Below are 71,868 nucleotides of genomic sequence, written 5' to 3'. Positions count from 1 at the left end.
CAAACGCCCATTTCAAAGTGCACTCGTCTACGAAAATGACATTGTTCAAGGTTGGTTAGACATTTAGTAGTAATAATAAAAATCTATTGATCCGTTTTCTATATTATGTCCTCATTAAGGTCACTTGCGTGTTGCAGGCTTTGTCGAGTCTTCAAAGGAGGTTGAAAAGGATTTGAAATTGCATTTTGTTTTATTTACATTTAACAGTAGCACTGATTATCACACCCGTGCAAATTTAATTGGAATTTGGGTTTATAGCTATGTAGGATAACGATAGCCAAGTGTCACAATACGATATTACGAAATGAAGCTCACGATATAATTATCACAATATTGTGGGGAGGTCGGCGATATTTAAAAAAGGTCACAATATTGTAAAAAAAAAAAAAAAAAAAAAAAAAAAAGCACAATATTGTGCTTTGGTACATAACATCAATGATATGTTAATAATAATAATAATAATAATAATAATATTATTATTATTATTATTATTGTTATATGTTAATGCATGCACACATTGAGTTCCTCCACATATTGACTTGCTTCACAGGCATATTACGTTCCCCTTCATCTGACAATTAGTGTAGATTTTAAACATAGAAGGGCCAAAACATCCCTAATGAAAATTAATAAATTGCACTAAATAACTAGCCACCAGAGGGTGCTCGAACGGCACAAATGGAAATCAACCTGACTTTTTTTTTTTTTTGACAGATGTGTTGCATTTAAATATTGTGAACATGACAAAGACGATATATTGTGGCAGTTTTAATATCACAATATCATGATATTGCGCTTATTGTTACATCCCAAGGATGTACTGTACATAATGTAACCAAAGCACAATTAAATCTGTCATACTTTTCACTGTGTGTTTGTAAATATATATTAGGAGTGTGAATTGCCAAGTATCTGGCGATTCGATCCATATCACGATTCAATTTGATACCAGTTAATCCCAATATTAATCTGAAAGGTCGATTGTTGTGATTTTTTATTTTTTATTATTTTTTTTTTTTTACACAAATTTAGAAAATTCTAATCAGTAAACCTGTATCCTGTATACTGTAACATTTGTATGATTTTATGTATTTAACTGAAGCTTCAACACTATTTAACAAACAGGTTGCAATCTGTGTTATGTTTGAACAGCATTAAAACAAAAATATTAAGGCTTAATCTTCCATTAATATAACAATCTTCCATGCTTTAAAGTGTGAACCCTAACCCTAAGTAAGACTTTTTGTTAACTGAATATCGATTCGGCTGCATATTGAATTGATACAAGAATGTGCGTTGTAATATTGCGATATATTGCCAAATTGAGTTTTTCTTAACACCCCTAATATATATGTGTATATATGTATATATATATATATATATATATATATATATATATATATATATATATATATATATATATATATATATATATATATATGTGTATATATATATATATATATATATATATATATAACACATGCATTTCAACAAATACTAATTTCTTAGTTCAGTTTAGTACAAAAGATACTTCAGTTTCTGTCTAATTATGATTGTATGCCCAAATTTGTGTTTGACTTTGTTCCAATGTATTAGAAGTGCAGTAATAGAAAAAAAGAAAAGAAAAGAAAATTGCCAGTATCAGAATTCATCATTTACTCCCACCAGACAGTGAGCGTGTGTTTGTTTCGATAAATATGGGTGCCCTGCCACTACGGATGCCGCGACACCATCTTTGGCCTTTTGGCTCAACTTTGACATTTTCTCGTGGGCTTTGTGGCCATATGCGCTCATGGCGGGGTCGGCGCGAGTGGAAAAGTCGTTCGCTTTCAAATTCCCATCGAACATGTTGGGGGGGGTTCGATGATGCTCCCTGCCAGAGATGGTGACATTCGGACACATTCTCTCTTTTTGGTCATGAAGGCGTGCAAGTCTTGGTCAGCAGCACAGATGAGTTGTGGGAAAACAAGCAGCTGGAGGAGGAGGAAAAAAAAGACAAAAAAAAAAGACCATAAGGCTGGACGGCTTGCCAAATTTCATCATCTATTATGGATTGGACGAGATGCGTATTCGACGTATTCGCAAACCTGGGGCGTGTCGCTCACTCGCATGCAATCGCAAAGCTCTGTGCACATGTATGATTTCATATGTACACTTCCATATATTTACATACAAATGTACAACATGCAGCCGAGATTGAGAAAGGGAGCAAATTGTGTAGCACTATATAAAGTTGGGGCACAAGCTGGCGATAAATGAACATAATGTGTTATCACTTTAGAATAGGGATGCAAAGTTATTTGCAGATGATTTGTAAACATTAAAATATAAGCTGTAAATAACAATAACGGTCTAAAAATTAATGACGGATTCTCCAATATTGAACTTTGGGGTGGGTCTCAAAAAAAGATCACCACAGATGCAAATTTTCCAACATGAATTCATAATTACCCATCACGACTTCATCTTTAGCTAATGCCAAAGATTAGTTAAGGACATCCCCTAATCAGGAGTTAATCATTAGTTAATATTCACTAATTATTGATTAAATTATCAGTCGGTAGATGAAAATTACTGTACTTCAATATGAGTTAATATTTGCTCATGATGACTAATCATTTTAATGATTAGTCATGGATATTTCTTAGTTAATAATTGCAAATTATTAGTTTAGAATTCTTCAATAGTTCATGAGTTCATAGTTGCTCATCACGACTTCATCTTTTTAACAATTTGTAAAAGTTTTCTTACTAATCTTTTAATATTTACAATTTACTAATTCAATATTAGTTCTCATGACTTTCTCTTTTCTTTTCTTTTTTTTTTTTTCTTTTTTTTTTTTTTTACAAATGATTAACTAACAATCATTACTGTTACTGTTTTTCTTTTTGCTTTATACTGCATCAACGCATGTACATGTATGTGCGATGTGTTCTTTTATGTCACGCTCTTGTGTTAAATTTCATGGCAGTTGTCCTAAACTAGTTGCCACATGTCCATGTTGGATAAAATATTCGTTCACCAGTTTATAAGTAACGATGCTGTCACTCTCAGTGAAATAGAATAATATGATCTGATTTGATCTTTATGAGGATTTTGACTAATGATGATGTGAATCTTTGTTCTTTTCTTCTGTTCTCCGTCGTCCGTGTAAAAGTGATGGAAAAAGGATTTTGCGCCGAGGCCATGGTGGCAGACGAGTGTAACGCAATCCTCACATCTGTAGTATTCTGTTTAGGGTTATGGCTGTGGTTATTTCCTAACCATAAATGAACTGAAACCAATTGTGAGCACAGTTCAAATTTGGCCAAGTAGAGGACTGCATGGAGCCAAGTGTGATGAAAACAAGGCACCTGGTATATGTAATATCTTGTTAGTAGCCAATGTGTTTAGTTGTGGTTGAATCCCTAAGACTTTAAAACAAATGGATTTGGTATCTTTGTTGGGGGTTAGCCACAGATTGGGGGGTGTCTCTAGAAAGTGTATTCCCTTCATGAGGCAGCAGTGCACCCGTGGCCGCATGGCAGCTGGCGCTCTAAGCGCACACTGTAGACTTTTATGTTCTAGCTGTTGCCGACACCTAATGTGTGGTGCTGACATTGGATCATCCTCGTGATGAAAGCTGCGGCTGCGTTTAGCCTGATAATAGCCCAGTTAGCGGTGACCATTTTCCAGGGTCTCATCATGACGCAATTGGAAAATTACGTTGTTGTTGTTTTTTTTTTTAGGCTAGCATTTTTCAGGACAATAATTCAAGGCAAAGTAAATCATAATGTTCAAACTGGTCCTCGTGAGTTATACATTAATTGATGGATGAACCTCAGAGGCCAACAGACATAAGAGAAAATGTTTGACCGCATCTAAATCTTTATGTTTATAAGTGGTTAGCAACACGCCTCACAGTTCTGAAGTTGGGGGTTCGATTCCAGGCTTAGCCTTCTTGTGTGGAGTTTATATTGTTTTTCCCCTGTGCTTGGTATTCTCCAGGGTTTCATTGAGGACTCTAATTCTATTATCAAACTATGGCCAGGGGGCCATTTGCGGCCCGCCATCCATTTTTCAGTGGCCCGCGGCATATGCTAAAAATGGCATTTGACTCAAATAAAGTTCACAAAATAAACAAAACAAAAATGTTTGGAGATGGTCAAAGTAAGAAAGGAGGGTATCGAAAAACAGGTGCCATTAAAGGTTATTTTAGTTAACTAAAATGAATGAAAAAACTAAAACTAAAATAAAAAAAAAAACAATATTGTTAACGAAATAAAATAAAAACGAAAATGCTTTTTAAAAAATGAAAACTAACTGAAACTACATTTTAGGTTTAAAATTATAGCAAACATGTCCTTCGTTTTAGTAATTAATTTAATGCATGAGCCTTTGGGGATGATTTTAAATGTGATTTTTAGTAGATTTATTTTGATGTAAACCGGAATAATGACGTTTGAAAGTATGTCACACAGAAGTGACGTCATCTAGCAGCAGCTAATAGAAAAGCACCAAAAGATGACGTCGCTCCCATGGTGTTTTTTTAAATATTTTGCACAAGTAATACACATTAAAAAAAAACAAAAAAAAAACTAATACTAATACTGAAACTAACAAACTAAGCTAATACTAAGCATTTTTTTTAAAGAACTAAACTAATATAAAAACTTACAGAACCACCCTGAAAACTAATAAAACCTAACTAATGTCTAATTAATGAAAAATTCCAAAACTATAACAACCCTACTGCCATATTACAAATAAATTGGTTTAATATGCAAAAGCACAAATAAAATATTTGTACAATTTTTAGGACTAAACACAATTTCTCTTCATAACATTATGTGGCCCTTATGACCTTCTGATTTTCTGTATGTGGCCCTCAAATGAAAAGGTTTGGACACCCCTGCTCTAAATAGTCCTGAAATGTGAGTATGAATCATCTATCAATATGTGCCGTGCGATTGGCTGACCAGTCCAGGATGTACCCCAAGCTCAAGATCACCTATTGATAATCACTATTGAAAATGTATGAATGAATATTTTCTTGTTTAGACGAGCTGGTGGAATGCTAGCAGTGGTGGTTACACTTTAAAAAGTGAACTTGGCGTTTTGGGTTACATCTCCACACAACTTGTTGTTGCACATGTCTGTATATGTTTTCAGAGGGAGCACTTTGGCAGGCTCCATTAGCGCCCAGCGGTAAATTGCCTTGTAAATTACAGTAGCGGGTAATAAAGCCAGATTTGTATATCACCGGGAGTGGAGACTGTGTCTGTCTTGTAAATTTAATTAAACAGCAGGTGCAAAATCAGGTCATATGGCTTTGATGTGCCCCATGTGAGAATGACAACCAGACAAAGATCCGAATACGGGCCCCATTTCCATATTTTTGCATGCGGCGGGCGGCTTGTGCGGAGGTAGGGGGAGCCTTGTCTATCACCTTGTTCTCTATTACATTCCATGTGATTCAAAGAGGATTCAAATTAGCTGTCACCTTTAATTTTAATAGATCTACAGCAAAATAAACGGTAAAGTTCTTGGGGAAAAGGTGCCAAAATGCAGCTATTAGTGACACACAAAGTTGCAGAGTGACCATTTCTTGGGCATGACAAAAGAAGAAGCCCTTGACAATTAGGGCTGAAAAGGGTTGACCATTTTTTGGGAAAATTCTGGAACTTTTGCATTAGGAATTTTACTCAGTAACTATGAAAATACAGCAGAACCTCTTCGGATTTCGCATTTGTTTCGGAAGAAAAGTCCAGTCTAGGAAAAAAGGATATCAAAATAATCCAACTGTGGACATACTAAAATTTTTAAAAGATGTAACTTGTGAATCCACTTCCTTCACATCACCTTTCTAAACCTAACCCAACATTAACTTTCCAAACCTATCCACGGAACTCTACCAAAAACTAAATCCTATCTCAAGCTGTCATCTTTGCCCTACTACCCCATTCAGAAGCTCATACTCAACCTAATACCAATGTCAGACTGCACAAATGTAGCCCACTTTTGACCCAACAGACGTGTCACGACGTAGTGCGTTGTGGCCGATTGTGATAAGCCCATGTGTGAGACCATGGTCCTCAGTCGGAAAAGTCCAGGTTGGGGAAGAGATGCCCTAAATGGAGGAGTTTAAGAATCTTGGGTTCTTGTTCAAAAGTGAGGAAAGGATGGAGCGGAAGACTGATGGGTGGATCAATGCAGTGTCCGCTGTTATGTGGACTGTCGTGGTGAAGAAGGCCCATTTACCGGTTGAGGTACGTTCCTACCCTCACCTCTGGTCAAGAGCTAGTACAAGAGGCCAAACTTGAGTTTAGAAGCCAAACTGAGTTTCCTCTGCAGGATTTCTGGGCTCTCCTTTAGAGTGGGGGTGACAAGCTCAGTCATCGACTCATTGAGAAGAGCCAGATGAGGTGGCTTGGGCACATGGTTAGGATGCCACATGAGTGCTTCCCTGATGAAGTGTTCTGGGCATCTCCCATTGGCAGGAGGCCCCATGGGAGACTATGAGACTACAGCTGACTTGGGAACACTTTGGGATCCCGCCAGAAGAGGAAGAAGAAGTGGCTGGGGAGCAGGAAATTTGGCCTTCCCTGCTAAAGCTTCTATCCCAGCGACCTGACACTGGATAAGCAGTAGAAGATGGATGGATGGAATTTGTAAATCCTTGCTTCTGATGGTGTTTGGGCCAACAGAGAAGGAATGTCACTGCTAAAATTCAATCCCAACCCTACTACCCGAACAAAACACCAACAAACGCTAACCCTACTCCAGCTGTAACCACACAATGAGAGCACATTCAGTCAAATGTGAAGCTACGTATGTTCACACCTGCAATGGAGCAGATAACACGTCGAACCTCTAATATAGATATTTGCTTGTGGCTGCTGCGTAATGAAGCCAAAAAACATCCTCTTATGGTGGATCTTGACCTGTGACATTGTCAACGTGCTGTCGGACCTCCAGAGGGCCCGTTGCCGTAAATTCCCTCGGCCCTTTCCCTCCCAGTTTGTCTGCTTGAGCTCACTGCCAGAGAGCGCCGACGAAACATGTCAGCGCCATCAGTTGACCTGACGGCAACACCTTGCCTTGTTACTTTTTTTCCCTCCTTGTTGTCGGGGAGGAAGTAGTTGATAATTACCACCTAGGATGTAGCCATCTGTGCTGCCCTTTCACGGCCTGTTAAGCTCGCTTTTCAGAAAGTTTACTGTTGACAGAGGGCACGCGAGAGGAGCGAGCGGCGTAATGGGTAAAGAAAAGCAAAAGGAAAAGCACTTAGAGCAGTTGTTCTTAACTTGGGTTTGAGCAAACCATAGGGGTTGGGTGATACGGTTTTAGGGGTTCAGCGGCGGTCAAGACACGCACCGACTCATACTGTAATCCCGTCATGCTTTGTTGAGCAAAAAGACAGTGATGGGACGAATATGTGCAATATGAATTCACATGTATCACTTATGGTGTTCCGCAGGGTTCAATTCTGGGCCCTCTTCAGTTTTCATTCCAACTGCTGCCCTGAGTTCCATTTTAAGAAAACAGCAGTGGTTGTTTTAAAGTACTCAATAAATATAGAGTTGAATTATTGAGTGATGGGAATTCAAATGTCTCACTTATGGTGTTCCGCAGGGTTCAATTCTGGGCCCTCTGCTGTTTTCATTCCATCTGCTGCCCTGAGTTCCATTTTAAGAAAATAGCAGTGGTTGTTTTAAAGTAGTCAATAAATATAGAGTTGAATTATTGACTGATGGGAATCAGCATCTTAACTGCATGACTTGCAATGCCAAGTTAAGCAATTCTAGTCCAGGGCAACAATCAAAACTAAAGGAACCCTGCATGGAGCTGGAGAATACAAGAACTGAATTGGAAAAGGGGAGGGGGAGGAGAAGCATTTTTCAGGACGAGTTTGATGAATGCACTGGAAGTGTTCAGTAACTCCAACAACGTGAAGAGAAGTGTTGGAAAAATGAAGCTTCATGAAGCTTCATGAAGCTTCATGAAGCACTTTCAATGTTTTTTTTTTTTTTTTTTTTTTTTTTTTTTTTTTACTCCTCTAGATGGTGCTCTTGGTTAAATATATAAAGTCAATACATTTCCACAGCATCTTTAAAGAAACAGCGCCATTGAGATTACTCTAAAAATAACACACATACTTCATGAAGCTTCATTTGGCCAACACAAGAGCCGCTGTTTCAAAGTATTGCTCAAGATGAGTTTGTCTGTGCAAATGAGAAAGCAGAGGGAGAAGCTGTAAAGGGTTAGATGGGATGCAGTTGGGGCACATCCACTTTGTTTCCAGTTGTGTAACTTTTCATCAAAGCCATCCGTCACTCAGAGCTGTCTATTGTCGTCGGCCATGAGGGACACCTGTGTTTCTGCAATAAGGCAACGGTTATCATCAAGCTGTCGGATATCTGTCACTGCGGCGCCGACACCGTCGCTGTCAAAAGCTGTCAAATTGCACCCAGTCTTTAATGAGAAAAAGCCAAGTTGAAACCACATGCGTTGAAGCGTGCGTGTGTACGTGCGAGGGAACAGGTGCATGGCTGGAAGCTGTGGTGCAGATAGGAATACGCTATGTCATCACTGATGGCTGACGCTCGCAGCCTCACTAATCAAACGCAGCCAATCTACGAAAATGCCTGAATGACATTCTGTAAAGAGCAGTGGGAGGGAAGCGGCATTCCTCGAACTTCATTTTAAATCCCCCAAAACAGACCATTTTCCATTTCCCAGTCTGTTGGTGTTACTACATGCTAACTATGAACATAGTTCTAAGATGTTCTACCCCCTCTATCCATCCTCTCTCCCCCATGGCCCTTAAACAACCTCAAAGCTCACTTGGCACCCTGACAGCTGAATCAGAAGCCAGGTGAAAAAGCACAGGTGAATCACCACAGGCCAACTTCTAGTTAACAAGTAAGAAAAGGAAGGTGGGAAAGAACTGGAGCGGGAAAGTGACGAGTGATTGTTCAAGATGTTTTTTGGAGACGAGAGTAGCAACAGAGTAAAAGTGAAGGAAGTCAGGAAGTGTTATATTAGTTTCAAGTAGACATGTTGTAGAAATATAGTGCTGTTTAACATGGGTAGCTTTTCCCCATATTGTATTGAATTGAATCTCAAATCATATACAGAAATTCATTGTCTTAGCCTTGGTGGATGTCTACATTCTCCAAGGAGCATTCTACGGCATGTCACAGCATGTCCTCTCTAATGCAAGACAATCGACAAATGAGCGTACGGCCTTTGTTGTTTTGACAGGCCAGAGCCTCTTTTTCATGCTCCAGCCACGGGAAGCTAATGACATCTAATAGGTGTCTCAGGCTTAAGGGACAATGAGCGGGGCAGCGACACGCTGGGATAAAATAGGTCCGTAGTGTGTCCTGTCATCTTGAGTCAGTCAGAGGTTGGATGTACAAATGGCCTCTGGTCACAATTAGTACCCTTTTGTGTCACGTGCACGCGCCAATCATTAAGCATCTCACGGAGCTCTGAATGTCAACAGTATGTTTGGTTCCATTTAAAATAATAATAATAATAATAATAATAATAATAATAATAATAATAATAATAATAATACTTATTGGAAGATGGACGAAAGGCTTTCTTCAACTGCATCGCATGGGGAGCTTTTTATCGTGGACACCCGCAAATGGGGTCCTTGGGCTTTTTTTTTTTCTTCCTATCTCTATGTAGTATAAAAAACTCTAATGTGCTAGGGAGAGGGGGCGTTAAAGCTTAGTTGAAACTTACTGAAATAAAATATATTTGTGTCCTGTTCGTATTTTCCAACTCCATATTTCCGGCATGGAGACAAAGAGGTTGTGCTGTTTTCATGGAACTCGGGTTCCCTCTAGTGGCCAATGCTTTAATGATTATTAACTCTCTTGACCTGCGGCTTCTTCTTTTCTTTGGGAGGCTGTTTGGATTGTTAGAAGAAACATGCCATGATTAATACAACGTGCGGACTTTGCAATTATAAACTTTTGTGTGTGATAGCTGAGGTACAAAGTATCTCCGGCCTCCCCCTCCTCTTCATTTCCACATTAACTTTCCCATGTACAAACCTCAGTCGCCATGGCGTCCGCAGATGGCAACTTCCTGACTGTGGCCCTGCCCGGTGATTGGTGGACAGACTTCCAAACAGAAGAACAGCTGGTGAGGGGATGATATATCAGCGAGAGTTTGCACTTTCATTCTCAGTGTTGTCTTGTTAACGCTGCCGACGGATGCAGCATCTGGCAGGAAGTGGGCACAAAAGGCAAAATGAGAGGCACACAACCTGTTCTTTGGCACACGTTAAGAAAAGAATGAGATGGCAGTGAGCATGAAGGAACATTACACATGATAAGGGGCCAACTCGTGACTAATATGTCTCAGAATTAATATGGGCTACTGCGCATTTAAGTTATGCTGAAAAGAATAATGATGGAAACGTAACTTGGAGCAAGAAAAGTGTGCTGTAAACTGCAGTTAATAATTTGTATTAGTTCCCAAAGGGAGAGAGTGAGAGAGAGTGAGTGAGTGAGAGAGTGAGAGAGAGAGAGAGAACTATACAAATACGCCCTCTTGTGGTGACTTCTGATCTTGAGCAGCAGAATACCTAAAAAAAAATAAAAAAATAAAAATAAAAATACATTGCACTTGTTATTCTGGTTTTCTATACCTTTCTATGTACAATTCCGAACATCCGGGCATTTATATTTTTACTGTATTGCTTTTGCCTGTGACCAGCATACTAGCAGATTGTTGTAGTAGTCAAACATTTCAGCACATTTTGAAATCAATAGGTTAGACCGCCATTTTGATTTGTGACGAAATTGTTACGTAAACTCGTAATTGTTCATGTTCCACTTTACACTATGAATTCAACTTAGAACTTGACTAATAACTATGAAAATACATTAACAGTACCTAGTCCAAGCTGTGATCTTTCCATTAGGCATGTCAGTTGTCAAAAATATACCAAAGATGTTTGCATGTGAAAATATATTTTGTAAAAACTTGAAACAATTATTGTGAGCAAGAGTTAGGTTCACATATGCCTCAATGTTCAATGCTCACTGAAAACTGAATTTAACAATTTTTACCACCAGGGGGAACCAAATCACAACTTCCGGAAAGAATCAAGCAAAATGAATGACAAAAAACATTTAATATCTGGTATCACAGTGTTAGTGGAACTGTAGATACTGGAACCTAAGTCATACAGAACTTTTGTGTCATATTTTGTTAGCAACCGGGTCAGCTGTCATTTATTTTATTTTTTTAACCAAACAATTCAAACACAAATGCAAGTATTATGCGATTCACTTGTACAGCCTATTAAAATAAAAGCAACAATAATAATAAAGACAGGCCGTGCCTCACTTAGAGGATGGAGGTGTGCCCACAAATATGGCATTTTTATTTTATCTTGAAAATGATCATCCATCCATTTTCTTGACCGCTTATTCCTCACAGGTCCGAGCCTGGACTCGAACCGGAGACCTCAGAACTGGGAAGCGGACGTGCTAACCACTCGACTACCGTGCCGCCCTGAAAAATATCATTATAGGCAAAAACATTGCTTTATTAATTAGACGTCCGAGAAAAATCATGCAGCTTTATCCTCTGACACAATACAAATTGTGAGGGCTTCAAACGCATATTACATTTGCTCTCCATTCAAACATTTAGAAGCAAGCCCTTACTTATCACTTGTGCTGACGTCTGGATTACGTTTGATATAAGTCCTGATTGGCACAATGCAGTGTGATTGTGGAGTTTGGCCCTTTATTAGTTTTTTTTGTTGCATATTCAATTACGTAAGCAAACAGAAAATGTCATTTTATGAATGAATGTCAATGGCCGGGATCTTATTTGACATCATTGATGCCTGTTCACCTTGTAAATATTAACATTTTTGTATCTAAGTAATCCCAAATTTATGTAGTTTTTATTCTTCACCAGCCCTGATACGCAAAGTTGTAAAAAATAATAAAATAATGATAATAAAGTACAAGTACAAGCAAAATATCTTTTAAAAGCTATCGCCATTAAACACACCAGGCACCAGAACACACAAATGACACCTCCATATGAACAACTAAACCCCCTGTACAGTGCAGCGCTCACATTAAAGAAGCATTAGGATATTTTCACCCTGTAAAAACTGGCATTACATTACAAATGCAAAGTAAAAATGTACATACAGTAGACAGCTATCGCCCTTCTTTATAGCAAATCTGCTTGGCACGATTGTCATGGGGGGGGGGGGGGGGGATTCCAGAATCAAATCACTTTCAGGGGGAGAAACCACAATTTGAAAAATATTTTAGCGAATGTGGTATATCATGCTAGTATTAAAAAAAAAAAAAAAAAAAAAAAAAAAAGGGCTACACGAACTTAAGGCGGCTAATATGACGAACGATCCATCTGTGAGGAGAAGAAGGAGCTGCAGATGTTTGAGCTACTTCCTAGCTTAAAATAGCTACTGCTGTATAGAATATGACCTGCTTGTTGTTTGTTAAAGTAACTGTAGATACATTTTTTAACTAAATGCTACATGAACTCCACCAGAATGATGGTTAATACTAGTGCATTATTTTAATGCAACAGTGGAAATATAGGAGTATGTTGTAAAATCAGATTTTTTTTTTTTTAGATGAACCGTTGTGTGTAGTCCCAGCAAAGTGATCCCAATTACTGTATCTACTGTAATTTAAAAAATAATAAAAATCAATGAACCAATACTGTTTTGTCCTGAGCAGTAATATTTAATCACACTCACACATCTTTCTGCACTTAATTTTGCATTATCATTTTTTTTGGTACGTGCTCCGGTGATGTTTTTTTTAATTTATTTATTTTTTTGAATCACTTCTCTAAACAATTTCTTTTCTTTTTTTTAGTTTAACATTTACTCAATATTTTTCCAATCGAGCTGATTGATGCAATTGCATCTTAATTACACACAAGCAAAAAAAAAAAAAAAAAAAAAAAAAAAAAAAAAAAAAAAAAAAAAAAGTCATAAAACTTTTTTTTAACCTTAAAAATATTGGATTAGATATCCAAATTCATTCTTGCATGGATTCCTGAAAGTTTGTGGATGATCACTTGAGAATAGCAAGATACTATATAGTGAAGCTTTCAAGTTGGGTCACACAAACTTTAAAATTAAAGTATTCTTTGGGTTACTTTGCTGGGATTACAATACAATAAAGTAAAGTAATAAAAACTGATAATGATGAATCCAACTACAGCAGAGAAAAGCTGATACAAAACATCCAAACCGTATTTTCTCTTATTTGTAAGCAGACATCAGTTTGTGGTGTGGTAACGTCTACCACGTCAATAACGAGTGGCAATTTGTTTTTCCAAAAAGGGGGGGGAGAAAAGGAGTAAATACAGTCATTCCAATTAATTCCCTGTAAATACATATGTTTACAACGTACGGCGACCAATCAGTGAGCATGTAAAAGGAGGGGAATGTACAAACTTGCATAGATCAAGTGATATATCAGAGCAGCTTTGTAGCAAGGCGCCCTAAAATGGAACATTCGTTTATCTCAACTTTACAGGTTCTTCTTGTTGCTCCCTTTTCGGGAGTAGCTGCTTGCTGCTGCACTACCAACAAGACAAAACATTAACACTCGGACCACTAACATATATGCAAGTTTGCAATTGGAACTATTACATCTCCATGAGCGGATTGTGTGCCGTGATGGTTGAATGGGTGTTAAGAGGTTTCAAAATGAAGGCCCTTGGTTATACAGAATTGACCCCGCCCCACCCCAACAAGTATGGCTATTAACAGAGTGACGCATGAATGACATCATAGAATCATCAGAACACAGAGCTCGAGAGGTCTTTGTACACATTTTCCCTGGGATTATATATTTGGATTTACCACATCGGGGAAACGGCTGCTTTTGGCTGTTCTCAATCCTAAGGCCATCTTGTTTCTGTTTTGGCTAAACCACCACTTGTAGTAAAGGAGACGTCTCTGACAGAAACAAAAAGACCTCTGATTGGCTTTTAAGTCGGCACAGAATTTAAAAAAAAAAAAAAAAAAAGGGGGGGAGTGCCACTCTACGATGATGAATGTGCGCATTGGAGCGGCGACCCCCTCGGACCTTAAAGGTTCGGGAACTGGAAAAGTACAAGACGGTACATACAGTAGACACGACTCAGTTCTATGCAAAGCGCAAGGTTATCAAACAATGACATCATTGAAGGGGCGTGTACGTAGTAGTCTCTACCGCAACAGGAACAAATCATGTTGATGTGTGCAAATCCATTGAGTGAACACCGAACATGCGTGGTGCCCCTCGAATGCTACTGGACTGAACCTGTAGAGCTACATCAGATGTGATGTGGTGGGGAAAGCGTAACGGGGGCTTTTAATTGAGTACAATAAGACAAGAGCAGTTCATTGTCCATCTCATAATGTTTGTGATATTCCACCGACAGCAAAAAGCACTTAAAGCGGCGCCGACTTGCTCCCCCCCCCCCAAACCGCCAAGTCTGACCCGTGGGGGGCTTTTGACCCTGCACCCCTCTCTTCAGGGCCGCACTGTCAACTCGCTTATCTACCATGCAGAGCGATGGATCCCAAAGCAGCCTGGGCTTCTTCGTGCAGGCTCAGCCCCAAAAAATGAAGCACTGGAAGCTTGGTGGGAGGCGAAAAATTAAAAACAGTGTAAAAAGAAGAGGAGGGGGATCAAAATGAAAATGGGCCATCTTTTGAGCGGCTTTTCACGTCACCGGCTCTTGTCGGCGGCCTTTAGGTGGGCAAAGGGTCGTCGTCGCCTTTACTGCACTTGCACTTGCAGCACAGGACGATGGGCGTAGCCAGGAGGAGGAAAGGGGAGGCGACCAGCAGGAGCAGGCCAAACCCAGCAAAGATCCCAACCACCTGCAAAGAGGTAACACACTTTAGCAAAGCTATCATTTATTTTATAGGACATTTAAGATGAGCTGGAAAATATGCATTTTGGAATCAAGGAGTACACTATTTTTATAGGTTAAACCAGCAATATAAGTCAACTCAACTTTGTTTACACAGCAAGTATGAAGTAAAAAAATAGACAAATACAAACAGATAAAAATAATTACTAAAAAACATTAAACGAACAGAAAACAAATGTAGAGTCTCACCAAAATTGATGCCTTGATTTCCTCCAGACAGGACAAAATTAACCTTAAAACTCATTCACTCGCAGGCGCAGCCATTTTCACTGAAGCAACTCCCTTCACTCCCAGTTCTTTTACTGGATTTTGACTGATTTTGCAAGGCCCACAGAATATTGTGTTGTATTGCTATCAAAACATAGAACCTACCAAAAGAAAGATTGGAGTCTCTTCCTTCAATAGGAAATTTAAAAAAAAAGTACATTTGTATCCGTTTCTGTTTTGCAGCAATTAGCATAATAATATAACAAAGTTTCATCAATATTCACATTCCTGGTGAAAACACTGTCAGAAAGAGCTTGTTGCAACATGGCCCTGATCTCTTATACTCTTCTGCCACCTGCTGGCCGTTTTTTTTTTTTTTGTAGTAACTACCATTGCTTTAAGCCGCCTCTTCATGTTGGAAGTTTCATCAAAGCCTTCTATTTGCTCTTGCAAAAAAAAAAAAAAAAAAACCCCAAAAAAACAAAAAAAAAACCCAAACGTGTATATATGTTTTTGGGAGTGAAGGACAAAGTATTTAAAAACAAAACAAAACAAAAAAAACATTCATCACTCCCTGCTCTTCTTCAACCACCAGAGATGATCTGGAAATTACATAATTTTTTAAAATTTAAACAGATTTGAGTTGTGTTACTAGAAATTCTTGATGACTGAATTAATGATTAATTATTAACAATCTGAAAACAGTTAACCCACCTTGGAATGAATCAGAAAAAAAAAGTGTTCTTGATATAAGCAGGTCAATTACAGGACCACAAGAGGGTGCTAGACACAAGCTAATTTGAAGACAAAGTGGGACTGCATAACACGCAGTCACATGCACTAGGCACTTATGATACCACAATGCCATTGCTCCTCTTTTTGAGGTCAGACACGTGTTTATCACCAAGACTATTGTCTGTTTAGGTAACATTTACTGGCTTGCAACCCGTACCGTTGAAGGAGCAGAATGTTCTTTAGACGGAAACAAAAGGGCCTTACAATGCTCGTCTTATACAAGAGAAGATCCATATCAATTCAAGATATCAGATTGAGGCTGTACAATTGTACATATATTAGCTTGGCAAGGTTACACTAGTGCGCCTTTTGTACATACGAAGGCGTGAGTGAGGAGGATAGAGAAAAGCGAGGGGGTGAAATGAGGCGAGCCAAACAAAGGCACGCACGCACGCACACTACGAGCAAGTGATGCTGTAGCTTGCTCGCCACCAGCTGAACTGTAATTGTGTGACTCAGCCTACCCCACTGGGCAACAGATGCCACTGCGTATGCTAATAATGATAGAAGAAGGCTGGTCAAAGGGGACACAGTACCCGATGAGTATCTCCACGAGATGAGCGACGGGGTTCAGAATGACTCCGATGTATGATCATGTGGGAATATTACATTATATCTTTTATAGTCATTGCTTTGGCCGAGTAGCTTTCAGTCTGCTTACAGTATGACAAGTGTCAAACTCAAGTGGGGTGGATGCAATGCAATGCAATGCAATTTTTTTCTTTTTAAACGGTTGCCACTATTTTTCATGACTTCTGAGTCTAAATGAAATGTTAAAAATTATATATGGTATATATAATAGTAAAAGTGAAACATAGGAACAATACATAAATAATATAAACTGGTGATATACATTTATATCGCTTGCAAAATCACAACAGCGCAATGAGTAAAACCACGACTATGACAAGTAAGTAGACATCTCAGTTCATGCTATTTGTTTTTGATTGCTATTGCTAATCCAATTTAATAGGGTGCAAATTCCAGGCTATACATTTTTCCAATTATGTAGATTAGATTTTGGAAATTGGATCACACCAAAATTAGTTGATATAAAATCCTCTGTTTTCTTGTAATTTTGCCATTATACAGTAAGTATAATAATGGGTTAAAGAGAGGCAAAATAATAAAATTCAAACAAATTTGCTATGTGTATGCACAATAAATTATATCTGGATCCAATCTAGTCTATGATTATATTAATTTGGAAAATGGTCTGCTAAATCACATTTCACACAATTAAATTTGCAACTTTATTTTTGAGACATTTCTTCATTCATTTGGTAATTAAAAAAATAGATCCACACATTATTTATCAGTCAAATTTGAAATTCACAACTAATTTCCATAAAACGTTAGGTAGGTAGGTAGTTGCGCTGAGAACTGTACATAAATTACATAGCCCATTTTCATTCAACTTTGTGTAGTTAGTCAGCAAATTACACAAAATTACATAACTCATTTCTATATAACTTTTGGCCTTCATTTAGTAGTAGTATGCAAAACTACATAGCCATTATTTTGGGGGGAATCTGCAAGACCTGGTTAACTGTGGTGGTCAGCATTTGACTGAGTGTTTTCAGTTATATTTTCCTTTTATTTAATCACCATTGAAGGTTCATTGATTTTTTTTTTTTTCCTTTTTGCTAGCCGATGAGCTAGAGCAGAACCTCGGTTACGTAAACCTTGCGAATGTGCGAAAAGGTGCACATAATCGGCTCAGGATGGAGACGGCAGGACACGGAGCAAGCTGTCCTTTTTCTTCCATTGTGCTCTAAAGATAACGAAGGAGGAATGCACGTGTGTGCGCCAGCTCGGGCGGGCGAGACTGAGCGAGTGAGTGAGAGAGAGGCGGAGCACGTGCGTAGCCACTCGGTGCCCTTAAGAGCACGAGCCAGGGGAGGAGCGTTTCTCACCTGCGTTCTGTGCCAGATAACAGACGCCCTGGAGTGGCCCAGTTTGTTCCGACAAGGCCCTTTGTCATAATGGATCAGGAGGAAGTCGTCCTGTTATGCGCGCACACAGACACAAAAGCAGATTACACGCGAGCGGTCTCAAAAGACGTGGGCAACTGTTGTGCAAGACAAAATGCTGTCTAAAAAAAATAAATAAATAAAAAAGGACCCGTGTGACCCAGATGGATGCTCTTGTACAAACTGCTATTACATAAGATGCAGCATCAACCAGTCTCTTGATGGGAAATAAACATGCAATGACGTCCTTTCCCTCAAAAAACGCATCTGGATTAAGCGAAGCGAGGGGCCAACTCACGTCGAGGGATTCCAGACAGTACCAGCAGAAGGCGTGCTTGCAGTTCTTGCACATCATCTGGGCGCATCCCTCGTCCCTCTCGATGTACACTTTGCATTTTGGGCAGCGCTTGATGGGGGCGTCGTCCTCGTCGTTCTTATAGAAAGAGCTGGAACAAAAAGACATTCTGGATAGTAGGGCAAAAAATAAGCCTTATCACGCAGATACATTATCAACAAAATGTACAATGCGATAGTTACAGTACTTTATGGTGATCATGTGCAGTATCTCTCAACTTTTTAATCATATTGGATTTAAATGAGTCATACCAACTTAATTGTATGTGTGGCATGTTTGTCATTCGGGCAGTTGGGAAAAAAAAATCAACCTAATAGAAGTAGGGCTGAGTTAAAAAAAATAAAATAAAAATCAAAAAAATAAAAATAAAAAATCGATAATCGATTATTTCAATATTTAATTTTTTCACAGAAATTCTTAAGAAAGTAAAATTTAAGGTCGATTTATTTTGTATCTTACCGTTTTCTTGAAATTTACTGTTCTTATGAATTTAAAAGTACAATTTTTTTTATTTATGAAAGACCTGACTTATTGCACGTTAAGACAATTCAGAATATATTAAGTATATATTTACAATTATTAAATTAGAATTATGAAAATATTTTCATCTCATCCTCGCTGATGTCAATGTTTGTGTAACACTTAACTGATTACACTTTCATTCATAAACTAAATCACTGCAGAATGAACAATTCTGAGCTCTCAAAAATAAATAATAAAATAAACTAAATCATTTGACCAGTTACTGCCTCCGCAAAAGCTGAACTGGCACAAAACAATCGGCCCAGGCATTTTGACTTAGGCCCGCCAGGCCCAACTCTTGTCTAAGATTGATGTTTCAGTTTGCTATCTATATTCGAAATGGATTAACAGACTGCTCCCTCTAAATTGTGGGCCAGTCTATTGGGGTAAAATGTAGGAAAATAATAATTAAAAAGCACTGCATCGGTCCCAAAAGAGGCCGGCCCACCGGGCATCTGCCCTCTATGCCAGATGGCCAGACCAGCCCTGTTTGGAACTTAGTATTTGTGGAGTTTTTAATAAGAAGAATTGATGTCCCATAATTAATCGATAACAGATTGAACTAAAGTGAATCTAATCGAATTGAACTCTTGTGAATCGAAATCCAATCAATTGAGGAATTTAGAATCGATACCCAATCCTAAAAAGAAGTGATGACGTTGGGAATGAAGAGGTTAATAAAACTGCTGGAACAGAGAGTGCGAGTGGTGCTATGCGTGGTGAGCAAGAGCGAAGACAGTGTGGTGCCGATGAGTGTTTTATAGATAAACATAGACCAGTTGTCTGTGTGAGTGAAAAGAGGGCCTATTAACCAGAAAGTACAGTTCACAGTGGTGGGGGCAGAATGTGAAACGCTGACATCACCGGACAGTAAAACTATTTAATTAACTCATTTGCTCCCAATAACGTATAAATAAGTTTTTTTTGTTTATGTTTTCAGTGTCCCAAAGACGTATATATACACGTTTTATTTTATTTTAATTTTTATGCTAGAGCATACAGAAGGCTTTGATACAGCCTCTCAACTGCAAAGAACGGTTGCAGAAATGGTAGTTATTACACAAACGGCCAGCAGGTGGCAGCAGAGCAAATGAGATCAACCAGGGCCATGTAGAAAAAAAAAAGCTAAATTACTTAGAATTTTAAATAGATTTGTGAAAACTGATGAAACTTAGCTCTCTTCTAATGCTAATTGCTGCAAAACAGAAACAGATAGAAACTTACTTTTTTCCGGATGAAAGAAGCGACTTTAATCTTTCTTTTGATAGGTTCCATGCTTTTATAGCAATAGAACACAATATTCTGTGGGCCTTGCAAAATCAGTCAAAATTCAGTAAAATAGCCGGGAGCGAACGGGACTACTTTTGTGAAAATGGCTGAGAGTGAATGAGTTAAACTCGCATCAAGTTGTATACATGGTCTGAAAACGCAAGACAGGATTGCTCTACATTGGTGTGGTCCACATGCTGTTGTTTCTGGAGCAACCTCTATACAACGCCAATCAAATAAATCTGCTTGAGCATTTTATCTGATTGGCAGCTTTTAAACATTCTTTTGTGTAGCGGAACACGGGTCAAGAGCCGTGGCGTGCACGCAGAAGTTGACAGAATCTCCCTCAGTCATTCCAATAATCCAAAGCTTGCTTGATCAGGTATCAGTTTCTCCTCACGCTGAACTCAAAAGTCACGATAAAAGGTCAGGTTTGCGAAGAACACGCTTGCCGTCGACGAATGTCGTTCTAAGAGTAGACTCGTTAATCCTCTCGGCCTCAGCTACGGCCTCTGATAGAGGAAGCCTGACAGGCCTAATGACTTTTTCCACAGTAAGAGGATATGGCAGAGAAATAGGTCAGCTCCATGCGGCGCGTCTCGGGGCAGCCCTCTTCTGGACCCCCGCCATGCTGGAAGTGGGCACGGTGCCCAGGTGAGACCACATTTGAGTTGGAGCAGATTGTTTTATGCCTTCTTATTAATTTAAGATGGCGCGCTGGCAGAGTGAGCCAGGCCGCTGTCAGATTGCTTCAAACTGTGGATGCACTTCATGAATTTATTGACAAATGGCACTAAGGGAAGGTGGCCGGAGTATGACGTATTGATTTCTACTTGTCAATATGTTTAACGTCTCATTTGAAGTGGAACGAGTCATGCTGGTTGGCGAGTGGAGTTTTATTAGTGCTGCACTGTGTGGAATAGTAAATAGAGTAGGGCTGGGCAATAAATCAAATGAATTTGATTAATTGTCATTTTGAAAATTTGTGAAACTGAATTTTGGCTTCTGGATTATTAAAAGCTGTTCTTAAAATCGGAATCGTCCTGAATGACTGGGGGGGGGGGGATCAAGATTTTATTTTTGGGCCATTTCACCCAGCCCTAAACTACAGTCAAATGTTATTATAAATGACTTATTTAAACATGGTTATTTTAACAATATGGCTGACCCCAGACAACCTGCTAAGCCCGGTGGTCAGGGACGGATTGGCAGCTAAATTTGATCCTAGGGTGGACTACGTGCGCCGATTCCTATTAATCGTGGGGGCTAGACGGCACCCAACATCCGGTTCCTTATTGTCGCGGGCTAAAAGCTTGGCGAGTCACCAGGCCTGTAAAGTACTGAGAGAAACGCGAATATATAACAATAATGGCAAAAACGTATAAATCCTTTAAATTCCCTTGATTTTTGCCAAATTTTGCAGAGATAAGTATGTAATATTGTCTGTTTCCACTTGGAAAAAATTTATGTTGATATTTGACATTTCCACGAAATTTCTACAAATGTTCCGTCAAAGTTGAGCTAAGGAATTTGGGAAATATTAAGTTGAAGACTTTGCACTGGGAATTAATAGACAAACCTGAATTCTGTTAATGTGTAATTAATTCCTGAAAATATTTTTGAAGTTCAATAATTCCGAGAATTCAACAACCTCATGGGGCACCACTTGGACAGCGACAATAGATTTTAAAGCACATTATTTGAGTTTGGTCTAGTTCAAGGCAAAAAAAACAAAAAAAAAACAAAAACAAAAAAAAACAAGTATTTATTGTTTACATTCTATTATGCTTGCAAAACATTTGTAAAAAAAAAAAAAAAAAAAAAAAGTTTGTTGTATTTATCTTCCCTTAAGATGTGAACAGATGTTTGATGTTATCACAGTAGACATTCTTATGAGGCATGATGCTGATGCATGTCTTTACTATGTCATATTTTCCAATCGCAGAAAGCGATAAGGAAGGCGCTGTTTGACGTCATAACATTTTTAACATTTCAATTTTGAGAAAACATGATTCCCATGAACTCAGCAAACCTATTGGCAGGTGACAATGTGCTCTAATTGCCCTGTATGCCAATTTAATTTCGTCTAATTAAAAAAGAATTTTCTTTTTGAAACCTTTTTTTTTAACGTGATTTTTGTCTGCAGTGTTTTTAATCATCATGTAAAACAGAAATTGCTCTTGAAAGTAAATTTCTTTTTGATAGGACATGAACAACTAATAGTGTTCTTTGCCAAAGAAAAACGCTTGGTGATAATATAAACTTTTAGCATACAAAAATGTGGTTTGGGCATTTTTCTTTGTTAACTACAAAGTTATGTAGGTTATCAAAATTTGATGAGATTTTAAGCTGTTATCACAGAAGGAATTCTTTTCACACACGATACCTCTGCATGAGGTTATAGTTGTTTCACTTGTTGCGTTTCTGTTGCAAATGGAAAACGAGATACTGACGATTGTCTGACCTCATTTAAAATATGTAAAGAGAGTTAAGTCGTTTGACATCACAACAGAATCGTGTGGGTCTATGACCCAAGATAAAGGAGATAAAAAAAAATAAAATAAAATAAAATAAAATAAAATAAAAAAGTTACCTGTTCTCCCCTGGCAGGAAAGAGGTGATGGGAAGGTTGTTCTCCGAGCAGGCTTGACCGGGGTGCCAGTTGGCCTTGCAGGTCGAACAGAATTCAAGCGTGCAAACGGCACACTGGACCAACTGCGGCAGCGTCGGTGAATCGGCCTCCTTAAGCTGGCACACAGCCTGGCAGGTCGAAGACGGGCACCACGTCCGACAAGGGTCCAACAGCACCTCTTTTGGCACAAAATGAACAGGTTGCCGTCATTGACATATAACGTTTAAAAATTAATATATGTAATACATGTAATATATACAGTCCTGTATAACGTGAATTAAAAAAAACAAAAAACAAAACATACTTTTATTCGGGGAAAAAAATTACTGTAAATGGGGAAAAAAAAAGATGAATGAAAAAGCATTCATAATAAACTAAAAAATCATACCAAAACGAAAAAACAATAAATGAAAAAATATAAACAGTGTTGTATACTGTAATAAGTAAAAAACAAAACGGCATACTTTTAATGGGGGGAAAAAAAGAATGTTAATGGGGGAAAAAAAAAAAAAAAAAAAAAGACTATGAATGAATGAAAAAGCATATATAATAAATAAAAAATCATACCAAAACTAGAAAACATATAATAACCAAAAAATATATATTTATAATTAACGGGAATTATTTGTTAAAATAATTAACGCGGATTTTCATTATTGAGGGTAGTTTTTGGAACTCAACACCCACAATAAACAAGGGAACACTGTACAGTAAATCCAAATATTGATCATTTTAAATGATTATGCAAGAAAAAAAAAACAATTTGGAAATACAGTACATACTGTACCGTTTGACAGCACATAATAAATCTTTCTCGATTTCCTGTATGATACGCAATGCCATTTTTATAGCCATGTTACAAACTTAACCCTTACATTCAACATCCTGTGTTGTTCTCTGATTTCAAAAGTGTAAAATTCCCATGCATGTATTCTTGTAGTGAGAGCCAAGTTGAACGTGCAGTTTGTGCCGACGCGTAGGCGGTGAACCTGCAGGTTGAGTGCCATAAAAGTATGAAAGTGTTGCTTGGTTACTGCTCTCCATGGCAGCATGAGGTCTCCGCTGATGTGCTCATTAGCACGAGAGCAATTAAAGCAGTCAGCGAGAACACAGAACCTGCCATCTTTCCTTCACTGACAACAAATCACTTAATCAGAAAAAATGTGGACCTGCCAACGTTTTTGTTTTTTAAACTGCTTTTCCATGACTAAAACAGCTCAAATGGTTTCTCGGATGCACTAATGTAAGAAAGCAAGACAGCACATGCTGAGATCCTCGTTTAAGTGGTTGTGTGTACTTCACCGGCAAGCATGTCCAACGTGTGTAAATGATTGACTCATTGCAGCTACACGTGTTCGGACTCAATTGTCGTCATCCCTTTTGTGTGTCGCTGTGCAATACAGTAGCTGAGGGAGGAGCACACAAGGTGCTCAGGGGATGCACGTGTCTGTGAGAATGGCCATCGCCGAGCACGGCGTAGCCCCGCTGAGACGTGCACATGCTAAATAGTGGCATCTTTGTCCATTCTTTTTTTTTTTCTCATCGACTCACCTCGTTCAAACTGAAGCTTCTTATATCTCTGCATCATCTCTGTGGGCACCATGCACTCAATCTACACGGCCAGGAGAAAAGAAGGAATAATATTTGGTTACATTTATGATTTGTGCATGTTTTTAATTTATAAAAAGAGTTTCCATCAATTTTAAAGACTTGATGCCCAATAACATGCACAACAGCATTCCATAAACGTGGAGGAAGGTCGGGTTTAGGTATGAAGACACTGCGGTCTTAATTAATATAAAAACAGAACTGCTGTGAGCTAAACCATGAAAACTGAGAAATGAAGAAAACGATGCTACACTCTGATTGACAGGCGCATCGGTTGGGGAGAGAATAAAAAAAATAAAAAAAATAAAAAAATAAAAAAAATAAAAGAAAAAAAGACTGCTTATTTCATGGTAATGCTACGCAAGTTCATGTGCAAGCGTGGCACAGTCTTGTTACGCTTTACTGAAGATTTCATGAGAATTTGTTTATGGAAAATACTGCGTGCAAAACCAAATTAGGGGACATTTGATGTTTACGAGCCCGACGAGCTGCAGGACATGTGGTCTTATTGGCCATGAGTCATCACAAAGTTGAATGACTGTGTCAATACCTCATTTTCCTGCAAGTGTCCTCTTTTTGGACAGGCAGAGTCTGGACAACTAATTGCAGTTTCAAGGCCTTCTTTAATCAAGAGTTCCACATACTGCTTCAGGCACTGCAGGCAAGAGACAAATACCACCAGTCAGACAGTCTGACACAGATAAATGATAGCAAAAACAAAACAAAAAATCATGACAACTATTTGTCTGCTCACACCAGTCAAGAGTTTTTCCTCTATCCTGATCTTTGTGTTTTTGCAGCACATTATTCACATTGAAATAAATTAAAGGGAAATGTTGGCACGACACATTGAAAAATGCCTACAAAAATGTCACTTCCTGTTTATTTTATCACAGAAACACTATTAGTGAGATCTTAACCAGCAGAAATGGACAAACTGAACGCTCATTATTAGGGCTATTATTATTATTATTATTATTATTATTATTATTATGTCTTTGATAACATTTTTATTTTCTATTACCACCTGGGTCCTTTTAAAATGATCTTTTACTCAATATGTAAAAATGCAGTGTTTCTCAAACTTTATTGAGCCAAAGCACCCATTTTATAATACAAAGTAAAAATAATAATGCATCATAGTTATGTCACGCTTTTCTGGTGCGAAATCTCACGATACACAGACACCCGAACAAAATACAAGTTTGTCATTTCTTTTTAATAGGTTGTATGTTAAAAAAAAATAAAAATTGACATAGACCGATATGTTTGTTTTCAGGGCCGATATTAGTAGTCAGGCACCGTTAACCGATAATTAGAGCCGATATTTTCACTAAAAAGGGAAAATATTGGCAAATTTTAAAAATGCAAACTCCAGCTCTGATTATTTTTAAGCAGACGTTTATTGAACAAAGTTTTGGGTTTGTAAGATATTAGAGTTAAAAAAAATAAAATAAAAATCTTAGTCAATAGACATCTTTATCAAAAAGTTCAGGAATCATACAGGAGCAGTAGCGTCTTCAAAAGTTAAGTAAAAACTTAAGTAAATATCTCCCTATTGTTTGCTCAGTAAATACATTTTACAAATACATTAAAATTTTATTTATCTAGTTTTGAATTTCAAACAAAGACAGAAGGTGCAAAGTTCCCAGGGTCAGAAGCCTCTATGAAAAATTACATAAGTAGTTCCCTGATTTTTTCCCCATGAACACTTTTTTTTTTAAATGGATCAATTTACAGCCGCATTATTCAAAATGGCCGATGCCGATATTGGTCAAAATGCTGAATATCGGCGCAGATCTATCCCTTTTAAAAACAAAACAAAAAGCCTCCAAACCGATAACATTTAGTGTTGTCGTAAGAAGTCATGCTAACAACTTAGCAGTCATAGCTAACGTCCGTTTGTTTACACAGTAACCTTGGGAACGTCAGTGGCACCTGGTCACAGACTTGTGGGGTGAGGCATTAGTGAAATGAGGCTACATTCAAATTTTGCTAGCAGTTTTAAACTGCAAACCCGTGCTTTAAGTGAAATTTGATCGTTTTCCACACCATGCTGGTTGGGAATCACTTTTCTAATGTATTTTACCAAACCCAAAAAGCTCATCAAGTGTAATAACAACAACAACAAAAAAAGTCTTCAGAGGCCAAAACATGAACAGAAGGTTACTTTTACAGTAATTTATTGAATTTATTTATAGATGGGTGACGGCTGCTGCTCACCAGTGTACAGAAGACACATTGGCACTGTGTGATGGTGGTCATCTGCTCCAGGGGGAACTCTCCAAGGCACAGCTTACATGAGACCAGAGGGTCCACGGCCAGCTCCCATGTGGGACGGTACCGTGCCGCGGTCATCTTGGCCGCCACACCGCTTTAACACACAAAAAGGACAAAAAGATATGAGCATGAACGAGAAAAAATATATATATATATTTTGGAGGATATTATCACAAGGTAATGAGCGGTCTAAATTAAATTAAAAATAGAAATCAAAAGCTGATCATTTTCAGCCGCTACCAATCAGATGAAAATCACATGAACAGCCCGATTTCTGACCATGTGATCGGATCATGACAACCTTAATAGACACGAAAACTCCGCCTACAGGACTTGTCACGTTCATTCTTTGTATTACAGCTCCTTTCCATACTGGATAGAAAAACAGTTTATTTTTTCATTACACATCAATGCGTCTCTATGCCAGAAGAGTCAAAAGGGTTATTTTCACTCTCTCCGTCTATCTGTGGCGCACCCACGCCAATTTTTCCCTTTTTTTCCATGAAGTGGTCTCGCACGTACAGCGTCAACACTATCAAGCTCAGGCCTTGCTGCTTAGCAACGGACTGAAGGAGAATTAGGGAGGGAGAGGGAGGGTGGAGAAGGAGGAGGCGAGTCAAAGAAGACACTCAGACGTAGTTTGTTTTAGCTGAAAACAGTAAGCTCTTCTGTCATGTATGTGCTACAAAATGATATGTTTATGTATAGCAGCAAAGTGGATTTAAGTGCCAGTATGTCAGTACAGTATGTCATCATGATTTTTTTTTTTTTTTAGGTGGCAAACAATTTGGGACTAAGTCAACGGCAAGCACTTTTGATAAGATTAATTTACAGTCAATTTTACACAATCAGAATAAAACAAAAACAAAAAAAACAAAAACAAAAAAAAACAATTTATTATTATGCCCTTTCCTAATTTTCACTATAGAAGGAAAAAAAAATGTATCATGGATATGCATTTTCATCAGTATTCTCATCAAATGGATTCTTCCTTAGCCCCCACCCTGCAAAAAGATTTGGGGAAATTAGCTTATTAGCATTTGATCTGTCCAGGTAATCACATGGCAATAAGAAAACATGTCCACCTGTATGCCACACCCACCCACCAAAGATTCAACAAATGACATTAAAATTAAAAAGTGACGTCAATCCACATCAGGAACAAATTCAGTCAGTCAATCTAATCTGATTTCCTTCATTACTCTTCATTTTAATCAAACCGACATGGGAGGAGCAGGAAAAGGGACAGGACAAATGGGCAAAATGCGCGCCTCGTGTCTGACTCACTGAAATCGCGGGGCATTCATCCATCTATTCAGCATCCATCACGCTAACCGGAAAGCATCGAGCGGAAACGACTCTCCATTATGCAGACAGTGAACTCGTAAACTAAGGCCTAAACGGCAATTTGTTATCGAGTGCTGAGCCACGGTGCCACTACATGGAAGTGAGCGGCTTCAGCGGTTTGAAAAGACCATGAACACGGGAATGTCATTATTTAAAAAAAAAAAAAAAAAAACTCAAGAATTGTGAACTAGGATGATAATTTACTAAATATGTAAACAAAGGAAGACAGCAGAACCTCTCAGCTAAATCTCTTCACATTCAACTGTAATGTAACAAAAAGTAATCACAGCTTACTAATGATCAATTTTATTAAACTAGCAAGACAATACCAAGTAAGCAATATGGAGCCTGTCAGCTTTCTAAAGGGTGAAACAGCATCTGTCATAAATGTGTCAAAATGATTTAATGTGGCTGCAAAGGTTACAAGGTTACCGATGCTTTTCCAATGCACAAGGCTCTTAAGACTTTGGAGTGGGAAATGACTTATGACATCCTCATGTTATAAACACAAATTTTAATCTCACAAGTGTCTGGATGACAACTTCAACAGCAACAGTAAGAGGAGAATAAAGTTGTTTTCATTAATTGTTTCACAAAATGTAGATCACACAAATTTAGTCATACAAAAAGAACACATTTTAAAAATTATTACAAGCATGTGTCGAGGAGTTGAGGGAGACAAGAACATGACTACTGATTAGATTCACAGCGAAAAGGTGGTGCAGTGCAATTCCGGTGCTGCATTATTAACGAGATGGTCCATTATCGCCGGCATTTTCAAAGCATGTACGCTTTCAGTCTGCACATTTCCAAACAGAGCCTTACACTGTAGGAATAGCTAATTGACTATATTTCCTTGATTGGCTACAGGAAACAGTTTTTCATTGGTTGTTTTGTTTTGTTTACAATTATTTTTAAACCAATACGGGAAAAAAGCTTTAAGTAATATTGTTACCGCCTGCTTCAATGTTGTAAGCAAAATTATGCAGCGACGATCTGCATACATATAGCTGATTTCATGAGGCACTTCTTGAGACAGCAAACTAGTTTAGATTGAATTAAAATAGCTTCAAAAAGTGCAGTTCATTTTGCCTTAATTGCTTTTTTTAATCAACAAATGTACCAATTATCCCTAACTACAAATTAGGTACATTTCTAGATTTCTACCAGAATAAGCTACTACTTCACTACATAAATACCTCAATGCTATGCAGCGTGACCGTTAACGTGTAATGAAAGCGCATGTCAGTATGCATGACAGTTTCAGATTTAAGTAGTGTAAATGAGAGCGTTTCAGTAGCGTTTATAATAGTGGATTGTCTCAAAGGTCCATTGATTTTTATCTTTTTAAGATTACGTTATCAAAAATTATTTTACCATATTTTCCGCACTATAAGGCGCACCTACGAGCCTTCAATTTTTTCAAAAGCTGACCATGCCCCTTATAATCCAGTGCGCCTTATATATGGATCAATACTGAGCCGCAACAGGTCTCGCTGTCAAAGACGCTAACGGTGACCCTGCACGATTGGTGATGCGCATGCGCAGAAGATCCCGCCATCTTGGATCGCTAGCTAATACTACTTTACCTCAGAAAAAATAATAAAACAGCTGTTTATTCATTTTGGGAGTGAATGGAGTTGTCAGAAAGCTGGTTTGTAATCGATTAATAAAGTTTGACTGACCTATCTTACTGTTTTGTTGACATTCCCTTTAGCGCAGCACCATCTAATGGATGCATAACGTAACCCCAGCCTCTACTGTTGCGCCTTATACATGGAAAAAGTTTTAAAATAAATCATTCATTGAAGGTGCGCCTTATAATGCGGTGCGCCTTATAGTACGGAAAGTACGGTACTTGTTTTAGTATTTTTATTACTACAACTTTTGTGTTCTGTTTTATGTTCGGTTTTATTTGTTGCTCAATAACATTTAAAGTTATTTCTGAAATTTTCCCAGTATTAAATTAGCAAGTGATTCTGCTGCAAGAGATTGAAATACAAACATCCTAGTGTGTGTAGTGTCATGAATAGGGTTGAACATTCATTTAGTCTGAAGGGAATCCACTCATGTTCAGCTGATTGGGGAGGCATTCATGTGACTCTGGCTCCGTGGCCATTAGACAGAACCACACAAATGCACAACAACCTATTGCATAACATGAGTCATGATGGGCTGAGACAGTGATCATGTCTTTTGGGAGCAACATGAAAAAGAAACACTCTTGTTCATGTAATTTCATGTCCCAATTATAGCCTCCGCATTCAAGTTTGTTGGTACTTATTTTACGCCTTGTAGTTTATCTGCCCTGTAAAGCTGAATGGAATAATAGTCATTTTGAATTCTGACTTTGATAATATTTTCTTGTGAACAAACACTTTTACTATTTAATGTAATTACGGTAATTTGTTATACAATGTGCAATAACAACAAAGTTTCTGATTCAAATGTGCTGCTATAATAAATAGCCTGTTATGTATTGACAGAAATTATGTCATAAAAGCATAACAAATTTCACAAAGCAATTTAACTCATTTCAAAAGTTCATTAGGTCCATGTACAGGCAGTCTAAAAAAGCAATTTTAGTGTAAAATAAATAAATAAAAATCCATAGAATGATGTAGGCAGTGATGTGGGTGAGTCCGAGGTCCGTAATAAGCATTTTCTGAAGATGACGTCAATTCCTAGCACTCCCTGTCCCTTCCAATCTTTTTTCTTAAACAGCAAAGCACAAACATCAGCAATTAATCAGTGGCTTCACTTCTGCCATAGCGTTTCCTGCTGGGCATTTCAGTGAAAAAGACAAAATGTCCAAGCGAGAACATCCAATTTTTATTAAAATACAGTAATACATTTGTCTGCGGTGTCTAAAGAGGTTTCTTGGAAGCTTTCTAATGGTTGAAGTATTACACTTTAGTTTCAGCTCAACTACTTTTTCAGCAGCAAAAAATAAATAAAAAATCTTTGCGGTATTATCTGGCTATGACAAAGTAGGATTTGTTTTAGTTTTGAATGATATCTGACCCTCCTGTGCCCAAGGGACGAAGGCTAAAATTAAGACTAACATATAGAAATTGGGACTGCTTGTCGGCAACTGATTGACAATGAGAAAAACTGCAATTGAAAACAGATGGATAGAGGGAATGGTTACTGGAGAGATGATGGTCTACTTTCCGATTGACAAGCGCACAGCACCTGCATAACTACTCAAAGGCACAATACAATTGTTTCAAATTAGCTCTATGAATGTATTGTACATTCATAGATGCCGAAAGAGGACAGGTCATGATTAGAGAGAAGTAGCATGAAAAACATGTTTCTATCATCCTCGCGATATAGTTCATATCATGTAATGAGATTATCCTATCCTATTGAAGATACAGTAACACTTCAATACTCAGAAGTTAATTAATCCAAGAATATACTCAAATACCCGTACCTAACAGTAACTGCAACTAAAAATTATTTTTAATAATCTGTTGTATATTGCGTTGATTAATCCATGAATCTGATTAAAAAAAAAATAAAAAATACATTTTACACTCATATTTCCATCCCTTTATTAAAGAACAGGACATTATTTCAAATTTGCAGGGAATAAAATGTATAAATATAATTTAATTAGGATTCATTTCTGGGTTTGGTCTGGAGCTGTCAAAAAATCTGCAGAAATATTTTCCAAAGAAAAATCAGATGTTTGCAATTGGTTGCATGCGTCTCACTTTGAATAAAGCAAAACAAAAATAACCATATACCTGTTTTAGCTAGGGTCCATAGGTATAAAGGTTGTTTTGTCCTGTCTGTTGGTTGCGCAATATTTATCAAATAGGATTTTTGAGGTTATGTTTGATGATAGTGACCTAGAAAAATAGCACTGTTTTATTTGCAATGGTGATCGTTCACAGAAACCTAAAAAAGAACAAACACCAACACTACAGTCTGATAATTGGGTCATTTTAAAAAAACAAAAAGGACAGAATGACAAAGTTTATTAACTTGTGTTTTTTTTTGTTTTAATATTAATGATAATAAAAATGCTTTGACAACGACCTCTAGATCCTATCCTAGTCTTATCATAGTGAAAGAAAGGGAGAAACAATATGGCAAAATCATCCCAGTGACTATTTTTAGCATGTGCATCAATTATCAGTAGGTAGAATGCAGTGGCATATGACACGGCTAATGCTATAACCTACATGATGGAGGCACACACTACATTACACTGCTCTGAGCGGTGAGCTCCCAACAGGGCCTCATTTATGGACGTGAAAGACGACAAGGCCTTCATGGAAGTGACAGTGGTCTCAGATTGTCTGTCCTTGACATAGAGGGGAGAGACCTACGAGGTTTGCCAAGAGTGGTGATAGCCCTTGTTTGTCCATGTCCCCCTTATGAGTTACATAAGCACCCCAGATGGATTTTGGCATCCGAAGTAGTGAGACAGACACCGATGTCACCTCTCTGCATGTAACAACCAAAATTGCTGAGTTGATTTATTTATGCATTTAAACTACCTACAATCTCCATTAACAACAGTGAGGCTCTTACTTGCTAATACAAGCACACATTGATCGCTTCACAAGCAAATTAGGTTCCCCTTCATTTGACAATTGGCATAGATTTTAAACATATAAGGCCAAAATATCCCTAATGAAATTTAAATTGCACTAATAAAATAGCCACTAGAGGGTGCCAGATCTGCACAAATGGAAATAAACCTGACTTTTTAACAGATGTGTTCCTTTTAAATATTGTGAACATGACAAAAAGATCAGTGCAAGCAATACAAAGCATTGTTCATGTACTTCCGTAACCAATTGTTTTCCCCTGACTTTATATGTTAAGGTTTTTAAGAGGAGTTTGATGGGTTATTTCCAATTTTTTTTCCCTTTATGAAATTCCACAAATGGTGGTTTTATATACGTAACCTCCATAATTTGTGTGGAAAAAGATAATATAAATGTCTAATCCAGCACAACACAATCCCTGAGCTCCAAGAATGATAAAGACAGTCTTTGTATAAAGCAACATTTGTGAGATTACTGAAAAGGGAGTCACTTCTCTTGAAAAATGTGCAAAATCTGTAAAACCACTGGAGTTAATGCTCTCAGTTTGAGAGGTTAAAGTCTTTTAAGCCTTAACGAGAATTAAGGGACATCCTACAAACACCTCGCAGGTTGTGTCCTCCCCATCATCCTTTAAGTCGTGACAGGTATCACACTGGTTTTAATCCCCTATATTAGTGGGATTTCAGCATGTTACTATTCAGAAACCAAAAAGGGCTGTTTGCTCATGAAGTTAATGTTCTGCAAAGTCACAGCTATAAGAGTGGATGGGAAAACGTATCAATACCGGGCTATATCAAATCATTTTCACACACAGTTCTGCATCAAATATTGATACTATTTAGCGGTCTTATTTCCAAGTACATACTTGATGATGACCTTGACTTTACATCATGTGAGTATCAGGATTATCTTTTATACAAGGATTCAAATGAACTTTGTTGTCATACCATAAACATTTCCACATGATATAGCATGGAATAAGATAGTTTATCCACAAATACACTTTTTAAATGGTTTTTGTAAGCCTAGTGTTGGGTAGCAATACTCTTAGCTAGTGAAGTAAGCAAAAAGCCTAATACTGAATAGGCTAGTTATCAGAAGTCTAGTGTTCGACTCAAGGAGGGAGTTGCAAGAGACAAGATTTGAGTTTGATACCATATATTTTTTTACATAAATTGACATACAAAACACAAATGGACAATAAACAAGGTCAAAGGGATGAATGGCCATTCACTCATAGAATACGCTTATCGTAATTTCAATACTGTTCAATATTCTTCGTACAATTAATGAAATCATCAATCCAAAATTCGCACCGTATTAGTTGCAAACCCAAGTGATTGCAGGTCCAACAGTCTCATACATGCAAGCACAACCAGCAGTCCTGCAATGTCCAGCAACACTTGATAGATACCAGCAACAAAGTAGTTAGCCTCTCCCGCCCACAGTTCATTGACAACCTAATCAAGTCATGACCAGTTGTCTGGAGGTAGGGTGGTGCAAGGGTGTTAGTGGGTTGTGTTGAGTGGGTAGAAGTAGTGTGTGGAAGCAGAAGAGATTTTTGTGGGCTGCAAGGAGCCCCCTACCGGCCCAGCAGGATAAGCGTGACTCTCAGTCCCAAAGGCTAGGCTCTAAGGACTGGTTCGTTAGCTCACCATCAACGTCGAAAGCCTGGCCTGTAGAATAAGGCCAAAGTTCTAATGAGACAAATGCCAAACACATTACAGGAATAGCATTAGCATTAGCTCACGTGTTGAGTTCAATAATTCAAATACTCAAGTGTGCACACAATTCATATACATTTAACACTTTCTGTACCATGTATGTCAACATCTATCAAATAAACAATTACATCATGAATAAATAGCATGTCGCTGTACTCGCATCAATCAATCAATAAAAGTAAATCTTTACAGGTAGAAACAGGCATAAAGTGCGGCCTACCTCACTCCATAGAAATAAATGGCGGAGGCCAAACAAATTGAATGTTCTGCACTCACCTCTCTCGCTCTCTCTTCTCCAAACCTTGATAGCTCAACAGTTTGGGCTCATAGTAGGCTCCTACAAGGTAACAGTCAGCTAGGATTTAACAACAAGCAAGGCTAAGACATACAATAAATAAAACTGAAGCGCCACAAACCTGCAACTGAATCTCTGACAACTTCCCACCTCACTTCCTGATTCAATTTTCCCTCCTTTTATATGTGCTCCTCATTAGTTACTCTGGGTCACATGACCACACGCAGAGAGGGATTTAAAGGAACAGGCACCGGATTTGGCACCCAGGCTACATTTTGTTGTCAGCTACATTTCCCCCTTTTACTTTTGAAGCCGCCCTGATTAGAATGCCCCGTGAATTGTCATTTATAAAACGAAGTGAAAGAAAAATACTGTCAGGAACCTGACAACATACACACACCCACACTGACTGTCCATTATCAACTAACTAGTAAATGAAAACAAGGTCAAGTCAGCGAATGCGGGAGACGGAAAACCAATAAATGCTGCATTCAGGCTGCCTGAGAGGATAAGATGCCTTACGGCTGTATTGAATTTAAATGACTTTCACCACTTTTGCTATGTTGTTGTTTGCTTAGAAATGCAATTATGTTTTCAACCTTTCTTGCACACATTTGTGCATTACAATGCAATGGCGATTCTAGTTTGAGTTGAAACTTCATAAGATTGAAGGAAACAAAATTGTTGAAAGATGCATTATAAGCCACCTTTAAAATCACTTGAATGTTATAATGGCATCTAAGGCTACAACCACACTACAGGACATGATGCAAAATTTGTATTTTTTTTGTTAAATCCAATCTTTTTATGTAGTCGTTCCTATTACAAAAAAACAAAATGTGACTTCTACTAATGTGAACAGAATGTGTCCATGTAGTGACACGCATACGCACAAACTATCAAGTGCCACAGTGTTTACAGAAGTAAATAGGGTCCCGTTTTTCCAGAAACTATCATCATATTATTATCATCTTATTATCAATATTACCATGATTTAATTGGACCTACATTCTGGACAGAAAACATCCAAAAAATATCAACATATAGGCAAAGGCTTATTTCATTGTGAAGGAGTTGGATTATCAAAGTGCTTATTAGCTTAAAATGGTGATGTAACCCAACTGTTGATGGGCTAAAAAAAAACCTCATTCCCATCATTATGTGCACACACGGCCAACCAGTGGCCTTAAGGGGGTCCGAAATGGTAATTTTTGTCCCGTATCCATATTTGGAGCCCTCCTGTAGCCCCACCGATGGCCAGAGTGTATCAACTCCCGATATGGATCTTTATTGAGTATCCGAGAGAATCAGATTCAGTCTTATGATCGGACCGATGCAGTTGACGCACTTTACGGCTGTTGTAAATCATAATGCCAATGTGTCTGCTGTACAGAATTACTTTTCACTACAAATACTTTAAACAAGCAGTTTCTCGTGGAGGTTGACAGTCTCTTCAAGTTCTATGTTCTCACGAACAGATGACGAAGAAAGACGGAGGAGGCATTCAAGTTGTGATGTAATTTTTGGAGGTTCAAGTGCCCAATGCTGTCTGGTTGTTGTGGTAAAGTATCCACAAAAATAGCTGCAACTTCACCAAACCTGGTTTTCTACACAGTATTATCTTGCTTGCTTGTCACCTGCTTGATTGTGAAGCAAATTGAGAATGGTGTTCCCGCTGCAGGAAGCAAATGTGCTCACATCCTGCTGACTTTGTTTTTACAAACACAAAGGTTAGAAGAGAAAAGGGGAAACAACTGTGAAAGGCTGACGTCTTTGTGTGGCTGACCGAAAAAGTGAAACCCATGATCCACTTCCTTAAAATTGCAGCACAGTGCTATTGTTTCTTCCAATAAAGAGGGTTTCTTCCTTTTCTTGTGCTTCGCAAGACGACGCAAAAACAACTAAATCGAATTTCACTAAATGCTGGAGAGAGGTGTGCCACATATCACTGGGAACAAACTATACAGTGGTTCCACATCCAGGTATTATTGTGATATCATTAATTTTTGCTTGAGTCATTACAAAACATGGGCAGATCTAGTGTAAATGCATATTTGCATAGGTTTACAATTGGGAAATGATTGAAAAACAATTAGACTTTATGTTGTGTCCTTGACTTTTCCAGCTGTCAACAAAATCAAGGATAAAAAGGAGGAAATGGACAGAATACTGTTAAGAAATCAAACTGATGAAAACAACATGAGAACTTATTAGGATGACCGACTGAAAGTTTGCTCAGATAACCTGATAAAGACTCTTACCCTTTTGTCTGAGGTATTTTTCTGAGATTAGCAGAGCACTCCCTTCTCCTCTAACTTCTTACTTGAGAAAGCAGATGGAACTTTACAGTGGACAGCTAAAGGTAAAGTCAACCCAATAATGTTCTTTACAATAATATATGTGCCCCTACTGTTCTAAACACAGCATATGGATGAATAGAAAACAAATGAACGCCGAGCAACTGTGATGTCATTTTCAATTGACAGCAAGTGACAAAATGGCCTCCCCGTGAGATGGAGTCTAAACAGGTGGATTTTTCTGCTTAATTAATATTTTACAAACCTAATATTAATCAAAATACTGTGTTTTGATTAGTGCGGGCACATAGAATAAATTATTTTTAACAAACTGACTTCCCCTTAAGCAATTTTATTGACGTATGTAAAACGCAGGGGATTTGCCATTAGTCATATTTGTTTTTGGCCTGCTCTTTTCCGACAAGGTAAACAGCAGTATCAACTAAATTGGAACATCTAAAGTTGAACCTGAATTTGACCCCTCCCACCCACTCAAAAAAAAAAAAAAAAAAAAAAAAAAAAAAAAAAAAAAAAAAAAAAAAAAAAGGTTGAATAAAAATCTAAAAAAAACAACAACGAAAAAACACTACTACTACTATAGTGGAATAAACACCAGAAAGTCAGTTGGCTGTTGAGTTACGGTTGTGAGCATGTTTTTGTTATGCTGAAGCATTCCCACATATGCTATTGTGATTTTTATTCTCCACACTTTTTTGCCGTGTAACAACTCCCACGTAATACTTCCAATTTACATTGTTAAAATTTCAACTAGCTTCAAAAATTCACGCCTCCCGGGGTATATAATCGTCTGATTCCACATTACTTACAGTATTTGCACAATTTAACATTTAATATAAACTTTTCCTCATTCATTCTCAATGGGACAGACAGTTAACCTTTTCTAAAGTATCACTTTCCACGTCCTCGTCCATACATATAACTTATCATCATTACCAGGTGGCTGATACTGCTCGGTGGCACAGTTGTTAAACCGCATTGTCCAGTAACCAGGAGGTTATAATTTCATAATTTATCACTCAATTTACTTCATAAGCATTCCACATGCATTCAAATCTTAAAATTCACCTATTAGCATTCAACTTTCAGTATTTCCCCGCAATTTCTCCAGAAATTGCACTAAAGTCTAGTTTTATGTTAATATTAACTTATATTTACACTTTTATGGCCATTAGGTCGTTGAAATGTTACATAAAACATTGGCAGTAAATAAAATGAAGGTTTTATAACGGCTGAAGGTCATCCACTGGATTTGAAACATCTATTTTTTCCTCTATATATTCTCAACTACTTGACTTTAGAGGTTCAACAGCGTAGTAAACATAATTTATAACGTGCATTTATGAGATGATAATTGATTCAAATATTTCCTAACCCTGTGTGGTATCGACTAGTGCTGGGTTGCACCAACTCCTACCCGCTGACTGGCACTCCCAGATTTATGCCCACCTCTTGACTCATCTATTTCTACTGTGGTTACTCATTGCCAAATGACGCTAGTTCAAGTCTGGACGCCCTCTGTTCTCTTCTGAAGTGTAGGCGGCAGAGTTCAGTGATAGACGCACACATTGTAAGCGCAACGGGCTGGCATATTCCCAGTCAAGAGGAAGTGTGAACACAAAACGTGGTTTGTTGTTGAACTGAGCTGAACTTGGCCAAGACAAAATATTTATATTTATCTCCTCATCCGAAATATCTCTGTCATTTCGTTCCAAATTACTTGCGAAAGACTTTCTGGCACAGAGAGTGGAAGTGGAAAGCAAAACATATTTAGAACGTCCTCTTTTTTTTTTTTTTTTTTTTTTCCCTCCCCATTGTAAACACTCAATTTCAACTCCATTAGAAATAGCTCCAGTTCATGCATGGTGCCAAATAATGTTTATTTTGGCAGGGCACACAAGTACACCAAGTTCTAATCATAAAATAGGGTCCAAAAATGGCTTTGATGTTTTTTTTTTAATCAATTTGTCCGCAGCCCTCATAACACAACCAAGGTGGTATGGCACATTACTGCTCTGTGAGATCACCAGGGTGCCACGGGAAATTACCCAATTTCACTCAGTTTGCATTCATACTATTATTTATTGATCCAAATTAATTCTGTTGTGTTTTCAGCACATACGCGTCACAGTTTAGAGATCATGGTTTCGAAAATGGGCTCTGGCCTTCCTGTGTTGAATTTGCATGTTCTCTCATGCTTGAATGAGTTTTCTCTGCATACAGCGGAGTCCTGCTATTCGCGGGGAAAAGGGACTGAGTCAGGCAAATATTTGCGAATAATTGGGTCTTTTCACAAAATGCCGTGAATTCATTTCCCTTAGGGAAGTTGCGGCTTGTTTTGTTCCAATGTGCACATTATCCTCCAAATCTGATGGCCGTTTTAAGCAACCACAAATTTCACAATCTCCCTCTTGAGTTGATGGTATTGCTCCGTGACAGGGCTTGCTTTCCCGTGACCGCAGTTCATAAATACATTAAATTAAAAGGAAAAAAATCGACTAAAGAAAGAGATCCCCACCATCTATCCATTCTCTGCTCTATATTTGGGTTACAAACATCCACCAGTGTCCGGATCCTATGACATTATTCATTTCTGTAATAAGATAAGTAACATTGTAAGTGTATATCCATTATGTCTTCGTTCGGCTGCTCTATATTTACCCCGTGGCTTTTTTTTGTGCTTCATTATGGACCCGAAGCACATCCCTGTACATTAATTTGCTTGCTACGTCAAGTGAAGTGGCCATCACCCACTCTCCACTTCTGTGTTTCCGGTGGCATGTTACAAAAATAAGAGCATCGAGACACTAACTTCCTGGTTAGCCTCCGCATCGGCTAGCCGCCAACCAGCTATTTATTTACCTAGTTGTTAGTGGCGGGACTTTGACTAGATGATGTGTGAAGCAGTAAGCATTAACAACAGTTAATGGGTTGTTGATATGTTGATGATGGAAAAATACTGGTGGATGAATGTTGAATGGTAAAGTGCTGTGAAGCTAGCTAGCTAGCTAGCTAGCACCAACATGTTCTCTCGCTCTTGAGCCTTCGCCACTTAAATTTATACTTGACTATACGCAATAAAACAGGACATGCAACAAAACTGTTTCCCTAAGTACATACATGAAAAAAAAAAAAAGGTTCTGACATTTTTTTCCCCCCACGTCATAGAAAATTCGCAGGTAAGTGTGGATTTTTGCAGATTGAGCCTAAGGGTAAATTTGCGACTGCCCGGCCGCAAACTTGTGGGAGTTGACTGCACTCCGGTCGCCTCCCGCATTCCTAACACATGCAAGTATGTTAGGTTAATTGAAACTTCTAAATCAGGGAAAGGCAACAGGCAGCCGTGAAAGATTTCAAAGTCACCACTACATCAATCTCAAAAGTACAAAAACAGCACCCCCACCAAGAACCATTGACAGTTCAATTACTAAATTTGTGCTCTCCAAAAAAATGAATATATCTGACCAGAATTTCAGATATTCTTCTGTACTTTGGTTTAATTAAAACAAACACATGCACACATTGTCTTATTTTGGCCCCCTCCATCGTTTAAGTTACTCAACCCTGCTCTAAATTGTCCGTACATGTGAATCCGAGTGTGAATGCTTGCTTGTCTGTATGTGCTCTGCAATTGGCTGGCGACCAGTTCAGGGTGTACCCTGCCTCAGGCAGGCTGAACAATTACTGTACAGTAAATGCTTTCCTAATAAGAAGTACAATAAACCTGTGTATCCACCTTTTACTATTCATACTACAGAATAATTCATGACTTCCTGTGTGTAGTGTACTGTATATCAACTTTGTGTTCAGTTGAACAAGCCAAGATTTTAGTAAACACACTTGTGAATAAACTGAATCAAGATCATCATTATTTCAGTATTCATACTTTGTGACATTTTTTGTTTGGTGGCATGTTGTGAGGTTTTTCTAATTCGAAATGGGCGCCTTGGTGAATACATCTAGGGGGGGAAAAAAACAAAACTTAAACTGGAAGGAAATAGGGTTGGTTCCCTTTTCTAGAAAGATTCTTAAAATATAAATAAATAAATAACTTTTAGCGTGTGTGGTCATTTTTGTGTCTACTTCATAAGGTTGTTGCCAATGAAAGCATGCTAAGCTCAACAAGTCCATACACAATAAATTGATGCTGCATGGTGCCGGTACCTATTGCACAATGTAACATGCCGTAAGTGATGCTGAATTAAGGGCCCAGTGCCCACCATCTTATATCTGACCCAGGTCTTATCCAAAACAATTGTCTGAATACTATTTGTCAGAGGAAGTTTGGGATTTAGAATTCCATTGATGTAAGTAATGAAAGTGTACTGAAACAAGAGTCATAAGTATATAAATCAACGCTGTGGTACATTGGGTGTAACATTCGTCACGCCAAAACAATCGTGTATTCAAAACAACAATTTTCAGAAAAACGGTGGTCAAAGACAAAAAGAGGTTTCCTCGTCAAATAAAGACATTGTGTCTCCTTTAATGTTGTATATCGATGTAGGTTCATGCTTGCATTGTTACTATGCGTCATTCCTTTGGACTCACATGCAGTCATCGAGTTTTCCAAGCATCACAACCTTCCTCCTCCTCACTCTTAAGTAAACTCGCCTTTCCTGTGGGAGCGAGTCGATAGCCGCCGGGTGTTTCTGTTGTGCGCGGGCCATCTTTATGACTTATTGGCAGCAAAGCGGGACTTGTTGCATTTGATTCCCACGTGGGTGCGTTCAAGAACACTTTTGCCACAAGAGACATTGCCACCACGACGACGACAGCATGTCTGAACACAGGGTGGACCTCTGGGTGCTGTCACGAATATCTGGGTTCCGACTGATTAATAGGCCAATTACGGCCCTTCGAATATCGGACAAAATAATTGGCCAAATGGCCGACTGTTTTTAACTTTAAATACTCAAAGTATTTACAGCACACAATTAACAATGGTTTCATTATTTATTACATATGAATCTACGCAATGTAATTTAGATGGCACTATTTTACACACAACCTAAAATCACGGTTTGTTGAAAAAAAAAAAATGTGCAACATAAATTATACATTTCATACGCATTCAACTACTGGTAAACCACATCTTACAAGGAGGTTAATGTTCTTATGACTTCATAAATTAAATGCATTATACCACACAATGCCTTCTGGGAACATATATATTTTTTAAATAATATATTTACAGTTGACACCTGCTATTTATGAGAACAGAGAAGCAACTGGTTGTGTTGAATGTGTATGACATTCAAACCCGAAAAATGACAATGGAAAGGTTTACAAACAAAATCTAGTTTCCAGATAAGTAAACATTTGACCTAGCTTCTTCCATTTCTTCTCATACTATTACTACTTTTTTCTTCTTTGCATTTCTCATCAATGTGGCTGCACCGTGGCACAATGTTGCCTTAAACAGATCACTATTGGTACGATAAAATACATCTGGTTAGGGAAAAAGACTTGTGATGGTTATATGTGGGGTCTCTCAAATTTTAAGAATTGGTTAAGAATGTGTCATTATGTATATAGGCCGTAGAAATCAGAAGGTAGATCAGAAGATTGAGGCGGTAGTCATGTGCATACACATCCAGGGCCGCTGGAATGTGAAGCTGACAAGCCTGCTTTTCATGGGCATGTCACCCCGAGTGGGTAAGCTGGTACTTAAAAATGGAAATGACAGACCACCAAGTGACCTTTCCGGGGTAAGAATAAACGTTTGATGTAGTGATTAATAAAACGCAGCATACTCTAAAAAAGATAATTGTTGTTAGGATGAAGGGGATGTGGGGGAATGAAAACATTGCAGTTCCACATGAGCCACGCTAGTGTTAAGAAGAGGCAAGTACACCTTACCTTGCTCCCTGGGATGACGCCGTCGTGATGGTGAAAACCTCAGCAGCAGGAGGAGGAGGAGGAGGGGAACGTGAAGATGATCTCCTGAATTGGATTTAGCAACAATTACAAAAAAAATGCGTCCAACCGAACGAGTAAGATGAAGGTTTGTGGGGTTATTTCACAAGGCTGCTGTCCATCCATGTTTCTTATGCGCCTGGTTGACGAACATCGGCATTGCAAAACAGTCGCCTCCAAATAAACAAAACAGCTCGCATATAGCTAGTCCTGGCAGATAGCGTAAGAAGCCTCCCAACTGTGCTTTTATTACGAGGCTTGTGAAAACAACAACGGCAGCACTTGGCCCACGGTTCCGTGAAGAGTGCGCAATGTCCGCCAGCGTCTACAACATGCAAGCGTCCGTCCTGGTCCTTAAAAAAAAAAAAAAAAAAAAAAAAGGGCAGGAGGAAACCGAAGAAGGAGGCGGTGCTTTTACCTCTAGCAGTCGCCTGCTGCTGCCAACCTCAGTAGGAAATGAGCCCGCTGTTGGGACGCCATAGTGGGTGTGCGGGAGAGGCTTCCTGTTTGCTGCTTTAGACAAGAGGACGCTACAGCAAACACTTGGCAGGCAGGCAGCTATTTTTAAACCAGCCACACCGCCCCCTGCTGGTCAAACGTAGCCATCGCGTCATCGACACTCGTCTTGTGGTCACGTGGTTTTGTTTTCCCTGACAGAATCTAATGAGATTGAGTGGATGCATGGATTTAAAAAATAAAAATAAAAATGTTTTTAGTCCCAATTAATTCATGATTTAACAAGGGTGTCAGGGTCAAGTACGATTTCACATTGACGAGACAAAAGTTGAACTTTTTGTTCAGCAACACTGGAGCGTTTTCAAGCATGAGCAGACTTTTTGAGGTCATGCCACAACATTTTTGAACAGATTCAAGTTGAGACTGACTGTCTCTCTCTCTCTGAGTGTGTGCGCGTGTGTGGCATGTGTTAAATGTGCAACTCAAACACCAAGCTAAATAAACATTTTTCTCTTGGGTTTTTATTGATTTTTAGCTTGAAATCCCAACACATATTAAGTAAAAAAATATTCATATATATTTTCATCTTTATTCCAGTTCTCTCGAGGAAAACTATTCAGTAGCATTATCAACACTAATGGTTCAACAATAGTTAAGACTGTGACAAATATAAAAAACATTGGAAAGCAAAAGAAAATGAAATTAAAATGCTTGCACTCAGTATATACAATTGTTGAGTGGTAAAAACTTCACCACTGCAGCTTCATATCAGCTTTGCTCCACACATACTTCCCTCCCCTTTTTAGAAACATTTTCTCATCAAATCCACTAAAGCTGATGGCCGCGCCCACGCCAACATCAAGGATGGACTTGGATGGGTCCTTTCGACCCTCTCGACAGTCCAGGAAACGCATCTGAGGGAGAGAAAGAAAGGACAAAAAAAAACATTTGAATGCCTCAGTGCTAAACAGAAAGCATGCATAAAATGTATTCCCCCCACAACAACTGAATGGAGCCAGTGTTGCTCATGAGTCTGCAGTGAATGATGTCATCAGTCACGCTAAGTGGAACATGAAAAACCACTTACATATTCATCCAAGATCAAGTAAGAATTCCTCATCTGTGAAGACAAAACCACAAATATTTGTTTTAGTTTGTGAGCCATAAGAAGTAAACAAATCGCTCCTATTAAAAGACAAGAACCCTTGTATACAGCAATGCTTGTTTTAAAGTGCTTTATAAATAAAGTTGATTTGAGTATTCTGCACTCCTTTTTCCATGCCAGTATTTTATTAACTCATTCACTCCCAGCCATTTTCACAGAAGCAATCCCGTTTGCTCCCGGCTGTTTTACTGGATTTTGACTGATTTTGCAAGGCCCACAGAATATTGTGTTCTATTGCTAAAAAAAAGCGTGGAACCTATCAAAAGAAAGATTAAAGTCTCTTCTTTCATCAGGAAAAAAAGTATGTTTCTATCTGTTTCCATTTTGCAGTAATTAGCATTAGAAGAGAGCTAAGTTTCATCAGTTTTCACAAATCTTTTTAAAATTGTAAGTAATTTAGCTTTTTTTTTCTACATGGCCCTGGTTGATCTCCTTTGCTCTGCTGCCACCTGCTGGCCGTTTGTGTAATTTCTGCCATTTCTGCAACTATTCTTTGCAGATGAGTGGCTGCATCAAAGCCTTCTGTATGTTCTAGCATTAAAAAAAAAAAAAAGAAGAAGAAGAAGAAGAAACAAAACGTATATATATGTCTTTGGGACACTAAAAAAAAAAAAAAAACGTATTTACACGTTATTGGGAACAAATGAGTTAAAGCAGTATAAAGACCATGTCTAAATAACTCGATTCAATGGTACCTTCTCATTGGACTCCGAAACCAGGCATGAGATGCTGCTGTGTCTGTCCAAAAACTCCTGAAACTGGTGGTCGCTGATGATGAACCTCTCGGCTTCTCTCAGGGCTTCTTCTCCTGCGTTCTCGCCATCAATCAACAGACACTGGAACACCTGAACACAGGAAGAAAAAAGAAATTGCATTGAGAATCAACATTGTAATAAAAATAAACAGTCCTCTCCATTCCGCGAGTACCTTCCATCGGACTGGGTTGAGCTGCATGATGTGTTCCGTCATGTCCTCGTCCACATTAAAGGTGTTGATGACCGAATTGATTTTAAAGGCCACTTTGTACTGTCGACACCAGTTCTGGATCTTGTACAGGTTGTCAAGATGACTCTTCCTGCCTTGAGTTCGGCCAATCAGCTGGTTGGTCTCTTCGTTAAAACTGTCACACGATATGGCCAGGATGTCAAGATGGTCGCCTACGACAGAAAAAAAAAGAGAGACAAACTGTGAACTCTGGTACAGAAAACAACACTTTTTGATAAGTTATCGTTTTACGTTCCGTAAGTATTTACTAGCACTTTATCAGGGGAGAAACCATATTTGATTACTCAGGACGTCTCACTGTAACACAGTGTAACAGCAACATTGTTATTTCTACTATTAGAAAAATGAAACTATCTAGAATTGTACAAGTGTAGAAGGCCACATGTGGAAACCATCAGACAACAGCTAAAACCTCTCATATGCTTCAATACGGAGTAAATCTACCAAGTGAGGAAGTTGGTACATTACAATGCAGTATTAAAAAAAATGCAAATAACTAAAAATGCACTATCGTATGTGAACACGATGTACTAAGCCTTCTCTGACTAATAATTCTGACTACTATCTGGCTCTACCTAGTGGGGAAACTGGTAAATTACCATTGTGTCAACCTTTTTAGTAGATGGACAAATGACATGTTAAGGACAGGAAAAAAAAAATATAATGACGTGTTAAAAAATAATAAATAACAATAATGTGTGAGAGGACATATAACTGTGTGTCTATTTTTTATTTTTTTTAGTTTTTCAATTATTATTATTAGCCAACTGCGAAAAGTTTGCACTGTCACATAATGTGCATTCATCCACTTTATGTATTGACATGCATGAAAAAATGTCAGAATACATTGTGAGGGTTTATAGTGTGGTCTGCCATGATGATGATGATAATAACAACAACAACAACAATAATAATAATAATAATAATAATAATAATAATAATAATAATAATAATAATAATAGTAACTTGTGAGGAGCAAGTGGTTCAGAAAATGGATAGATGGATAATAATAGTGATTATTATTATTATTATTATTATTATTATTATTATTATTATTTAAAATTATATGTCTGTTTTTTGTTTTTTTGAGTTTTTTTTTGGGGGGGGGAGATATTATTATCAAAATTACTAGAGGAATTGGCACTTGGTATTGGTATCTCAAGGGTTGAGTACTCGTACTGGTATAAGCCTGGGGGAAAAGTGGTATTAAACATTCCTAATAATAATATAAAGTACATAAAACTGAATAATCATAGAAATTACTTAAAAAAAATCTTACAAACTACAATGATTGTTTCAGGTTTAACTAGAAATAGAATTCAAATAGCAAAAGTACAAGGCCATCTAAAAATAATAACGACAGTAATACAATTTTTGATATTCTTTGTACAAAAGAAGTGGAATAGGAAATATTATTCACCAAAATGGTTGGGTTCCAAAGTCATTACTTTGTTTCCATGTTATCCATTACTGTATGTGGTCTGAACTAACATTTAATTCACCTGGTCTTTGCAGTACTATACTTGTGTTTTGAAATTGTTCATATATTCTGTGTGACTTGTAAGTGCAGCCTCCCAGTCTCCAGTAAGCAACTTTTGTTCAATTGAGTGGATATCAACAATAGAATTCTTCTTTCTAATGGATGGGAGGTTCCAGTTTTTGCCTGGTACAAGAAGAGACCCAACTGACAAAAAGATAAGGCCAAATTTAAAAGGAGAAGTTGGGATCGGGTTGGCTAATTTAGATGTTTTTTTTGTTTGTTTGTTTGTTTGTTTGTTTTTTCAATCAATCATCCTTTCACTAATCGATACCACTTCTAACATCACAGGTGAATTGGAGATCACAACATGCAAAGTCCATGCAGGAAGGTCAGAGCCAAATTTCAAGGGCGCGAGGCAGACATGCCATATTTACCATATTTCTGGAACCATTGTTCTTTGATCATGCTTCCATTGCTGACTATGCTGACACTCGGAAGCTGCAAGTCTTGTTTGCAGAAGTGGACTAACTTTCCAAGAAAGTCCCCTTTTTCAGGCAAGAACGGCTCTCCTCCAGAGAAGTTGATCTTTTCCATCCCTGACAGAGAAATACATTTTTAATCAAATAGATTAGTGAAGCGACACATAACGAAGACTTCATGTTGTTTACCTGCATCCTTTAGGAGTTTGAGGCCTTTCTTGGCTTCCTCCAGAGGCAGCACAAAAGATGTTTTTGCCGTATGGAAGCAAAAGCCACACTTGTAGTTACATTTGCGTGTAAAATGGTAGTTCACGCTGGTTGGAATCACACCATTTGGACTGGCTTTGTTGACATCTGGTTTGGCGCCCGGTGCTGCGCAGGGTCCCGACGTCCAGGAGAAAGTTCCGTCCAATACTCTGGCTAAAAAGGAGAGGATTGTTGTGACGACGTGCTGCATGAGCAGCAAAGGTCCTGTAACAACACTGGACATATTCATTTTCTTCATTTTCTAAGCAGCTCTCTCAATCGTACATTTGACTGTGCTGATGTTCGACTCAGCTTCCCTGCTTAAATAGAGCCAGAGGATCATCTGACCGGCCACAGTTTCTGTTTGCAAACAATGAAAATGAAACTTACTACTGGGTGTGTGGTTCATTAGACTGGAATCTATATATAGAGTACTGATGTGTTCAGCCACCTCAAGCTTATAATAATCTCCTTTAGTAAACATTAAAAAACATTAAAACTGTAAATAAACTGCAGTATGTTATTTTCTTTCCGTTAATGCTGAACATTGCCAACTGTCCCATCATTTTTGCATCATTTAAATTGTCACAGCACATCACCACCTCTAAGAAAATCTAAGAACAAAATCTAAGAACAAAACCATTAATTATAGTGTGTGTGACCATTTTAAATATTCTCCATGCCAATTCAGGATTGTGTAATGTTACGTGGAGCTTAACAGTAGACAGTAGCGTTGGAAAAAGAAACTCATGTTTTATTTCTGAATTGTGTTGTGGCTCCTCCCCAAGGTAAGAGGGAGAGGTTTGATGATAAAATGTACCTTTAGATGTTTTTGATTGAAATAGCTTTTGATTTCAGCAACTACAACCTCTTAATGCAAGTTCAAAAAAATGACAAATTTCAGTTCATTACAACGTATAAGTTCAAAAAATGACAAATTTCAGTTCATTACAACATATAAAATGTCTTGAAACACTGCTATGAATAATAATTTGGAACAGTGCATTTTAGCATTTGTTTATAAACATTCAATTACTTTATCACAGGTGACAATTTCAAAATACAGTAAAGTAATGCTGTTTGTCATTTGCATAGATTGTATATTTGATTTACAATTAGCGTTTTATTCATTTTATTGTAGTGATAGTATTCAGTTTGAGTCAAAGTTTACCTAATTTTACTTAGTGGTTCTCATAGCCAATCAAAAGGAGGCTCAATTTAAAACGTCAAGACTTAAAAGGTGATGTCACATGATGTGACGTCATCGTCTGTACAGTACTTTTTTAAAATCCTGTCTTGGATCAAGTGTATCTAATGTTAACGGCGTGTGTTTCGCTTTCTTCCTGTATTGGGACGATTGCGTAACCTCTTCCACGCTCGAGCCAAACAAAATGTTTCGGTTCCAGCGCAGTGTTTACTTTCGTTTTCCCTTCCGCAGCCTGAAAACCGAAACGCATGCAATGTCGATGTCGAGGCGGACAATGGCACTTCTCTCTCAGTGGTCCTCGCGTGTGTTCTCTGTGGATGTGGACGGTGAGACGATTTACTTTAAAAACGGCGACAACCAACCCGGAAAAGAAGTACAGCGAATATTTGGTGACGTACAAAAGGATGCCAAGTGTTATTCTTTGCTTGTTTCCAGCGGGGACAAAATCCACACTGCAAGATTTCACTGGAAACTCAAAGACAAACTGTTAGCAGCTCTTCCTCCACAGTGTCATTTGTCTCCGATGTGCTCGTTTTTGCCTGGCGTCAAAGACTCCCTCGTACATGGCTATTTCTTGCAAGCTGCTTCTCCTGAGAGCTCCGCCACAACAGAGCGACTTTTACGACAGTGGCTGCAGCTTGACGACCCCTTATTGGTGTGCTCGTACATGCAGAGGAATGAGAACTCTTCACGGTGGAGTCAATATCTTTGGAACCACGAACAGGAACACGACATTGTAAAGTCAGAAGCGCCGCAGTACCACCCGGCAACACTTAACCTGATCAACTCGGATGTTTTCTACAGTTTCCAAGCGGCCCGTGAGGTTTTTAAGAAGGTTAATGTTGCTTACGATACGTCTAATTTATACACTCACCTGGTACTTCATTAGACACACACGCACTCCGTAGCTAATCACAATGATGCTAATAATAATAATGTATCAATTAAAATCATGAATGATGGTTCATTCCATGTGAAAGGGGGTGTACCTAATGAGGTGACCTATAATTGGAAGTACTGTACTGTTACGTGAATGTGCCAATTTGAATATATGGCGCCCTCATGTGGTGACATGGCGTCAGGTTCACTGAACAGAAAGACATAATAATTACCACACAAATAAGGAGAGAAGACAACCAAGTTTCTTTTCAAAGCTTTACAAGGAGAACGGCGAGAACTGCCACAATATAATTCATGCTACGTTAGTAATCATATTTTTTATGTAGGTTACATTAAATTACGTCAACCAAATATTCATGTTATATTACTGCAGGATTTATGTTTGAAAAAAATTACACCGAAGCACATTTCAGCTATATTGACCCAATTTGTGAAAATACTGGCTTATTGGTTCTAAATATGCCATTATTTTTGTTCCCCTAAGATCAAATGTACAGTAGGCACCAGCAAGCTATTCATCAATCAAAAATAATTAAAGACAGTTTGTTAATTGTACAGGATTGTATTCAGTTAATATGTGGTTATTTGGAATGAAATTGAAAAGTGGACAACACAGCGATAAAGTGGTGTAAACGTCTGCCTTACATTATTGAAATATTGGGTTCAAATCTTAGATTGGCCTTCCAGTGTTGAGCATGTTTCCCCCATGCTCAAATGTCCTCATCATATTCCTCGTATAGTCCAAAAACTGGAATGTTAGGTTCATTAAGGATTCTCAATCGTCTGCATATGAATGGTTGATTGTCTTTTAATTGTACAATACATTGAAACATTTTGTAATGCACTGTAGAGGATGTCCTCATCTACCGTCGTATACAATTAGAAGCAGATCCAAATGTATGATGTCTGACCTCCCCGTAGGTCTGCTCTCTACTTGACTCCTTTATCTCTGTTTATATTTAAAACCACAGAGTAATTGTGGGTGTCTTGCAGTGTGCTGACATCATTCCGGAGGCTGCATCTGTACTGGAGCTGCTGCCTTGTGACGCTGACGTGGAGGCCAGAAGCGGACCAGACTTCCCCGTTATTGTCTTGGAAGGCCTGGATGCCACAGGTTAATGCCATTAGGCCAATAAAGACATGACCGCCATGATGTATAGATGTTATGTGAAAGCAATGGCCTCTCGCTGTCTGCTGAAGCTATTATCCACCAGTGAGATCGGGCCTAATGGAATATTGTGCATCATGACCTCAGAAGAGGAATGTCGCCGGGAGAATGGTTTATTGAATGACACGCTCCTGCAATATACTCTTTGGCAAGCCTCATGAAAACCTGTGATGCAGCTGAACTGTTTTTTTTTTGTTTTTTTTTAGGTCATCAACTTTTCAACAGTGCTGTGATAAAATTTTATGATTTACTCTCCTTCCCACTTTTTTTTCCCATCACAGGTAAAACCACACTGACCGGGTCTCTGAGGGATGTGCTGGGGGCCACTCTTCTACGGTCTCCTCCGCAATGTTTCACCCCCTGGAGGGCCCGCTTTGATCAGGAACCCCCTATCCTTCGACGGGCCTTCTACGCACTGGGCAACTACATCACAGCGCAACAGATTTACCGCCAAACCTCCAAGACACCTGTCATCATTGACAGGTAGAGAGTTTCGACCTGAGAAAATAGTCTGGTAGCCTTTCCATCATTTTGTCTTAAATGATTTTTCATGATGATGACGAAGAAAAACAAAAAAAAGTTTATTGTAGTATTTTGGCTAATTTTGGTTCATGGTTGCAATGTGGTTGCAAATTCTTCATGTTATTATTATTTTTGCCATAGATGACTTGGGAACAGTTTTGCCGCAGTTACCTTGAAAAAGTAACTTAGTTACTTTACTGACTACTTTCTTTGAAAAGTAACTTAAAGGCATACCTTACTGATTGGCCATTTTCAGCAGTAAAAAGTTAATATTTTGTCTATAATTAATGTGGTAACTTAATTATTTTTCATGTACAATTAATACCTTTTAAAAAGTAATTTTTCTACTTGCTGTCGACTGATGATGACATCACCTGTGCTGAGGAAGTAGGTAACGACCAATCATGGTTCACCTGTTTTCTGGGATTGGTCAGTAAACTGATCAAAAATGTCGTCATCAGTCAGCAGCAAGAGGACAAAATTGTTTTTAAAGTATTAATTGTTCGTGAAAAATAATTAAGCTAACAAATTAATTCTAGACAATATAGGAACTTTTCACTGCTGAAAATTGTTCAGTGAGTCAAGTATCCCTTTAATGACTTTACTGATTACTTGCTCTAAAAAGTAACTACATTAGATTAATAGTTACTATAATAGTTACATTCAGCAGGCACATAAAAATGACACCCAGTTTTGCCACTAAATTGTAAATGCATTTTTGACAATGACATTTAAGAATAAAGTTTGTTATTATTGTTAATTATTTTTAATTAAATTCTTTTAATTAGAATTTCAATTCATTTGTTTGTATTTTCACGATTTGACCTAACCTAGCATTGCTATTTATTTTTATTAAAAAAAAAAATGAAAAGACAGTTTTCCAACACTTCACTTGAAAAATATACTAAAAATATACTTTAATATTTTCTAAAATGAAGGTCTTTTTTTTACTTAACATATTTAACTATTATCAACATTTATAATAAACATTGTTTATAAATATAATTATTAAGTTTGAGGACCAATCACAATCTGGTGTGACTTTAATTATTTTTTTTTGACATTGTTACTGAAGCTAGGTGCAAAAACAGTCGACAGCACATGTACCTTAATAGTTTTGTTTTTTTTCTGACACAATGTCAAAATAGTGACTGTACTTCTTTTTTGAAAGTAGGAGCAAATATGTCATGCAAAGTAACTTTTAGTGCTGTTGGAGGAGTTACTGTAGTCAGATTACTCAAGTGGAAAAAGTAACACGTTACATTAGTTGTTACTCAAAAATACATATTTAGAGTAACACGATATCTCGTACAACATAAAAGAACACAATACAATCAGAAAACTAGCTTTTCAACAGCTGACACAACACAAGACTCAACGTAACCCTTTTAGACATCTGATAAGCGGGCCTTCGTTGACTTTGATCATAACTGAGGAAAAATGTGTGTACCTCACTTGATGCTCAGGTTCTGGCACAGCACTGCCGCTTACGCAATCGCCACAGCCATAAGCGGACCAGTGTGTAACCTCCCGGCAGAGGGTTCCGAGCTGTACCGCTGGCCCAGTGACCTTCTCCAACCGAGCCTGGTTGTCCTCCTTACGCTGGACCCTGAGGAAAGGAAGAGGAGGCTGAAGGACAGAGGTCAGGAGGAGACCAAAGAGGAGCACGAGTTGGATCTCAACCAAATTTTTCGACTCAGGTAATTAAATAGTCGCAAAGTATGTTGGAGCAAATGTTCTCTTTGTGTGTGTATATCAGTTTACTCACATAATCAAAGCTAGCAAAGAAACAAATGGTCCATTTGGATGTAATGGACTTCTGCAAGAAGATCAAAGACCATTTGATAATATTTGTGTCCAGGACGAGCGGGAAGCTGCGGAAAGTTACGACTCCCGGCAATATTGATAAAACGGATATATTAAATATATGTACTGAAGTTATATGTATTTAAGTTCCTACTGTAAATAAACAGTGTAAATAATATATTTCTACATCATCATCCAAGGTATACACTAGGGATGTAACAATATCCAAATATCACGATACGATAGTATCATGATATGAAGGCTACAATATGATAATTATCATGATATTGTGGGGAGGTTGGCGATACAAAAAAAGTCACAATATTGTAAAAAAAAAAAAAAAAAAAAGAGCTCATACTAAAAAAAAAAAAAACACTACATTACAACAACAATAAAACATTAAAGCAATTACAACCTACAATCTCTAATAACACTTCATATTGAGGCACTTACTTGCTAATGCAAGCCCACATATTGACTCGGTTCACATCATATTACTTTCCCCTTCATTTGACCATGAGTGTAGATTTTAAACATATAAGGGCCAAAACATGCCTTGTGAAAATTAAACTTCACTAAAAAACTAGCCACTTGAGGGTGCTAGAACTGCACACATGGAAATCAACCTGACTTTTTAAAACATATGTGCTACTTTTAATATCGTGACATGACAACGACGATATATTGTGGCAGTTTTAATATCGCGATATCACAATATTGCTGGTATTATTACATCCCTAGTATACACCAGCTCTCCATTAAAGTCAGCTTGGGTTGGCTCCCTGATGGATGGATGGATGTCTGTAATGAGTTATTTGATCACGTTTATAAAAGAACAGATTTAGACTGCTGAAAAAGATTTGTTATCGGCAAAGCCAACGCTCCCATGGCCTGTCTGCGCTTATCACAGTTGTCAGTCATGATTTCTCTTCTCGACTTTGAGATTAGAGTGGGATGTTTCCGACTTCACAGACAGAAGTCTTTCATCAAGTGTTTTACCTTTTGTTATGAGTCGACCTGACACTGTTGTGTAGAGACATCTCAAGTGTGCATCAAACACTTCATAATCAATTACGTTCTTATGAGTGGGGCGCTGATGAGGAAGCGCTCCATTAAAGCAATTTAAAACTCAACAGTCAGGGCCGGGCCTGCAGGCAAGACAGGTCGATGGCTACTTTCATTCATCTTTTCTCCCTGACATAATGGCCTTTCCACATGGGACAGCCAGATGTTGGGCCAGCACAATTAGAAAACGGAGGAGAGATTGCGCAGACTTGGTCAATCACTATCACAAGGACTCATTTGTCTCTGGAAATGGCTGCGCTATGGGCCATCTGTGGTGTTTCTTTTCTCATATATTTCAAGGATGCCTCACCATTCATCACTGCCTTCTCTATTCACCATCACTGAGGAGCTCACTTATGAGTTATCCCGATGTACACTATTGATGTAAAGTGCTCTTTACTTTGAACACTTCCTAATTTGTTGACAAACGCGACTGTGTGCGCGTGTATACTTACAGAGTGGAGGAGGCTTACAGGAGGATCAGTGGTCCAACTTGCATCAGCGTGGACGCCAGTTCCTCTGCAGAGCAAGTGCTCCAACAAGTGCTGCTTTTAATTAAGGCCAAATGCCACTTGTAAACAGCTCTCTTGTCTTTGGTGTCTGAGCATCAAGTGGATGCGCTACCTCTTGTGGCCACTGGGTGCCAGAAAAGGGATGCGAATGGCAGCGTGGTCAAAAATGAGTACAGCGAGATTCTACAGACAAGGGGCCAGAGGGGTCGCATTCACACCAATCAGAAATACATATTAATCTAAATGCACACAATCCCAAAGCCAAAGAGTGCATTTAGTTGCTGTTGTCAGCTCGTAGGAATCACACCAAGTATCATTTAGGCCCTTTGGAGCGCCACTTACAGCCTTCTGTACTCATGACGACACAGAAGAAAAGGACAGAACTCATCTAGGCTATCTAACAGCCACTTAAATTCAAACTGTAAGCCGCAAGTGAAATCTAAAGGGTAACTGCAATATAAGTTCATGAATTAGACACATGCATTCAAGCTGTGAGGAAATACAACCAGTGTTGGGCAAGCTACTTTGAAAATGCAGTGAGCTAAGTCACAAGTTGGTGTCTACATTAAGTTTCACTACCCACCAGAGACATGTAGCAAGCTAAGCTACAAGATGAAGATTGTCTATTTTATTTTATTTTTTTTGTAATGTACACCCGTGTACACAAAATTTGACCCATCACAAACACGCATTGTTTACTACTACTACCATAAGACTACTGAGAAATGTCGTTAAACTGGTAGTAACAGCGCTAATGCCCAACACTGGCGATATTAGCCCTGAATAGTAAATCAATGGTTGGAGCGCCTTTTGTCTAAATAATAGCATTTGGTGTTTTGGGGTATCAGCATGGTAAGTTGAGTTGCAAAGCACAAAACGTTCGTTGTGTAGAACATTTTTATTTTATTTTTTGTATGTGTATCCTCCACTGTATGTGGCACTTTGTGTTTAATTTAGCAAATGTAAATGAATGAACCCTCATGTGAATTACAGTAATTGCTTTACATTCCACTGAAAGCCAACTTTTTTCTTCACAATGCACAGTGATTGCTATGAATCAATTTTTATAAAACAGACTTACTAGTATAATGTTTTAAGTGTGTACAATGAGAGCACACACTATCTAGACATTTAATGTGATTGTATGTGAGACCAATAAAAACATGCCACCAAAAAGATGATTATTCTCATGAGTAGAGAAACCTCAAAAACATGCAGGACTCAGGCCCTCGAGGCTGACACTGTTGTTTTTTTTTTTTTTTATAACGTGGCAGTCAAAGAGCTAATGTGGTATATCTCCGAGTGCACCTTGTCTTGATCATGTGGTCAGAACCGTCAACAATTAAATTAAAGCTAATCCCGACGGGAGGAAAATTAGCTGCCAAATATAAACTTAAGCTCCGAAATTCAAAATTTACTGTACTGAGATAACATAGCCTACTCTGAATGGTCAATGCAAACAGTGAAGTCCGTTCTTTGAGAGGCTCTCATTACATTAGACGATATAGAAGTTCGAGTGTAAAAGAAAAGAAAAAAACAAATTGTCAACAGTGGCAATGTAAGATGGCCTGGTCTGTCTTCAGCTGTGGGGGGGGTCTATTGATAGTTCATGTGAAGGCGGTTTGTTAGTTTTGAATATTTTAATAGCTGAATGCAGCCTTTTACACCGTGCATCATGTGCTCAGGATCGTGTACTCTAGATGCATGGAGTTGGTCTTTGGTCTAAATGCTTTTGCCGCCATCATCCACCTCTTCTATTGATGTGGTCAATAATTCACATATGCACTCTTGTCACGGAGGTGCTCAGGCACTATACCTTGTGAATAGCGTGGTCCTGTATCGCCATATAAGCGTTATTATATTAACTTTTTAATACATACATTTATGAATTGAATCTCAATAACACCTAATATCACGGCCAGTGAGAGCATAATGTTTGCATTTGATGTTCTCCTTGCAGGTGGTCTCACACGGCCATTTAGCGAGAGTGCATAACTGTAAGTCATTTATACAGGGAGGAAGTGCATATTTGGCCTATGTGATGGGAAGATTAATCGGGGGGTTTTGTAATTATGAGCTTGGCAAAGCCGGGGGGCTCCGTAAGACAGAGTGACCCATCTCTTTCGCCGTGATGCATCAGCAGCACGCCAACCACCGCAGACCCTATTCATATGGCAATTAATGGAGCGCTGTATATCAATGTCATTCGGCTGCTCCCCCACATAAGCGCATGGATTACTCCTTCTACCAATTATGCCGCTGTGGATTCAATACGTAACCATCACACGCAATCCCGTAAAGTAAAATAAGGTGTTTATTGAGCATGCATCTCTGCATGTGGTTAGTAGCATCACAGTGGAGTTTATTGAATTCATTTGTCACTAGCTGCCTGGTGACACAGTGGATGTGCTATGTGAGACAAAATGAATGCTGATTTTTTTTTTTTAAATAGATGCTAACACAGTAGCCTCTTTCTCAGGAGAGGTTAAATTTATGTAGTAGGAGAGCAAAGCAATTAGGCTTTATACCATAAATCAGGCCCAAATGTAAATCTGCATGGCAACCATGTTTCCACGTCAGGCATTGCTATGCTTTGTTATTCTTGGCAACAAAAGGTTAGCTGTGATGTCACCTCATTACCGCTGTACAACTACAAATCTTTTAGTAGTGTTTAATCACGATACATTACATGTGCTGTGAAATTATTATTCATACATTTGTAATAGTGGGCCTTCCTTTTTTTATTTTTATTTTTTTTAGATGGCCTTGCAAAAACAACTCACACATGTAAATACACAGCATGGATATCTGTTTCACATCCATGATCTCACAATTGGAGAAATCAAGGCCACATTTATGTCCAAAATCTGTCGAAGGATTACAGTTATGATAGCGATTCATAAGGCTAACCCAGTGCTTCTCAAACAGTGGGGCGGGCCCCCCCAGGGAGGTGTGAGGCTCCATCAAGGGGGGCACATTTGACCTTGGGGAACATGCTTTTTTATTTTTTTATTTGATTTTTTTTTTTTTACTGTCCTAGAATAAAGTGCAATTGCACCTCCACTACATTAGGGGGCAGTGGCGCTCTCATTATTGGCAGAGTGCGCGCATGGAGCATTTGCTCGGTGGTGTAGGGGTTTTCTTTGCACTGAGCATGCGCGCTTTGCACACAGCAAAAAAAAATAAATCAGCACAAGTTATTTTACATTTTTGTTTTGCAGGTTAAAGTTTTTTTGTTGTTGTTTTTTTTTTTTTCAAATATTGTGCTCCTGAGTTAATGTTGGTGATCAGTTTGAATGCATTATTATTTATTACTTTTATGTAATTTTATTTTTCCGTATCATATGGTTTGACATGGTCAGTCAAAAAATGTTTATAGTTTAATTAAGGATTTAATATTATTTTTGAATTTCAGATGCACTTTAAATCTTTTCTGTTACAGTTAATAGAGCTATTTGTTGTAAACTGGTCCATATGTCTTTCTTTTTTTAATTCTCTTTTACGTTAATACGGATACAGTGTTATGCAGAGGTGTGCTTATAACAATTTTATAGACAAATGATAGTATTTACAGTCGGTGGGGGGCGAGATGTTTTCTTCGTACTGGGGGGGGGGGGGGGCATGACAGAAAATAATTGAGAAGCACTGGGCTAACCTAACTACATCTAACAGGCTTGTTTTCCTCAAACTAGAACTACTTCCTGCTTCTGTGTCGAAGCATCCTAGGAAATGTAGTCCCAATAGGCTAATGCTGCGGTCGGCGGTCAGACACAACACAAGCTGATCTTTCTGATGGCGTATTTCCGGTATTTATACTGTTGGACTGGCGCAAGGTAAACATCACAGCCAGCTTTTTAGCGCTGGTGAACTGTCAACAAAGATAGCATTTATCATTAGCTAAAGCCAGATTGACTAGCGATGTGTTATAAATAGCTCTGGAGCGAATTTATTGTAGTCTATATTTGATTTTCAGCAAAATCATAGTGTCCCTATTTGTAATTTTGAAAATCTGGTCAAGTTTAGGCGTTACGTTCGCACACACACACACACACACCCCTCACCCTGTGCAGGCCCACTTTGCACTACACTCCTCGACTTCAATATTTTATCTGCACAACAGAGCGGGTGCGACGGCGAGGAGGAAAGCCCTCCATGAAATAATTAAAGATCCAGCAGGGATGTGGCAGCACAGCAGCCGCCGTCCCGTCCTAAGTAATAGATCAAATGAAAGCTGTCCCTCAGATCATTAATAATGAGTGCGGTATGGAGACTGAAGGGGTGCAGGGGAATAACGAGGGTGGATGGAGGCGTGGGGGTTGGTATAGATCGGGCATGCGCAAGGTGTTTTCTATACTGTACACTGTGCATTTGGGTTTGAATAGTCGTCTGGTTCCCTGGCAAAGAACCCGAGCGGGCCTCACTTGGCTGCCACATGAAGCGGCATGGCAAGAGAACTCATGCATATGATTTGGCACCCACAGCCTGCCACAGCCCACAGCGATGTCTGTATAAAGCCCACCCTTGTCAAAAAACATGAGGAACCCAGAACACACAATAATCAGGACGAAAAGGAGCAACCCACCCCCCACTTTTAATTTTAATTCAAATTTAGCTCTTCGTTACGACTTACACAGATCAGTTGTGTTTCCATTTATAGCATCACGATTTACATGACTTTAAATAACATGATAAGCACCACCATTTACCACTTGTAGCTAGGCAGAATTCCTTGAGTCCTTCGTGTCCCAAAGGACACATTGAAAAAGAAGTCACTGCCAGCCATGCCCACGAGGCTTTTCGAATAACAAACCGCGCGTAGCTTGGGGCCGTTGGCGCTGTCGGACAGAGAACCAACAGTAATGTCAGGTCGACGAAGGAAATTGCTATCCTGCAGTTTTACTGCTCTGTATTAAATGTAAAATGTGCATTCGGGGAAAAGAAAAAAATAGTAAAATAATCTAGAGCTGGGATGGGCAGCAGTGACCTCTTTATTAATTCCCCTCACCAGTGTTTACTGTTGTGGACCTCCAAAATCACTTATTCGCAGATTATTATTATTTTTTATTATTATTTTTGTCGGTGACAAAACCACCATTTTTCATGTAAAATATATATTGGGGGATAAATATTTTTTGGGGCATCAATTATGAGCGGAATTTCGCTATTTGCAGACTAACCTGGTCCCTATCCCCCTGAAAGTGTGCTTCAGTTGTAAGGTTTTACATTGTAATATCACCAGTCACCACTAGATGGCAGCTATGGCTGGACTGAGTTGTGCTTGTCTTAGTATGCCTAATTATGATGATGATGATGATGATGATTATTATTATTATTATTATTAACTCTTTTACTGCCACACGTTATCAAAAAATATATGACAAAGGCTTTGATCATTTACATCATCCGTGAAAACGTTCAATTTCATCAGATTTCATCATGTTTCATTGTAATTTCATATGCAATGAGCCCATTTAAAATAGATACAATGCTGCCATCTGCTGGCCATAGATAGTAAGTGTTTTTGATTCCTCAACTCATTGACCAGGCAGCACGTGCTGCACTTAGATGGTGAACTGCCCATTCATAAAAAAAACAAAAACAAACAAAAAAAAACAACGTAGTTGACATCATTTAATGTTTATGGCGGCATATATCATGATTTTACTAATCGTTATTAAACGTTTTTTGGCGGTCAAAGAGTTAATTTTTACAGATTTGAAAAGACATGAGGACAAAGTACCTCAACTAAACTAAAATTAAAATTTGAAGTGAGTTGATTTTGGAAAAAAAATTGCACAAAAATGAGTTATTTCATGTTAATGTTGGTTTGCTGTTCAATGTTCTTTATTTATTTATTTATTTATTTATTTATTTATTTTTTCCTGCTACACTGGAATAAAGTCTATTGTCATTTGCTGCTATATGAATTGAAAAACAAACAAACTGGAATTGAATTAGGATGGGATGATGAGAGGAAGAGAGTGGGTGTTAAAAAGGCGGGAGATGCTGCCCATGCTGCAGTTTGTGGGTTTAACTTCCTCCAGATTCCTCCAGCTGGCAGAAACAACAAACTCCCCAAATACATCTGTAGCCTTTCCCGAGCAGATTTGCTAAATATTCACCAGCAGGAGCCTCTAAAACACCCTTGACTGGGACGTGTGTCAATGCATTCGATTGGATTAGAGTATTCTGAAAGACCACAAAAAAGACAAAACATCATTCCAAATACAATTAAGTTGACAACTTATTTAACAGCCATCATGTTTGGGATAAAAATAAGGAATTCTCATGACTTTAGAATGCCAGAAGAGGAGATAACAAGGCTGATGAATCCTAATTAGGATCAGCATTTGAATCTGTATTAGATAGAAAGATTCTTTTTGGAAGACAACAGCACCATTACAGTATAACCTATTCAGTGTAATAAATCCCCAAATAATTTAGGTTTGAAAAATCAACTCAAGCACATGATTACATTTCCACTCTCCTGCTTCCATTTTTTGGTAGTCGCTCACCCTTCCCTTCCCTCACTCCCTCCCTTCCACTCCACCCCAAATGGTTGCACACATTAGCACGCTACAAGCACACTCTAGCTACCACTTCTTCTCTGAACACAGCAGGGGATGGCAGACACCCCACTGCCACTCCCTGTGAATGGCGGCTGCTGGCTGAGCCTGAACTGATCGGTGGGGAAATGTTTTGAAAAAAACAAAGCAAAGCGAGGAATGAGGCAAGAGAGAGAAAGTGCAAGATGTCAAATAAAATATGTGTATAATACAGTTGTTGTTTTTTATTTTTATTTTTTTTAAATCAGCATCATGTTCACCCTTTCATTGTGTCTGAATGTGCAAGACCCAAACAACATCTGGGCCAATAGGTGTAGAACTCTAAATTTCTTGGATGTAGTTGGCTTCTCATGGGAAATAATAGAATACAAACATTTGAAATATTAGAAGTATTAGATACTAAGATGCTAAATATTATGAGCTTGCTAAAAAGTTGTTGAGTCCGTGCAGAGGTTTTATACGGAAGTGTATTGCATTCACTTGAAAAAAATAATAATCTCCTGTTTTTCTGACTATGTTTTTGGGAGCTTTGTTTTATTTAGTTTTTTTTATTTTTATTTTTTTATTTTTGTTTTTCTGAATATTTTTTTCATGTCATAATAAAATTATTCCAAAAATATAAAAAAAAAATATTCAGAAAAACAGAAAAAATATTACTCAGAAAAACAGGGGGGAATTACTCCGAAAAACAGGGGGAAAAACATTATTCCAAAAAACAGAAAAAAAATTATTCCAAAAAACAGAAAAAAAAAATACTCCGAAAAACAGAAGGCGGTGCTCTGTTTTTCTGAGTATTTATTTATTTTTTGGACCTCTGAACTCCAAGTGACTTGTTTCAGACCACTGACCTGTATTTCTGACTGGATAGCCGAAAGCCCATACACGCCAGTGCAAGCCTTTGAAGTCACAGGGCGGCCATCTTAGTGACCACCCCGCCACAAAAACCCCACCCCGTCTCTGGCCTTATAGTAACTGCCATCGAGCTGCATATGTCTCATCTGTACGTATACCGTATAGTTTATACAGCAGTCTGCTTGCGACGTGGGCGGAACAAGATGGCCGCCCTGTGACTTCAACGGCTTGCACTGGCGTGTATGGGCTATCGGCTATCCAGTCATATATACAGGTCTGCACCAAGTTATTTGGAGTTCAGAGGTCCAAAAAAAATTACTCTGAAAAACAGAAATTGGTGCTCTGTTTTTTTGAATATTTTTTTTGTTTGTTTTTTTTTGAATAATTTTTTCCCCCTGTCTTTGGGAGTAATTTTTTTTTTCTGTTTTTCGGATTTTTTATTTTTTTTTTTTTTTGAATGACAGAAAAAAATATTCAGTAAAACAGAAAAAAAATATTGAGAAAAAATATTACTAAAAAAAAACAAAGCTCCCCCAAAAAAATTAGTCAGAAAAACAGGATTTATTTATTTTTTCCAAGTGAATGCAATACGCTTCCGTAGTTTTACATGGCTATTCCCTCCAAAAATATTTCCCAACGTCAAGTGGCACCAATTCCCTTGTCGTTCAACTTTTGCGGTCCAATTTTGGGTTATAATCCCTTGAATTACATATGCAGGATGTTCTTATTTTCTGATGTTTGCAGGCCCCTCACCAGTTTTGCCTGGCGGCTGTTAGGGAGGATTCACCAGGAACGGTTAAATATTTAAACACCGCTGCGAGATCTCATTAAAGACGGCACATTGGCCCCCGTGAGGCCCGCGCGGCACTCCCTCACAAGACTCCCCCGAAACCTAGTTAGAACCCAGCCGAGTGTGACACTGAACAGTTATTGTCTATTTACTGCGTAGGACTTGTGATAAATCATCACATCCTGTCAAACAAAAGACGGCAGCTGGCAGTCGGCCTGACTGGAGTGCAAAGTCGACATATCTGGGAGGAAAAATGATTGAGATTCTGTTGTGTTTTGACAGCTGCAGACGCACGGAAATGTGCCAAAAACAAAATAACATGACAACAATACCGGGCTAATATTTCCATAACACACATATGGAAACAAGGCAGAGAACAAACTTTCTCGTCTCTGGAGTCGTCTTGCCTTCTCGCAATTATTCCGACACTGTTGTTGGGAGGGAAGGGGAGGGCTCTCTATTTTTATTCGGGCTGCCCTCTCAAATAAATTGACTTCCTGTGGTGAACTTGGATTGTTCCTTGTGTGCCATGTTTTTTTTTTTTTTCCACCACCACCCCCAGCCCATCCAAACACAATAATACCATCTTTCTTCCCCCAAGAGGAATAAATCAAAGGCGATGTTCCACAAGCAGCTCAGCTTGTGCATTTCTTATCTCACACTTGAAAACGGTTTATTTTTGTTTCACGTCCATTAATGCTTCGGCGTGCTTTCCTACCTCATCAGCCGAGGAGAAACAGCCAAACATCTAGCAACCCCTTTTTCTCCTTGGCCTTTGAATCCATCTGTCATCGGATCAGAGGTTTTACAGTTCATGCTGCAGAAAAGAGGGACTGAGAGAGAGTGAGACAATATTTACATGTGCAGTGGAACCAACAACTTCAGAATTCAAACGTTCATCATGCACGGTATCACACAAGGCCTCGGCGTACTTCACGGAAGCTCTGATCAGCAAGCTGCCAGTATCACAGTATGAGATTTGCTTATTCTTTGGCTGCGTGTTAAGAGAAGGAGAAACGGCAGTGAAAGTTACACGAGCAATAAGACTCGCAGTGTTGATGTATGCAACGTCACTTCAGTACAATGTATAACTTTTTTTTTTTTTTTTTTTTTAAGTTATGTACAACATCCCACTCTACTCATTTGTCACACTCTTAAAAGTGATGGGTAAAAATGCATCCAAATTGGGTGAAATAGCTAATCCGGCAGGGTCCAAAAGGGCTGAGCCAATGCTGGGTTATTTATATGCACATGGGTTGAGGATTTGATCTAATGTTAAGTCGGTGGTTTGATCCAGCAAAGGATACAAAAAAAACAAAAAAACATGATGAGTTAAAGCTACCAATAACTTGGTTGCCAACACAGTAGTAGCGTACATTTTACTCTAAAAAGACTGTATTTGGACTCGGCCTAAATAGAGTAAATTTTACACTTAGAAGAAAGTACATTTTACTGTGTACTAATCACTTGTTTATTTTTCTAATCAGTTTTAATAATAATAAAAACAAATGTTGATTTTTTTTTAGGGCTGTCAAAGTTAAAGCATTAATAGATTAATTAATCACAGAAAATTGTCACATTAATCACGTATTAACGCAGATTAATCGCACTATTTTTTTTTTTTACCGCACTTGAGCGTTTAACCTAACCGTGGATGGTTACATTGAAGGCTGCGCAGGTCCATGATTAGGTCAATGCACGGCATTTTCTTCGCCTGTTGTTCCAAAATGAGCGGGGTGACTCCAGTTAGTGTGCTCGGTGGTAAATTTCGCTTTAAAAAACACCCCGACGGGACTTTAGATAAAACAAAAGTAATTTGTGTTTAATTAATAATTGCTGAATTGCACCCAATTGATATGATGCTGTTACGTTTTGAGCAATACATGCATGCCTGCAATTGAGTACACGCATTTAATCAATGTTTGCAAATGACATTCATATCATAAAATGCGTTGTCAAAATATTACGGTATTTTGTATTTATTTTATATTACGCGAATGCGCAAGTATTTAGCTGATTAATCGTGATTAATCAAAATTAACCCCTTAAAATTCGGATGGTCTCTGGCGGGCAAACATTCTTAAAAATATATATAAATTATGCCGATAGTCTAAATGGTTCAGAAACAGCTTCAAACAACTTTTCTTTAAAGCATTTTCGGCAAAATTGCTCGCATGATAAGGGGTTAAAAAGTGTGATTAATCAGATTAAAAATTTTAATCGTTTGACAGCACTATTTTTATTTTTTTTTAATCATTGAAAGTGATGTTAAAAACACTCTTCTGTGGTGTGTCAAATTTACAAGTCACATTTATTTTCAAGTTACAGCAACTTTTATATCACTGTTAATAAAACAGCAACAAAAACAAAAAGGGGGGTTAAATTAGGAGTGATGGACAAATGAAGCTTCATGAAAGCTTCATGAAGTACTTTCTGATATTTTTCTACCCCTCTAGATGACACTCTTGGTTTAAAGATGCAGCGGAATATCGCAAGTGCTTCATGAAGCTTCATTGTCCCGTCACTATAAACTAGATACTAGTTAATTTTACTAAAAAAAAATGTCCTTGAATTTCTGACGTAAACATCGATCCCCATTCCCCTCAATATATATTTCCCAAAATGATTATTCAATTTTGAACCTCCACACACAGATACGATAGGCAAATTCTCTTGTACACAGTAAAAATAAATATAATACTCTCTAAGTGCAAATTTTACTCTGTTTAGATTGGGACCGAATAGTCTTTTTAGAGTAAGTAAATTTGTGGTTAAAATGTACTAATTTATTACCCATCGTTGGTAAATGAAAGAAATGGGCAGAGTTAGCGAAAATAATAGGATAAATCATTAAATAGAGTAAATCTTTGATACAAAATGGCCACTTACTGTCACATGAGTGTTCCAACTTCATGGGGTTGTTTTTAATGCATATACTGAACTATGAGAAAAATGGTAAATAAAGCCTTTGCTACTGTATGTGGAAATAGAGCGAGAGAAGCACTATCACAAACACACACGTAGCATTAGATCTCTTATCCTGACTAAGCCATCTCGATCCCTTTACACCCATTTAGCTTGCTCACTCGGCAGCTCTCCCGTGTGAGAGCGCGGCCGTACTCACACGCTTCACAGTCTTTTTTTCTTGCGCTCATGGAAAAATATCGACTTTTAGAGCTTGCTCATCTCCATAATCAACGCCGTAAACTTTACGCTTCTCAGGAGGTACTTGGCGCCACAGGGACCGGTACCACGCTGCTGTAGCTGTACCCGTCTAACTCTTTCTGTGTGAGAAGACGTGATGTGTGTCTTTAGATCAGTGCAACTTTCGAAATAAAATGTCGGCTTGTATATTGTGTAACTTCAACATCAGTCAGTAGTGGTTCTTAACCTGGGTTCTATCAGACCCCACGGGTTTGGTGAGACAGTTTCAGGGGTTGATCATTAGGGATGTCACAATAAGGGCAATATCGTGATATCGCAATATTAAAACAATATCGTCGTCGTCATGTTCACAATATTGAAAAAGAACACATCTGTTAAAAAAGTAGGGTTGATTTCCATTTGTGCAGTTCTAGCACCCTCTAGTGGCTAGTTTATTAGTGCAATTTAATTTTCATTAGGGATGTTTTGGCCTTCTATGTTTAAAATCGATGCTAATTGTCATATGAAGGGGAACCTAATTTGCTTGTGAAGCGATCAATGTGTGAAGTGCCTCAATATTGTTATTAGAGATTGTAGGTGGTTTATATGCGTTGCTGTTATGTACAAAAGTACAATATTGTGCTTTTTTTTTTTTTTTTTTAGTATGAGCTCTCTTTTTTTTTTACATTATTGTGATCTTTTTTAAATATCGCCAACGCTCCCACAATATCGTGATAATTATCGTATCGTGACCTTCATATCGTGATAATATCGTATCGTGATGTTTGGATATCGTTACATCCCTATTGATCATACGGCATTACTTGGCCTATTTGTGCTGCAGGGATTTCTTTATTATTGTAAACCCTTCATACTAACTTTTTTTCAAGCAAAAAAAGAACATGCAATATGAATTCACATTATGTTCAATTCTGGGGCCTCAACTGTTTTCATTGTGTCTGCTGCCGTTGTTTTAAATTGCTCTCTAACTGCATGATTTTCAATGCCCAGTTGAACAGTTTTAGTTACACAGGAACCTTCAAACACACAAGTTGAGTGTCTCCATTTTAGATTTTACTTTAAGAAGTAAAACTGCTGCGTGACAAATCCAATTAGAAAAAAAAAAAAAAAAAAATCATCTGCCCTTCCACCTCTCCAAGTGATGATGTAGCTACTTGGGGCGGTTATCCATCTTGCCCCGCGCTGCCAGCTGTCACAGCACATGGCTGCAGCTAGCCGCCGGTGGCAGGTGTAATCAATATGGACTCCGCAGAGAGTTGCATTATACCAGAGGCCAGTCGAAACCATCTCTGCTTCTCTCAGGCAGTGGTGGACCAGGCAGAGTACGTTTGAGATCTCCCCCGGGGTATTGTGGAGCGGCCCACTGTACAGCCAATGGATGATTAATCCTGTCTATTGATGCAGCATCATGCTTTGGCTATAATAGTCATTTTTTCCTTCTTTTTTTTTTTCATCATGGTGTGCTGCAGCAAACACTTGTGTTGTTAGAGACGCTGTATGGCCCTGACAATTCTTCTTTAGTGCCTCTTATTGGAGTATTAGCACTATCAATCACTCGTCTCATCACTAACAAACGCACGAAGAACAAATCTGTGACTATCCACCAACACAGGAAATACTAAAGTGGGATGAGTCAACAACTAGATAAAAATACACAATTCCTCTAAAAGTGTGACTAGCCAATCAGAATGAATGAGCATTAATACAGGAAATACAAGGGCAACTAGCCAGTAATACATGGAGTTGACCTCCAAGCTCCAGATTTCAAAAAGTCACAATTTAAAATGGTGCCTATAAAATTACTGAGAAAAAAAAAATCACATTAGGGCTATGATTTCAAAGTAGGGGTTTAAACTAGTTAGCACGTCCGCCTCCCAGTTCTGAGGACTCGGGTTCGAGTCCAGGCTCCGGCCTTCCTGGGTGGAGTTTGCATGTTCTCCCCGTGCCCGTGTGGGTCTTCTCCGGGTACTCGGTCTCCTCCCACATTGGGCGCTCCAAATTGTCCCTCGGTGTGCTTGTAAGTGTGGATGGTTGTTTGTCTCTGTGTGCCCTGCGATTGGCTGGCAACCATTCCAGGGTGCACCCCGCCTACTGCCCAAAGCCAGCTGAGATAGGCTCCAGCACCCCCCGCGACCCTTGTGAAGAATAAACGGTCAAGAAAATGGATGGATGAAAGGAGGGTTTAAACTATGGCTTCAATGGAACAGACAGTCACTCCGGAATTATCATGGCATCATCAACTTCCATGAAAATTGTGAGCAATTACAAGGATGTTTTCCAACTCTATGTCAAGTGGATTCCATCCATCATTTGATGAAGTTGATGATTTCAAGCAGTTTTATATGCTTCTTATATCATAAAAAGTCGTCAGTGCTCACGTGTTAATATACTGTCCGAACCTGACCAGTGTGGCTGTGGTGGTATGCATTATTAAAGAATTAACTGCGCTGTCGACTCGCGTAGGTGTTTTGACTGATGCATCATTAACATACATAACCGAGGGACACACACCCACACACCCAATCACACACAAGCAGAGAGCGCACACTGGAGGTATTAAAGCACTTTGAAAAGCAGCGGATCAAGCGCCAACACTAAATCATCTTTTCTTTTAATGCCTAATTGCTCAGATGATTTGAAAAAGTAGACACTTTGCACGGAAAAAATGGCAAAAGAGCACAAGATGATGATAATGTTGAGAGTACAAAAGCAGAAGAGTCATCCCTCGCTAAAAAAGCTCCAAGCGAAACGCAACTGGTGAATATCCAAATTACCTGACAAAAAAAATGGGAAGCCTCGGCAACAAAAGCCAGCGATCCTGTTACGGGTTCGGAACGATCTCACAGATCCTTGCACCTCTAGCCCTCCACCTGCACAGCCAGACTCACCTGCAAGCACATGAGCAGCCATTTGTAACGAGGGAGGAAGCACCTCTTGACAAGCACCACAGGCAGAGAGAAAGCAGCCTTATTTTCCTCCGTGAAAACAGCCTATTGTAGCTACATTATGCTAACGGAATGTGAACGGTACTACTGAATGGCGATAACATTCACGGCCATATCACACTAAGTAGTGAATGGGTCTATATGTTTTTCACAATCGTCAATTTCCATAAATGACAGCCCACCTTTCGGCTAACGCACAATGACGCTAGCCTGGGGGCGACATACACTAATAATGACTAGAATCAGGTTGACGTCCGTCGAGCGGGGTGACTACAATATGTAACTGCATATTAACATCGGAATGAGGTCCAATTAATTGACGTAATTTGCACATCGTTTTGGAGTACAGCACAGGACTGGACTTCGACCGACTAAAGCAATATGATCTGCACGTCCCGTGGACATCAATTGTTTAGTGGGGATCGAGAGTCTCATCCCGTGAAGTGGCCAGCTTTGTATAACATTATAAAACTTCTTACCTCTGAAAACGTTTCATTGGGTATGAAGAGCCCAGTCTTCAGTATTGAGGTCGTGCACGTACGAGTGCGCACAGCGTGTACGAGCGTGCAGTTTGTTTTCGGCCACAGGTGGCAGTAGCGATTTGAAATTTTAAATCTTCCATATAGCTGCTTTAACAAACAGGTTGTAACATTTTTCATGTTTGAACAGCGTTGAAATAAAATATTAAGGCTTAATGTTCCATTAAGGTGTGAAAGTTAGACATTTTTTGAATATTTTTCCATCAAAAATTAGCGTTGTTCCGATACCGATACTGCATTAAAACAGTGGTATCGGTATCGGTGACTACTCACAAGTAACATGCCGATACCATTAATTCCAACGCTAATATAGGATTTTGGATGCAGCATCTTGTGTTGCTGGTGCACGACGACATTCACTGGTATGTGACATGTTCACTGGCAGGACAGCTTTTTCATGTTGAGGAAAAAAAACACCTTAAGTATCGGTATGGTATCGGTATCGGCCGATACCACAAAGCTGGGTATCGGTATCGGGAGCCAAAAAACGGTATTGGAATAACACTATCAAAAATGGATGTTAAAAAATCGATTCGGTTGCCTATTGAATCGAGAATTGCATGCTGTAGTATCGCGATATATTGCCGAATCGATTTTTTTTTAACATCCCTAGGAAATAGCATCATGTATCGGCAGCACAGTGGCTGAGTTGTTAGGTGTTAGGTTCACTGAAGGCTCAAGTTTCCATAGATTAGAATGTGAGTCTTACAAGTTAAGACTGATTGAGTAGTGGTCACTCCAAGGTGAACTTCACCTATCGCAGAACTTCATCTGGGATAGACTCCAGCTCACCTGAGGCCCTAATGGCAAAAAAAGTAGTTTCGAAAATGGTTTGTTTCGTTGCATGCAAAGACGGATCCGTGATTGTTGACAACATTTAAAATTCAGACAGTATTTATAGGCTGTTACTCACAAGCTGTTATTATAACCGCTCAAAGAAAACCATCATTTGGATGCACTTCAAGGAGAATATGTTGTGGCAGCCTGTAGCACAATCCTCAGCGTCATGTTTCTTATTACTTCCAACACTTGTTTGAAAGCACAGAGTCAGAGATCACACCTGCTCACATGGCAAACAAAAGACTTACTGGAGGGCTGTTCCTCACTCTAATGTTTATACCATCCTCTGTGTCGTCCCTACAGGCCACTAAGAAACAGGATTATTTAATAGCGCTGTATACTGATGGCGGGGATACATTTCCAGCCCAGCTTTATGAAGGAAAGCTCGGAAATGCTGCGTTTCATCTGCAAAGATGGACAGTGCATGAGGTACAGACATTATTCACTGCTGTACACTAATGCTTTTCACTATAGTTCCTTGTTGTGATATGAGGTGCACAGAAGTCACGGCAACCTCCCTGGGCACATTAAATCTAAGCCTGCAGATAAATTGGTCAAAGCCCGGGCCGGAGATTGCTTTGATTTACTGCGTAATTACGCACCTTTTTTTTTTCCCTTTTTTTTTTCTCTGGCAGCATTGACATGCCACGCTGTCTGGGCCTTGCTTCTCGAGCGTGCTTCCATAACAATGAAGCTGTCAGGTCTCAGAGGCAGGCAGACAGGGCTGATGTTACCGCTGGCATGATGTGTGCGGGCGGCATATCTCATGTAGCAACCACAAGTCATATAGAGGCATGTTATATTACACTGCAGTCTCCGCCATGTCTGCGCGTCCCGACTGAGAGAGTAATCAGATAAGATAATGTAGTCAGGAGAGGGAGAGCGACGACTGTCAGGGTGGCTTTCAATCTTGAGGTGGAGGATCTGTCACGTTCAACACACCCAAAAAAAAATTACAATGAAGATCAAAAAATAAAAATAAAGCTATGTGTTCTGTTCTGTAAAGCTGCCATCTTTTAGGATGGGATATGTTGTGTCGTCATCTACATCTTGAAGCAAGCGAGGCAAAATGGGGGACACTATTTGGCAGCAAGCAGCCGAATGGGTGGTTGATTCACTCTCAACTTGTTCACTGGCTAAAGAAGTCGAGAACAAGTTTTGTTGCCAATAAGCTACCAGTCATAGCAATCTGTAGCCATTTTGATCATTTGGCATTTATACATTGCTTTTTTTTTTAATTTGGCTTATACATTAAATACAAAACATTTCTGTCACAATTTATCATCACTAAGCGTGACCCCGAAAAAATGTCATGCTGCTCTGTTCTACCACAATTCTTTTTTCATGCTTACACATTATTATTATTATTATTATTATTATTATTTTGTTACAGAATATTACTACCTTTATATAA

The 71,868-nt window shown here is 38.5% G+C and overlaps 3 protein-coding genes across 6 annotated transcripts; 1 reads left to right on the top strand and 2 right to left on the bottom strand.

Moving 5' to 3' along the window:
- Window positions 1-11,121: 11,121 nt before the first annotated feature.
- Window positions 11,122-43,317, bottom strand: rnf144aa (ring finger protein 144aa). 4 transcript variants are annotated; one of them, XM_077538049.1, is made up of 10 exons: window positions 34,634-36,212; window positions 34,494-34,554; window positions 34,149-34,190; window positions 26,522-26,672; window positions 24,849-24,953; window positions 24,242-24,302; window positions 22,652-22,868; window positions 18,211-18,358; window positions 17,856-17,945; window positions 11,122-14,884 (listed from the first exon to the last, which is right to left on the bottom strand). In XM_077538049.1, the coding sequence occupies exons 4-10, from the start codon at window positions 26,654-26,656 to the stop codon at window positions 14,753-14,755; spliced, it is 888 nt and encodes a 295-aa protein (XP_077394175.1). In that variant the 5' UTR covers window positions 26,657-26,672; window positions 34,149-34,190; window positions 34,494-34,554; window positions 34,634-36,212; the 3' UTR covers window positions 11,122-14,752. The 4 variants fall into 4 exon arrangements, with proteins under 4 accessions (XP_077394175.1, XP_077394172.1, XP_077394174.1 ...); XM_077538046.1 differs by having other exon boundaries at window positions 34,149-34,169; XM_077538048.1 differs by lacking the exons at window positions 34,149-34,190; window positions 34,494-34,554; window positions 34,634-36,212 and adding exons at window positions 42,690-42,773; window positions 43,165-43,317.
- A 386-nt stretch (window positions 43,318-43,703) lies between these two features.
- On the bottom strand, window positions 43,704-47,934 carry rsad2 (radical S-adenosyl methionine domain containing 2). Its single transcript, XM_077538090.1, has 6 exons — window positions 47,521-47,934; window positions 47,287-47,448; window positions 45,295-45,524; window positions 45,063-45,212; window positions 44,290-44,322; window positions 43,704-44,116 (listed from the first exon to the last, which is right to left on the bottom strand). The coding sequence occupies exons 1-6, from the start codon at window positions 47,834-47,836 to the stop codon at window positions 43,952-43,954; spliced, it is 1,056 nt and encodes a 351-aa protein (XP_077394216.1). The 5' UTR covers window positions 47,837-47,934; the 3' UTR covers window positions 43,704-43,951.
- A 914-nt stretch (window positions 47,935-48,848) lies between these two features.
- cmpk2 (cytidine monophosphate (UMP-CMP) kinase 2, mitochondrial) lies at window positions 48,849-55,919 on the top strand. The gene is made up of 5 exons (XM_077538087.1): window positions 48,849-49,619; window positions 50,678-50,798; window positions 51,134-51,335; window positions 52,841-53,074; window positions 54,703-55,919. The coding sequence occupies exons 1-5, from the start codon at window positions 48,969-48,971 to the stop codon at window positions 54,821-54,823; spliced, it is 1,329 nt and encodes a 442-aa protein (XP_077394213.1). The 5' UTR covers window positions 48,849-48,968; the 3' UTR covers window positions 54,824-55,919.
- Window positions 55,920-71,868: the final 15,949 nt, after the last annotated feature.

This window comes from Festucalex cinctus, chromosome 12, assembly GCF_051991245.1.
Source record: "Festucalex cinctus isolate MCC-2025b chromosome 12, RoL_Fcin_1.0, whole genome shotgun sequence".
Lineage (NCBI taxonomy): Eukaryota > Metazoa > Chordata > Actinopteri > Syngnathiformes > Syngnathidae > Festucalex > Festucalex cinctus.
This window is presented reverse-complemented; position numbering and strand designations above follow the sequence as displayed.

Excerpts from the sequence above, each read along its gene's own strand:
- cmpk2 (XM_077538087.1), top strand. The coding sequence starts at position 48,969 with ATGTTTCGGTTCCAGCGCAGTGTTTACTTTCGTTTTCCCTTCCGCAGC. Across the intron at positions 49,620-50,677 it reads CCCGTGAGGTTTTTAAGAAG|TGTGCTGACATCATTCCGGA; the intron begins GTTAATGTTGCT and ends GGTGTCTTGCAG. Across the intron at positions 53,075-54,702 it reads AACCAAATTTTTCGACTCAG|AGTGGAGGAGGCTTACAGGA; the intron begins GTAATTAAATAG and ends GTATACTTACAG.
- rsad2 (XM_077538090.1), bottom strand. The coding sequence starts at position 47,836 with ATGAAGAAAATGAATATGTCCAGTGTTGTTACAGGACCTTTGCTGCTC. Across the intron at positions 47,449-47,520 it reads CAAACTCCTAAAGGATGCAG|GGATGGAAAAGATCAACTTC; the intron begins GTAAACAACATG and ends TTTCTCTGTCAG. Across the intron at positions 45,213-45,294 it reads TCAACCCAGTCCGATGGAAG|GTGTTCCAGTGTCTGTTGAT; the intron begins GTACTCGCGGAA and ends TCCTGTGTTCAG.
- rnf144aa (XM_077538048.1), bottom strand. The coding sequence starts at position 26,656 with ATGACCGCGGCACGGTACCGTCCCACATGGGAGCTGGCCGTGGACCCT. Across the intron at positions 24,954-26,521 it reads AATGTGTCTTCTGTACACTG|TGCCTGAAGCAGTATGTGGA; the intron begins GTGAGCAGCAGC and ends TCTTGCCTGCAG. Across the intron at positions 17,946-18,210 it reads ACTGTCTGGAATCCCTCGAC|GACGACTTCCTCCTGATCCA; the intron begins GTGAGTTGGCCC and ends CGCGCATAACAG.